Raw genomic sequence first — 72,089 nt, 5'->3', positions numbered from 1 at the left:
GATGTGCTCACACATGCATATAATCAGTGATTATTTACCTCCTGCAGACGTTCACACTGATGTAAACTCAGATGCACCGTCACAACGTCTGTCTCTCTCTGAATACTTCAGCACAACAACACCGCCACATATTCTACCTTCTGAGAGATGTCACTTCAGATACATGTTTATCATCAGTGTGGTGTTGTACTGACTGCATTATATCTGAAATGTGCCTCTGACGTCTCTCAGACAAACAGTCATTCAGGTAGATTCAGCTCGAACGTTGTCAGAGTCTCAGGGTGCAGACAGACGGCAGGAGTTAGATATAACAGCACAGTAAGAGATTAAACATTTAACAGAGTAAACACTGTAGTCCAGTTCAACACCACGACAGAACAGAACAACACCTCAGAAACATTAAATGCTGGAGACAGTGTTCATCAGTTAAACATGGATTCATTCGTAGATTTATTGCTGAGTTGTTGTGTTGGATCTGACTGGATCTGAGAAATTATAGCAAGTAAAAACTGAATGTTGCCAATTATTTTCCCAGAGATCAATTAAAGCCAGTGTGTGGAGATTTAGTGGCATCAGGCAGTGAGATGGCAAAAAAGACAAACCAGTGTTTGGTTTGTCCACTCTGGGCACCCGTAGAAACACAGCAGTGAAACATTAATCGGGGTTCACACGTGACCTGGAAAACCTGGAAAACCTGGAAAACAGTCGACCAGTTTTAAATCCGTGGAAAATGAAAGATGAAGCAGTTTTGTATATTTATTGTTGCTCCTGATGAAAGCAAAGCCTCCAGCAGCTCTTTGTTTCTGGTGTTCGTGCTGTCACTGTAGCTCACAAGAGAAAAAGCCACTGGAGTTATAAATTAATGAATTAAAGAACATTATTTAGTGTATGTGATCCTCCTAGATCCTCCTAAATCCTACACACACACAGACGGATTTTCATTGTACGATAACATCTGAGAACATATCACAGTGATACATTGTATCGATATGTTATTACACAGATAATATTATTACTATTATTATATACATTACAAGCAAAAAAGTTTTTTTTTTAATTAAACAAATGCTTCATTATATTTTCACAAAATGTCTTCTTAGATAAGCAAACGTACTCTGTATGATAATCATTTGAGGTGTTACATCAGTGATCAATGATCCAATAGCATCGATGCAACTGAAATCACAGATTCATATCGTCACCATCTTTAAGACACGCCTTTATTTTGAAGTTCCCACAACACGTCTGTGTCACGTCTCAGCTGCTTTCTAACAGAACAAGAAAAAAGACAACAGATTGTTTTTCCTTTTAAATGTCTGAGACTGTTGATAAGATCATATTTCCACTGAAGAGTTCAGAAATAAAACTCTAACATCATGTTTTAGTTGATATAAATGTAACTGATTGTGTTAAATGGACATATGACATCATCTCATATTGATCGCAGGCTTCCTGTGTCCAGTCCAATTGAAATCGTATCGTGACCAGGGCATGTGAGCGGAGCGTGCGAAATACAGTCGGAGCGCAGAGCGAGTTTTAATCCAAAGGCCAGAGCGATGGTTCCGTTTCGCTCCAGTTCCGCTCTGATACCGCTCTCCACGACTTTAGGGCATGCACAAGTCCACACAGACTCACGTACGCCTTCAACATCGGAGGTCAGTCGTTGAGAGATGGAGTTTGTAAAATATTTCGAAAAGCAAGCAGACAGGTCATATAGGTGCAGCGTCAGGAATTGCTCCCTCTTTTAAATTTGAGCGAGCGTGGAGCGATTTCACCGGAGCTGAATGAAATTTTAGGAGAGCGGAGAGCGGTCCGTGAGCGGAGCGGTCTGGTTTCACTTTGAGTGAAGCAGCGAACACCCACGTAAGCGGGGAGCGGAAATTCTTGCCGCTCCGCTCCGCTCACACGCTCTGATCGTGACAGACTTTGTGAGATCAGTAAATATCATATCGTTGTCCAAAGAATCGATGTGATATCGTATCGTGATGAAACGTCACCGTGCAGCCGTGCTCTGCACACATCACACTAAACTTAAATAAATCCTAAATTACTGTAAATCAACTTATTTCTCAGAACTTCAGGTGTAAAACTAATCTGAGCTGTTTTGTTTTTGATCCAGTCTTTGTGATGAAATCACACACAGCGCAGGTCCTCGACTTCAGGAGTTCGCTGACAGAACACATTCACAGTTTCAGGTCCAGATAAAATCCATTGTGTGTAATTTCATGCTGAGGTGCTCGGAGCTCGCGGTGTGTGTTTCCACAACAGCCGGCAGCTGTAAACACAGCAGCAGCTATAGAGACGCTGCGCACGGGGAAACAAAGGCCACGTTGTAGAGATCCTGGTTCACCATCTATTATTGATGAGGGGGTCATGTTACACACACACTGACTGACTGTGTGTGTGTGTGTGTGTGTGTGTGTGGACGACTGGACGTGTGTCAGCATTTATTTGTGTGTTTGTTACCTGTGCAGGAGGGACTCAATGTATTTGCGTAACGTGTGTGTGTGTGTGTGTGTGTGTGTGTGTGTGCGTGCGTGCGTGCGTGAGTGTGTGTGTGTGTGTGTGTGTGTGTGTGTGTGTGTGTGCGTGCGTGCGCGCGCGCGCGCGCGTGCGTGCGTGCGTGTGTGTGTGTGTGTGTGTGTATGTGTGTGTGTGTGTGTGTGTGTGTCGCAGTGATTCATCACTGGTTAGTGCAGCTTTGGCAGTGCATAGATCTCTTTAGCTTTCAACACTATGGATTCCAATCTGCTGCGGGCCTGGAGACTTTTATTATGAGGATATTGATTTGAATTTCATAGTGAGACCAATAACGCCGGGTGGCAAACAGAGGAATGAGGTCCCGGCTCACAGAAACTGAGTCCTAATTCCGATGAAAGAGAGCAGAAGCAGATCCAATAAATATCTCGATGGCTGCAGCGTTTTACTGACTCCACTTCCTCTGTAAAATGAATTAAATGGCATTAATTGTTAAAGATCAGAAAAGATCAGAAAGTTCATCAGCACAGTTACTGAAGAAATGTTGTGTAGAGCTCGGAGCTGATTGTGAAACTGATTCCAGGTCAGCGTCATGAAGTACTTTAGACTCTGAACTCGTCATTTATTATGCTGCTTAAGGAAGAGATGCTTCTGCATCACTGGGGTTTCCTCTGCCTGCACTTCTTTAAATCGTACGAACAAAAAAAGCCCTGAAACCACAGCTCGTTAGCGTTAGCTGGCAGCCATGATGACAACCAGAGGGACCATCATCTGAAACTACAGTCGTCTCTGCCTCGGGTCACTTCGGCCTTCAGTGTGAATATTGAAATTCAGTCTGTGATTGAAACCTTAAAACAAACAAGAAGGGAAACCGCTGCTAAACACACGGACAGCAACCAGGAGAGACTCCGTCGTGATGATGTAACATATGGGGAGGTGGTGAAGCCCCCCGGTGGAGTCTAGACACTGGTGGAGGAGGAGGAGGAGGTGGATGGGTCCTGGAGTTGATTCTGGTGAGCAGAACCGAGTCACTGGATGAAGAGCAGGAGGAGGACGGAGTGGAGGAGGGGACAAAGACGGCTGACAGCAGAGACGTGATTGGCTGATAGTGTTGGAGGCAGAATCTGGTTGGTTAGATGGAGAGAGAGCACATGAAGAACGTCCAACCTCAAACAAACATACATGCTTTATCATTATTATTATTATTATTATTATTATTATTATTATTATATGTAAATCGCTCATTAGTCTCTAATCTCAGTTTTAGGGGCGATCATTCCATTCCCAGATATCTTTAATGACATCCTTCATCTTTTCTTCTCTTGCCTTTGACCACAAGTGTTTTCTTTTGTAATAATTACTTTCTGTGTCTTGATTAAAGCTGCACTAATTAATTGTTCTTATATTAACAGTGGTAAGAATGGATAAACTGTCAGGTGAAGCGCTAACACACAGCACATCATCTCCCATCGCTGCAGGCTCACTCTTAACTGTCTCTTTTTGTTTTCACTGTTTTCTTTCGCTCTCTCTGCAGTTTAATGTCTTCGGCTGTAAAAGCTTTAAAAAAACAACAACTATTCTTCCTGCTGAGCACCAAGAAGCAGACGGACAAAGTTAGTAACCAGCAGTGAAGCATCGAGCAGCTAAAGAGACGAAACCATGAAGGACAGGAGGAAGAAAACTGGACTTACCTTCATACACCTGACTCGTTCTATATCATAGACTTTTTATTAATAACAGGTCACATTGTATTACATGTATATTCTTATTATGTAATTACACACACACATTGTTGTTTAATGTCCTAGATGGACTTGGATGTTGTGCAACACAGGATATTGAGGCCAGATGTTCTCGTGTTCGCTCCAGAGATGGTTTATAGGATGTTTAGATAAGTGAGAGTTTGCTGACGTGTTCACTGTAATCAACTTTATATGAGAGCAGGTCGTTCTCGTTGGGTTTGCATCATGGTGTGATGCTAATTAGCCAAAAAATGAAAAATAAGATCATGCATCGTGGTCATTATGAGTGCTAGATCATCATCAGAGGCAACAGGACGTGTTTCAGTTTCTTGAGGACGTTTCATCGGTTGTGAACTCAAGAGACGTCTTGATGAGACGTGAAACGTCTGCTTCCCTTTTTATAAACATGTCATTTAATACAGCGTCACTCACTGCGACAAAAACCGTGGCAGAGTCAGATGGCAGAGAGAAAAACGAAATGGCAGAAAGGTCAGAGCCCAACTAAAATACTTTGGATTTTGGTCAGTAAACGGCAAAAATGCGGGGCCTGGAGATAAAGTTGGATGCAAGCTGTGTAAGCTACAGTTAGCTTAGCATTCCACCACTAGCAACATGAGGGCACATCTCGAAAATGTCTGGAACTCCAACTAAACAGACACGTCTCGACTCTATTTTTCACTGCCCGCCACAAGCTCTTTGTCTGCAGCACGATAAGAGGCGTGCACGAAGAAACTTGCTTCGTTCATATTCAGGACATGAGGCCGATCAGTGTCGTTGATGACATGGGCTGCAGAGAGTTTTGTCAAGAATTGGAACTGAGGTACCGTATCCAGAAAATACCTTATTATGTCTCGTTGTATTAGTTTGTCCTCCTGTTATTGACATAATGCACAAATACAGATATTCGATTGGTTTGAACCTGTGTGGTTTTTTAGAGCGAATATTCAAGCGTCATTTTGGAGCAGTTTTCACAGCCCTGTGAGCTGCTGTGCTGATGACATAATATACATGATGAACAAACAGTGTCAGTCTTGTTTCTGACAATCAGGAGGTTATTTTGGACTTCTCTGCAGTGTTGATGGTGATGGTGGAAACACAGGAGAGGCGAGAAGGATCTGTGCTCAGAATTCAGCCTTGAATTATCGGCGGTGAACTAACGCGGGGCAGGTTAATACGTTTAAGTCCTAAATTTCATAATAAGTATTAACTGGCAGTGTAATTAGATGTTCCCACAGGCTGCAGGATGCTCGCTGTGGTGGAGAGGAAAGTTTAACAGCTGTTACACTACGCTGTGTTCTGTACCGCAGTATCATCTGCACCCTCCCCAAACCCACTGCCTCAGTCCTGTGGAAAAAAAGGAAAGAGGGAGACGGGTGCTCTCTCTCTCTCTCTCTCTCTCTCTCTCTCTCTCTCTCTCTCTCACACACACACACACACACACACACACACACACACACACACACACACACACACACTCCCTGTTGATTAAGGCCTCCTCGGTGGCTAATCGCTCAGCAGTAGCTGGATTTCCTGAGCAAGAAGGACGTTTTAATCAAACCTCAACCAGGAAACAGTCATGAAATATGAATGTTATATAAGGAATTGTCAGCAGGTCTTTCTGATCGGCATATAAATAAATAATGGAGATGCTGTCATGCATCAACACATGACTGGTAGCAACCTACATAATCCCAATAATCATATTAAAATCTCTGGAGACGTTTATTTGCAGTAAAATGTTTAGATTACAGATGAATTATTATCAGAGCGCCTTCCTGTCCTTCTGTGATGCATTCATCTTGTAAAACATCACGAGGCCTAACGAGGACTCTGAGGAGATTTTTGTCACTTGTGATTAAGTTTCTCATTAGCATTATTTCCCTTAAAGCTCTGCACATCACATTCATCACTCTCGCTGTGCTCTTTCTCTCTCTCTGTCTCGCTGCATGGTAATGTTGCTGCAGCTCGCCACGGTGAAAACAATTAACCGAACACCAAACACGACTGAATATTCATACGCTGCCGATGTTATCGCGCGTGCAATGTGAGGATAGAAATGTGCTGCAGGGTGAGGAGGGGAGTCAGGGCGGGTGAGGAGGGGAGTCGGGGCGGGTGAGGCTTTGTTCCTCCGTGGACCTGCAGAGGAAGGTGAAGAGTTAAAGTCAGCAGCAGTGGAGGAGAAGCAGAGTGAGGTGAGGGTGACGGCAGGTCAGGAGAGAGTGGAAGTTTCTCAGGTCAGACACAATACATGCTGAGGTGTGTGTGTGTGTGTGTGTGTGTGTGTGTGTGTGTGTGTGTGTGTGTGTGTGTGTGTGTGTGTGTGGTGCAGGGATAGACCAGTGGATAAAACAAAGGAGAAGCAGTGCATTGTGTGAAATATCGGCCGGTCATCGCTGCACAGTTGAGACTGGGGCAAAATGCATGATGGGAGAAAACAAGCCGGTGCTGGTGCTGGTGGTGCTGGTGGTGCTGGGTCGGGGACGCAGCAGTGTAAGGTACAAAATAAATACAATAAAATAAAGAGGGGTGGTTTCCCAAAGCTGGGCAGCCACTGCAGAGCCTGAGAGTGAGGAGGGCTTTTTTATTTTTTGCCAGAGATTTGTTATGCTGCTGCTGCACCACCGAATCGATGAGGAGAGGAGGGGAGCAGAGAGGAGAGAGGGGAGGAGGGTCAGCCTGGTCGGGGTAGTTTCACTGCAGTGGAGCCTTTTTGTCCTCCCCCTCCTGCTTCACACTGATACTCCCTCCCTCTCTCTCTCTCTCCCTCCTGCGTCCGTCCGTCTGTCTTTGCTCTTGACTCCGTGTCTCTTTCTGTCCTTGTTTCCCTCCAGACGGTGGATGATACCTGGCGCCCCGCTGTCCAAAATACAAAACACTAATCTGGCAACCTCTGATGAGGAGTGCAGTCACTGCACAGCTAGCCAAGACCTACACTCTCCCTTATTAGCTGCATCAGCGTCTGCCAAATAGTAACTACTAAAAACTTCTTCTAGAGTTTGTCTGGGAGGAAATCTTCAGGGGTGTGGGGAATAAACGGCATCGGTTGTTCCAGTAAGTTCCCCTGAAGACGACGTTTGATTGTGTTTAAAGAAAAAGCATAAAGGAGGAAGTGAAGTGATAATGAGTCGGTGGATGGAAGGGTCAACAAAACATCAGATGTGATGTCTGGACAGCTGTTTGCTTCCTGTTTCCAAATGCAAGTCAGCATCGCTTTTTTAATTATTATAATCATGACGAGCTGCCCTCACCTTAACGAAGCAGTACATCCAACACAAACCACACTTTTCATACCACTTACAGAACCAGCACACGTTGACATATACTGAGAAATGAGATTGAATATATTAAAAATACATTTTATTTCATAATTTACAAGATAAAAAAGACATTTTGATAACGCATTGCTCATATATATTTAAAAATCTGTTATTTAAAGATATAATACGTAAGAATTTTGCCTTAAACGTCCACAAAGAGACGACCTTTGTTGCATATTTTGTTGAGTTGTGTACTTACATTATCACAACTGTTTCCAACAATGTGCAAACACAGAATAATCCTCAGTACACTCGTGGTGTCAGTACATTTCATGTGGTTACCCATCACTTCTTCTGTGATCGGGTGTAAAAGCACCTGTGAACATTTGTAGAGTCACATCAGACGGACAGACATCAGCAGCGGTGGTTGTTTAACAGTGTGTACATCGACAGTGAAGCGAGTTCAGCAGCGGGGACGTTTGTGTTTGTTTGCAGCGTTTATCTGCCACAAACAGCCCGTTTACTTTATACTGCACACCAGCAGTGAGCTAACGTTAGCCAGCAACGGCTCACAGAGGACAACTCTCTCTCTGTGACGATCGAAGCCTCTGTCTCTTCTTCATCCCCTCTCCTCTCTGGAACGTTCATGAAGCAAAGAACATTTCCCCTCCAGCTCCAGTCAGAAGTCGAGGTCAGCTCTGCAGATCACAGCTGCAGTCGGCTTCATAAACAGGTCTGAGGATAAATCCACTTTTTAAATCCCAAAACTTTAAAAGTAATCTCTGAGCTCACTAAAACTAGAATGCAAATATATAGATTTTCCATATATAGCAAATGTATTTCTGCTGCATGATGGTCCCCGTCGTGTTAGAGGACGAATAACATATTTTGTTATTTATTTTGGGGTGCTGTTTCCTTCACCACTTCCTTTACGTACTTCAAAATAAATGCATTTTAACATGTGAGCACCGGCCTGTAGTGTGAAACCAGGTGTTCTGAAAGTGACAGATTCAGTTTGCTATTTTTTTGAGTTTGAGTTTGTTCATTTACACATTAACGTTACAGCTGAGTGTTAGAACAGCAGCAGGGACTCGTGACTGGACGGTTTCAGCAGTCTCGTTGTATAACACCTCATACAACTGCAGCGCGCACACTGTCCGTGTGTGTCGCTGTTCACTGTTGATGTCGGCCACACTGGTTTCTGTTGCTGATTCATAAAGAACGACACATTTGTTTGAACCACAAGTAATCGAAGCCTCGCTGGGATCATCACGTATAAGCGTCATTTTATTCTGTTTTATTGTGGCGTGTGATGTGTTGTGATTGTTGAATGAGCTGTGGTGTGCAAACACTCCTTTAACAGGTCTGCAGTTTGTGTCCAGTGCTTTATATATGTGTGTGTGTGTGTGTGTGTGTGTGTGTGTGTGTGTGTGTGTGTGTGTTTCTGTTTCAGCAAGCGTGGTTTGGACTACGGAGAGAGGTAGAGAGACACTGACGATAAATCAGGACAAGAGAGAGAGAGAGAGAGAGAGGAGAGAGCAGGAAACCAGACCAAACATGGGCACAGGTGACGCACAGAGGATACCCAGTTTCCATAGCAACAGGCAGGTGCAAGACACTGGGAGCTAATCTGGCTTTTCGATCTGCTGAGGTGAAACATTTGCATGCACATCACAGTGTGAGTAGCCTAATGTACACACACCGAAACACACATCCGACATGAGAGCAGAGCTATGTGTGTGTGTGTGTGTGTGTGTGAGACTCAGATACACACACACACACACACACGGAGATAAACACACACCATGACACACACATATACAGCGTGAACACGGTACCAGGAGGAGGGGAAATGTGATTGGCCGGCCCGGATCCCGACCTTCCTGACCCAACACACACACGCTGGGGAACGCCTGACACGTTGAAGACTCAGAGGGACGGGAGGAGGATGAGAAGGAGCTGACAGGACGAGGAGAGAGGAGGGAGGGTGAGGGATGAGGCAGGAGAGTGAGATTAAAGGAGAAGTGGAGATGGAGGGGGGGGAGGGAGGAGTTTTGATCCGTACCCTGGGGGGGAAATACATGATGAAGAGGAGGGAGGAGGAGGAGGAGGAGGGCAGGGGGGGGGGGTTACCGAGCGGTGAGGAAAGGAGTTGAAAGGGGGGAGGAAGAGAAAGAGAAAGAGGAGGAGCTGAAGAGGGAGGAAAAGTTGAGGGAAGTGAGAGAAAGCTATAAACTGCACAACAAAACAAAGAAGCACGGGCTGAAGCAGGAACCAGCCTGACCGGGTCACCATGAGGAGCTGGTGATGAAGATTAAACGATGCTAACGTCGTTATATGCTCACAGTGAGCACGTTTACATGCAGACTAATGAACTAATTACATGCAGACTAATGAACCCATCACTGTCTGATTCATGGAGTCAAGTGTGATGTGCTTCATCAGATTAAAGCTGTTATCAGATCATAAAATATCTGATAATCTGGGTCGTTTTTTACCAAATATTCTGTTTTATTCTGTTTTTTTTTTTCTTCTTGTCACCATCGGGGGTCAGAAATGTCCAGATTCTGTAGTTGATGTGGAGGATTTACAGGGTTAATATGTTTTCATTAGTGTATTGTTGCGTCCTGTTGTCTCAGGTTCTCTGTCAGGCGTCCATAACTGTCCATGTGTTGCTCGCAGTGTCATGATTCAGACTTGTCGTCGTCTTTTTCAATGCTTCCTGCTTTTTGTTCTACCTGTGTGTTGTCAGAGGTGCTCTGAGGAGGCGTGGCCTACCTACCTGTGCCTCTCACACACCTGCAGCTCATCTGATCATCAGCAGCTCAAAGACTCTGCTCAGATTGTCTCGACTCTTCCATGTGGGTCATGTTGACGCTGCTCTCAGTGACTTCTTGCTCTTGCGTCTCTGTGTGAGCCATCTTTGTTTCCCCTCAACTTCTCCCTCTGAGCTCCTTCACCTCCACCTCCAGGCTTCACCTCACGTATCTCATTCAGCAAAACCTCAACCAACGCCACTGTGAGGCCCGCGACTCCACCTGCTGAGCCTTAGCTACCGTCCTCTCCCTGACTTGGTGGTCGTTTTTTGGTCCAACAACGATGCCTCATTCATTTATCCTCGCTGCACCCCCCCTGTTATCTCTCTGCCTGAGGGAGGGGGTTATCTCCCATTATGTCGGCCATGTTGCACCACCATGTTTCTCCAGACAAACCAAACATGTGCCGTGTCTCAGTTCAGGCTCTGCATCCTTCAGAAAAATCCAAATGCAGCCCACAAATGCGGCCTTGTTTTCCCTGTTTTTGGAGGATGCACAGCTACGATCCTTCGTGGCCTCACATATCCCAAGATTCTTTGCACGCCCGAAAATGAAGTAAGAAAGAGAGAAAATGGCGACTTCACATGGCGTAGATCGTCCCTTTTGCGGGCCTGGGCGGCAGAAATCATGACGTAAGGGTAAAACATCTGGTGACGCAACCAGGAAATGCTCCAAAGACTAGACCGTCACATTTAACAACGGCTGACGAGGTTAACAAGGTCTCTCTGAAAGACTAAATTGATATTTTTCTTCCAGCACATTTTTGATATTAAGCTCTTTTTGTCCCCTCTGTTTGTAACTCTGTGCATTCGAGGAGAAAACACATTTAGAAGGTCAACACTGAATTATTTCCAACATGTGCAGAACTCTTTCTCTCTGTCTCTTGATGTCTTCCTGTCCTCGTCTTGATACGGAGCTCATTGCATTTTTCTCTGCTCAGTGGGCATTTCAAGCCTGGTGATGCAGCAGGGCAATCTCAGCTGTTCAGTCACACACACACACTTATATGGAGCTTTGCATAGGCACATATGGGAGATGGAGAGTACACACACTTTGAGTTCAGTTGGCAGTAATGTGCCACTTCCTGTGAGTTAGCCAGGAGGGACGTTAGATTCTGGGCCAGTGCACCCTCGCAACTTCTGTCCAGTTTGTTTCCTTCCTGCTCGTCGGCTCTGCGTTAACTTGCTGCGTTACCTTGTGTGACAACATGTTACCTTAGCTTATCCTGCGTTACTGTGTGTAGCGCCGCCCGGGGTTTGTGCTCGTTTCTTTGTATTTGACGAGGATCACCGGGTGACTTATGTAACCTCATGTTGCATCATCTGCTTCGGCCTGTTCTGCCTGTTCGTCCCTGCACGGTTGTGCTCAGCTGTTTGCACACAAGGCTTCTAATTTTGGCCAGCGCTCGTTTTTTTTTGTGCATTTCACATTTACACCTTATCAACCAAAGTCTGTTTATATGTGGAGCCCTAGCTGGACGAGACAAAAGGAAGAGAGGTGAGGAGAGGTGAGTGTGGAAGAAGGTAAACAGAGGAGAGAAAATAGAAAAGCCAAGGATAGAAAAGACACGAGGCCGATGAGGTGTAGAGCTGCGGGTCGATGTGGATCGATTCTCCCTCTGACAACCATCCTCACCATCGGGTACGAGACCTTCAGTCCCACACTTATCAATGTCGCCACTCACTCGCAATTTATCAATACCTCAATTATCTGGGGGGGGGGCTGGATGAGACCGAGAGCTTTTCTGTTGATTCGCTCACAGTTCAGCGCCTCTGCAAAGACAAGACAACACGGCGGCCTGCAGCCATGTTGTGTGTTCATCACAGTCGTTTCTCGTCTCTGCAAAACATCCAGATTGTTACGAGCCACACTGATATTAATACAACACACGTCCTTCAGCATTCACGTCACATTTGTATTAGCAGGATGGCTGCCACACCAGAGATCTCTATTTGAGCCTGACAGAGTGTTTCTCTGCACCTGAGAGTGGTTTCAGTGGTTTACTGATTTGGTTGCTTCACTTCAGTGTTTAAATACGTAAACACCCACCAATAATCACTGAGGCACAAACTAACTTCTGGTACTTCCTGTTGTTTTAATATTACGCCACTTAAAACTTCTACTTCACGACATTCCAGCGTGATTTCTTTATTGTTCTGCATTTTGTCAAATTTAACTGCTTTGTCGGCTGAAGAACTTCTGCATCACTCTTCCTGATAATCCTGTTTTGGCCACGATATGATTGTAATTTCATTTTATATAGGTTTTGTTTTAAAGGGATATTCGGGTGTAAATTTAATCCATGGTCTAAATCACCGTGAAACTGTGTTAGACTCCCTCTCAAGAGATCAAGTTAGCAGACCGCTAATTTACGGAGTTTTATCAACCTCAGAAACGACCGCACGACAACAATACACTGCAGTAAATGGATCCAAATATAAACCGCCACCAAAAAGCCACAAATAATGCTCAGAACAGCACCAAACTTCAGCAACAGTACAAATAGGGTCTCAGCACATAGTCCGGGGCATCTAACCTCCTGCTAGCTTAGCTGGATTTCTACTGAAAAGCTGACTAAATTTACCACTCTTCTGCAGCAGCTTCCTGTTGACGGGAAGTCCCGACGAGTCGATTACCGAGTGCAGTAGAGTTCCGCGGCTCATGGATGAAAATGTATGATTATGACATCATGGAAAAGCAATCAAAGTTCATATGTGTCTTACCTGCCAGTTTATAACAGTTATTATCGAGAGCGGACAGGGAAAAGAACGGAATTGAGCATTTCTAACTGCACTTGGTAATCGTCGCGTCGGGACTTCCCCGACCCGGAAGCTGATGGAGGAGAGTTGAAATCTGTTAGCTTCACAATAGAAATCCAGCTAAGCTAGCGGAGGTTAGATGCCCCGGACTATGTGCTGAGACCCTATTTGTACTGTTGCTGAAGTTTGGTGCTGTTCTGAGCATTATTTGTGGCTTTTTGGTGGCGGTTTATATTTGGATCCATTTACTGCAGTGTAGTGTTGTCGTGCGGTCGTTTCTGAGGTTGATAAAACTCCGTAAATTAGCGGTCTGCTAACTCGATCTCTTGAGAGGGAGTCTAACACAGTTTCACAGTGATTTACACCATGGATTAAACTTTACACCGGAATATCCCTTTAAAACTTCTACTTCACGACATTCCAGCGGGAAACACTGTGATATCTTTATTGTTCTGCATTTTGTCAAATTAAATTGCCTTGTTGGCTGAAGAACTTCTGCATCAATTCTCCTGATAATCCTGTTTTGGCCACAATATGATTATAATTTCATTTTATATAGGTTTTGTTTTAAATGCATAAATGAGTCAGTGTATGATGTGACAAAAGAAAACATGGCTCCGCAGCACCACCAGTGGTCGAACTCTCCTCTGTGCCTCTTTAAGATTCTTTTCATACTACAGGTCTGATTGTATGTGTTGCGGTGAAAGAAGCTTCAGCAGTCAGATGAACATCTTGGAGTTGTACTTAACAACAGAAACACAGCTGGAGACGCAGCACACACGTGTGGAATCAACCCCGACGACATGTCAACGCTGCAGCCAAACCGTGTGAAACGCTCCGTCGTGACACGCCGATGAGACGGAGCGGTGATGGTGTGTTTTGGTACGATGACTCAGGACTGATATTTGAGGGAGAGCCGAGAGAGAGAGAGGCAGATTTTAGTGCTGAGTCACAGCGAGGCTGCTGCTGCTGCTGCTGCTGCACCACCCTCCCCCACGCCGAACCACACCGCCTGCTCCATCCCTCGTCCTGCCCTCCTTCTCTTCAAAGACACTCTCTCTCTCTCTGTACATCCACATGGAGAGCGCTCCGTCTCTGCCTCCCCTCGTCTTTAATGTCATACTTCTGCCTCCGTGGGTTTCTTCCTTTCCGGATCTTTCACACCTCTCTCTCTGTTTTTTTTTTTTTGGAGCCTGTGTCTATTGTTTTTTTTGTTGTTTTTTCGCCTCGTCACTCTTTAACAGCTCGCCCCCTCCTCCCCCTCCATCCTCTCTTCCTCCTCCTGCCATCCTCCCACCTTTCACTGTGAACTTTAATTAAGAGTGAAATCAGTCAGAGAGGGAGAGAGAGATCAGAGCGCCCCAGCTCGTCTGCTGCAGGGTTGATAAAGCTGCAGCTAATCTTCTCCTCCGCTCGCTGTGTTTTGCTCCTTGACCGTGAGACGAAGCACCGCCGAACCCGAGCTCGCCATCCCACGAGACACACACACACACACACACGCACACACACACCACTCTGACTTCAAAGGCCTCTTCTGAAAAGTTAATCATTCTCTTTAATCTCTGCGAAAAAGCAAGAAATCAGCGATCGTTAATGGACAAGAGGAGAAGTGAAGAGATGTTCTGACTTCACTCTCTCTCTGACAGCGTTCACTTTATCTGTACACAAGCACATTAACATCCTAAGGTATCAAATTATGTCCAAATGCTAAAAGACACTGACCAAAATGAACCCCTAAAGTCCAACGAGCCGGAACACTAAGAACTGCAGCGTGAAGCTTCATCGACACGTTGAATCTGCAGCGGCTCTGTGGAGGATAAAGAGTGACGGATCAGGAGGATGTTTCAGGCAGCGAGCCGACAGTGACGGGTTCAGACTGCTGATAACCTCGTTAGACAAAAGATAATATTCATTTAAAGTTCTACGGCACAGAGAGCGGGATTAACCCGAATCAAGTCTGAGGAATATTCTCAGACGACGTAGATCTTTGGGACGAATCTGCTGAGTCACCGGGAGATAAATCCATTACAGAAAATAAGCAGATGATTGTAAAAATAATCAGGAAGGTGATTTTAAAATCAGCTGTTAAACTGAGATGTGTTCATGAACCGGTCGTTTCTAACCAGAGGTTCTGACCTGATTCAACATGAAAACACTTTATTGCACATTTCACATCTTTATTTAAGCTGTTCTCAGTCAGGTTTTTATTTAATGAACTCCAGAGTTTCTTCACAGAGCCGTCAACTGTAAAATAATTTAATTACTCTGTGTTTCCCTTAACGACCTTAAAGCTTCAAACCATTTTGGACCCATTAATAGAACTTTATAAGAATCACTGCCAACATTTTTGAAAACATAATATCAGTCGGTCAACCAGACTGAAAAATGTCAACAACAATTTGATGGATTGCCCCGAAAATCTGGTAGAAATATTTCCCCGAGGATAAAATCTGAACGAGCCCGTGACCTTTCCAGCAGAGCCGCCACGAGGTCAACGTCTGTGGTTCCGGGTCAAATATCTCAGCAAATATCTGATCGATCATCATGAAATCTGTCCTCAGGATAACGTTATAATAATCAACTGGTGACCCTGTAACCAGATCGAGCCTCACATCAGGTCAGAGTGAATCCAGTACTTGTTTGTGAGCTGTAGTGACGTTCCCCTCGGCTGTGTGTTGATGCACTCAGTGTTCAGAGCTGATTAGCAGATGTTAGCAGGAGATGTTCAACATCGTACCTCCATCAGTCTCGTTAGCTGTTTGACTCCCTGAACGTGTAGTAAAGATGCTCGCTGTGATTATTGTTGCTGCTCCTGTTGGCGACGTTTCCCTGATCAGGTATGTCAAAATACACATTTTCTACGTATGTAACACACATTGTTCCTCCTACCGACGTGCAATAAATCAATCTAGAATGTTCTGTGTGTGAGTTGCCAGCTTGTGACGATATCCCCCGTACAGATGTCCATCTTCTCTCGGCTTGTGTTGCTTTAAAGCGCCAATAAATACATTTGAAAAACTAACAAGCGGCGTGTTTCTCCTGAAATCGTCACCAGATGATCTACAGACCTCAGAGGGAAGCTTCATCTAGCTAACGAAGCTAACTTAGCCTAGCTAGCACTACAGGTCAGCCAAGGAGGGCGCCATCAATGTTTACATCCCACACTGTCCTCTGTGACCCTTTACAGGCCCGCGGACCTCAGATTGAAAACCTGCTCCTGCACAAAGACCCACAATCCTTCACTTCCACCCGTTGCTAATGTGGTTAGTTCTACTCGTGTAATATTGTTTCAGCGGAGAGTGAATGAACGAGTCACCTGTAGATTCATTCTCCTCACTTTCTCCACACACACACACACACACACACACGCACACACACACACACACACACACTCTCTCACACATGCATGCACTCACACACACACGCACACACACACACACACACACACACACACACACTCCCTCCTCCCTCGTTCCTTTTCCTCTGGCTCTCCTCTGCAAAATGGATTTTTCATGCAGAGTTATCATTATCATTAATTTAGCAGACAGGTTCGCTTCAGAGCAATTCAAGACACATTTGTTACAGTGCCAGGCAGCGGCTGGAGGACACGGGTCGGGTCGGGCTGAGCCGGGCCGGGGAGGGGAGGACGTTCCCACGCTGCTGAGTCCACAGACGATTCAGAGAGGACGTGTTGAGAAAACATCCGTCTCATTATGTAAGATCGTCTCACTAATTTGAAACCTCCACTCAGTAACCTGCACAGTGAGGTGAAACAGAAACAATAGATTTATGACCAGAACCACCAGAACCATCAGAACCACTTGTTGTGTGGCACGTTTGTTTGTAAGATATATTTCTACATCAGTTTCTGAAATTAAATGGTGTTTTGTGACCTGCAGTAGATGATAAACTACAGAGGGTTTAAACAATAAGGTTGGTTACACTGATTATCTAAACGAGCACCGCGTTGGTCCCATCCACAGGTGGAAAAGTACTCGGATACTGGAGGTGTAACAGAAGTACCTCAGGATTTTAGAGTACATCAGCGCCTTAAAAAATGAAAGTACCGTGTGTGTTCAGGCTGAGACAGCGCTGCTGTGATCACGTCACGCTGGGCGTCGTGTTTCTTTATCACAGTGAACATGTAGTTTGTTTTGAGCCGGTCCATCAGAAACCTTCCTGCTCTGTTACACCACATGTGGAGTAATCCACAGCTGGAAATATTCCCCCAATAGATCCAATATTTATTCCAGTTTGACTAATGTTGACTACAGACTACAACAGGCAGCTGCTGGAGACGATTAGCTTTCCGTGGGGAAGTGACGGACTATCAGACGGATGCTTTCGGTCCTTCGTTGCGTTTGTTGACAGTCACAAACATCTCGTGTCCTTGAAGGCTTGCTGCTGGAGTTCAGACTGTCTCAGTGGGGTTTTGTATCAGTTCCTGCACATCAGCGTTGGTGTCATTCATCACATTTCCTCTGTTATTCAGGAGAACAGGATGGCCTGACCTCGCCTGTTTGTCACCCCGCTTCAGATACACTTTCACCCACGTTCTCCACGGCAGCAGCCCGACCAGCGCTGACATTTAAAGATAAAGGTCAATATACTGTCGCAGCACTGCTGAACTTGTCATAAAATATAATCTACAGGATTCACTTCAGGTTGTACGTTAATACACAGCTCATGATTTAATCCTTCAGCTCAACTCAAAGTTATGTGGACAACACTGCCGGGTTTTGTCGCTGGCACCGACGATTCTGACAGATGGAACTTTTTATTTGGTCATAAGATTCTTTTTGTAACCATCTCGCTGCAAGAAAAAGTCTCAGACTGAATTCTTGCGAGATGCAAGTCGTTGCAGGAAGACGGTGGAAGGTTAAACTCAAGACTTTACTTCTGTAACTTATACGCATCACTGAGTAACACTGCTTCTGTTGCTGCGTTATTTTAGATCACACTACCTTGTTAAGCGTGACCCTCCCTCCTCTGCTTCTGATTGGCTGCATCCTGCCTGTAAAGATTGAACGGAGGCGAGATGTCTCACTCTCTCGCTAAAACAGAGCGTTCAAGTCAGTGAAAAGAGACGCTGCAGCGATGCAGCGTGTGAGAAAAATAACATGTTTTGTATGTAAATCTTTTCTACAGGAACCCCCAAATAAAAGTATGAAGCTGAGATTTAGCGTAACATCGTCCTCTTTAAGGTTTTATCTCACTGACGATGGCGTCCTTGCTACAGAAGACTCAGTGATGATGCAGCAGAGCGGCACACAGCTGGAGCCTGAACAATGTCCTCAGTGTCAGCAGGACTCGGATGCAAAATATGCATGCTGTCTTAATTTCTTCACGTTCTGATCTTACCTGAGGAAGCAGGAAATCGTCACCTAGCTTCATAGTTAGCTCTCCTCACCCTCAGTGCAGTGTGTAGTTCTGATGTTGGACTATTAAACACCTCCATGTTTGTTTTGTGGTAATTTAATGAACTTTAAGGATTTACAGTAGAAAACGGCCCCATATAAGTGACATCAACTAAAACAATGAAGGCCTTGAAGCTTGACTTCCACAGAGATCATCTTCCAGACCAGGATCAGGTTTTAAAACAGGACTCACGGCTTCACCACATCAGTGTTTTTAAATGTTTTACAGGTGCACGTCCTCGTAATCCCCAAACCAAACCAGCAGGACGAATCCAACGACCACAAATCAGTCGCCATGCGGAGGGACGTAACCACAGACGCCAACCGGTGAGATATATGATTAGTCATGCTGGATGTAAACAGAGTCAGAGTGTTGCGATTTAAAAAGTAAAATCCCAGATGTGCTTAACGTGAGAGCGACCCTGAGAGCGTGACAGTGCACGGCTGAATGAATTTACACTTTTTATTCAGTTGCAGAAGCTCCAACATGAATCCAGTGAGCGTGCCAGCGAGAATCAGAACCAGAACCTCCCTGTCAAACATATGAAAGTGATCCATCGTGAGGCTGCTGGATCTGTAAGACCTGATGAAACATTTCATATCAACAACAGAGATGTTTCAAACATCCACGCTGCTCCTCACAACACAGCCTGTGTGAAGTCTCTCTCCCTCTCTGACAGATATCTATTAAAAGCTGCTGCTGACGTCAAAAGTGTCCGCCATCTTTGACTAGAGCTGCACTGCTTTACTCCCCCCCTCCCCCCTCCTCCTCCTCCTCCCCCCTCCTCCTCCTCCTCCCTCCCTCCCATTGAAGAAGCAGCGAGGAGGACTCAGCCGACGCGCAGTGCCTTTGCAGCATCCCAGTCATATACAGAGAGAGAGGCTGGTATCGCTTAGCTGTGGGTATACGCAGACATTTCCTCCCAAACTGACTGCGGGGCACCGACACCAGGCTCAGGTAAGACCGGAGACTCTTTTCGCACTGTGTTTTCTCCTCGAACAGCCGGAATTTGATGCGTTTTGACGCGCAAACGTTATTTTTTCCCCGTTATTTCTTATTCTGGTCGGGATGTTTTCTGCGCGCTTCTTAATTCTGTTATTTGTGTTTTTTTGGGGTGGTGGTTTGACTGTAGAGCAGGATGTACAGCAGTGATGGCGGGGTGGATAGGAATAGAGGGTGTGAAGGAGAATAAGGAGGAGAAGGAGGAGAAGGAGGAAGGCGATGCGTGACCTCCCGGGTGATAAATCTCCAACACGCAGCGGATGGATGCGGTGCGCTATAATGCGAATGTTCAGGGTGGGCGTTTTTTCTTCTTCTCGTGGTGTTTGGGTACCTTGGACAGAGACACGGAGGATTAAAACCCCCTGAGGAGAGGTGGACTGGAGGTCTCAGCGGGTCCGTGCTGTGTGTGTGTCGGAGAGACGCGGGGCTGGTTCATTGTTTCCACATCAGAGCAGGTAGACTGCTGATGTCGCAGCAAGATGGTGAATCATGAATCAATGTGTCGCACTCGTGTCAGACAGAGAGAGAGAGAGAGGGGGAACACAACAGCATCAGCTCCCCCGCTGCTGTGGAGAGAGGAGTCGGGGGTGATTGCGGGTGGAGGGTGTCATGTGTAGTAAACTGCGCCATGGTGGAGGCGCTGGGAGGAGGAGGAGGGTGGCGGACACACACAGGAGGGAGGGGAAGGTCCAGCTCCATTTTATTTGCGTCTCTATACGCAGTCTTTGCCTCACGAGCGGGTAAAACATATATATATCTGTGACATATTTGCGTGACTGATGCGTGAAGGGAGCTCGAAGATACCCCGGTGCTGCTGGAGGAGGAGGGGGAGGAGGAGGAGGAGGGGGAGGAGGGGAGAGGAGCGCCGGGGAGGACCGTGGTGAAACCCGCACTATGACACCCAGCCTCCCCCCCCCCTCCCTCCTCCCCTCCTCACCCACCCACCTTCCCATCCTCCGTCTCCGAGGCGACGCACATCACTTGTCAGTGAGCCCCGCACACGCTGTCTGCCCGTCACGCGTGGCGCGCGGTGGCTCGGTACCCGCGCGCTCCATGCAGGCTGCGGACGCACTGAAGCAGAAGCAGCGCAGCCTCGTTATCTGTGTTACATGTGATGAAGTGTTGAGCTGTCTGGATGCTGCGGTGTACCGACGCCCCTGTGCGGCGCGTCACGCACGGACCCGGAGCCTCGTGATGCACACACAGACGCACGAGGCTCGGTTCGTCCTGAGGTTCGACGCTGCGGCAGATCAGATAGTGAGGTCCAGTTGATCTGTGATGACTGACTGAATGTTTGTCACATGCCTTCAGATCAGATTCCTGTAGATGATTTTAATGACCTTTAGATTAACTGATATGAAGCAAACTGATGTGAGATCAGCCTGCAGGGTTTGAACACTGACAGCTGTGAATTCATGACAATGGCAGATTCTAGTGAAGCTCCCCGAGGAAGCTCCAGTTGCCATGACCGCTTTATCATATGGTCTTATGCAGCGTGCACTGTTCAGACTGCAGAGAGGGAGGAAGACAGGAGCTGGTGGTGCTGATGGTGCTGGTGGTGCTGATGGTGGTGCTGATGGTGCTGGTGGTGCTGATGGTGGTGCTGGTGGAGGTGGGAGGGGGTTTCAGGCCTGTACTGTGATGGAGGCTGCTGCTGCTGCTCTCTGGATGAACGGTGACTCACAGCACCATCACCATCCGCTGATTGTTCGTTGTTCATTTCACGCCCCGCCTGTGTTGCACTCCTAAAGCCTCCATGATGGATGCTGGTGGATACTGAGCCCGGCCCGGCCCGGCTGGATGGCTGCGCAATGCGTGTTTTGGTGCAGGTACACCTCACATTTCATCCTATCCAGCAGCTCCCCCCCTCCCCCCCTTTTTTTGTAGGATTCAAGTGTTAATCAAGTTTGGTTATGCAAGAAGCCAAAGAGATGAAGAGCAGCAGCATTGTTTCCTGCAGCGGTTCTGAACAGGCCCAAACAAACCCACGCAGCTGAAGCCCTCCAACGCACGAATCCTCTGACACATGTGAGGGACGTAGTGAGACCAGACTGAAGGGTTTCTGTCCTCCAGCTGCTGGTCAACACAGGAAGACCAGCAGACACCGTCAGCACGGCTTCATTAGGAAGAAAAGGTTTTATTTCATGTGTTTGGAGTTTACTCACAAAAAACACACGAGTCTGAATCTGAGACGAAGGACTGCAGAGGAAGCAGACATCATTCTCTGCTCAAGGGCATTTTTGGAGTGCCCTTGAGCAGAGAACTGGACCACTGCCTCGCTCCCTCCTCTGTAAACTAGTCTGGATTGTGAACTGCGGTAAAGTTCCTCTCCGTCAGTGCAGCTCAGGTTTTTAGCTGCATGACAAACAGAATCAGCCTCATGGATTCAGCAGCGCTCGTTCTGCTGCTGTCGCATTAGCAACTCCCAGAATAATAACGCTATCGGCTGTCAAGTTCGCTGTTTACTTCTCGTCTTCTGGCCCGTCTTTGGTTCAGAGTCCAGGGCCCGCGGAGACGTGGCGGTTCTGTCAGAGTGTGGACTGTCTGCTTCTAGAAGACATCATTTATTTTATTTTTGTCTGAGCAAAGTCACTTTGCCCAAAGATTTCTCTTTTGTTTGGTGAGCACTGGAGCTCGAACTGCCGATATATGATCAAGTGCAACATCCAGATCTGAGGACTGCCGTTATTATCTGAAGTTAAATGTGTCACAGTGTGTTAGCGACGTGTTGCAGTGCTGCAGAGATGTCTGACCTACAAAGCTTCTCCTCCAGAAGTGATACAACACGTTAGTTTGAGGCCACACCATCACGATTTTACTAATTTTACATCGCAATGAAAACTGTGATGTAATAATAATAATAATCTTGAATTATATCACAATCGAAATATCAGTTCATGACCGTAACATGCAGCACAGCACAGGTCTCTTCACATGACAGCTTCTCCCATGTGACTTATTTCCTTTAAAATATATTTTTCAGCTTCACATATTCTCCTTTCAGCAACGTAATATGATTATTTAACTGCCAGATAAATGACAGATTCTCGCTGAACGACGAAGGGAAACAAACACAACCTGGTATCACAGCAGGGATCCAGGCTAGCTGTTTCCCCCTGTTTCCAGTCTCTAAGCTAAGCTAAGCTAAATGGCTGCTGTTGTTGAGCTTCAGACGTGAGAGCGGTATCAATCTTCTCATCCGACTCTCAGAAAGAAAGTGAAGAATCACATTTCCCCCCCAAAAAAAGTCCTCCTGTAAACTCAACAGGACGTTGGAGCGCTGATGTAGAAGAAAGACAGCATCGAGTCGTTCGGAGGAAAAAAGGCAAAGAGTGTTTATTTGGTCCCAGATGACTGTGAGACGAGTCGAGCCTCTTTTTGTGCCCAGTCAGCTCTCGCGGGTCAAACTCTCACTTTCTCATAGACACAAAACAAAACAGAGAAACAAAATGGCCGCCCGCCAAGGCCTCGAAGCTGTGGCGACGATCGCTCATCCAACCACATCGTTAAAAAATACGTTTTTTAATCTCCATCTCTCTCTGTGACACGGAGAAGAGACGCACCTCGATATGTTGGATGTCACGTGTGTGATTGTGTGGTTGCATCGTGTCGGCAGGTGAACGAGTATTAATGGAGACGTGTTGTGGATATAAAGCACAACTTCTCTAAATTTAGCTTTATTCATCTTACCTCTCACAGACGCGATGTGACAACTGTTCTCTCCGACTTCTGAAGCTTTTCCTGGAGCTAAAAATAAAATAAAATAATAAAAACCCTGCAATGTTTTTCTGTGTCTGTGCGGCCGATCCTCAGCGCTGTCATCGTCCTGCCATCTGTCCTCTCTCTCTCTCTCTGCTCTCACAGGGTTAGAATATTATTCTTTTGATTAACAAGAAGGAATCTAGGCAGGGATAATGAAAGTGATTAGAACAGAGAAGAGAGAGCGAGATGGAGAGAATAAAACACAGGCGAGAGAATCTGCCAAAGTGAGCGACTGCCAGGTGAAATCACACCGATGGACATGTAACCAGAAAATGTCCTGAATACAAGCAGTTAGAAATAACTGGAATATATATATGTTTGTTTTGAAGGTGAATTCCAAATGATAACCATCAATCAGACGTACAGTTCTGGATGTTTTCCGCGTTCTCAGCTTCAGGTCTCGGGTGTTACTACGCGTGCCGGATACGCTGCAGACGGATCGATCCGCAGCTTCACGTATCACTTTCACCGCAGCATTAAGAGTTATTCTACTGTAAATCATCCCAACACAACCTCCTCCGGCAGAATAAAAGCATGTATAGACTTCTTATCCGCGCGGCAGTGAAGCATGAAGTCACCAATTAATCTGCTCGGGTCAACATGAATGCGTCCTCCGCCCTCTGCGTTACATGGCATTGTGTGCTCAGGTGCAGGGACAATGCCGCTGTATCAGTCCTCTGCAAACATGTGCAGCGAGGAGACGATTTCATTCTCCCAGCAGTGTGTGTGTGGTTGTGTGTGTGTGTTTCTGGTGATGTTGTGTAATTTACGATGCTGCAGTGCAGCTGACGGAGGTCGTCGGTGCAGGTCGGCCTCTGCAATCAACCTTAAACATCCGGACCTGAGTGGGAGAGAAGAGCGCAGGATATCTGGCTTCATTCTGTGTGATGTGAAGCTTCATTGTGCAGCTCACGTTCACTGTCAGTGTGTGCAGGATGAAGACGGCATCACGCTCTGGACGAAACCATTCAAATCTTTTCCTTCAGATGCAGTGTTGTTTTCGTCGACGATGACGATGACAATGACGAAATTACTTCGTTGACGCCCATTTTTTCATGACGATAACGAGACAGCGACGAGATAAACGCGGCTCTTTGACGACTAAAACATGACGAGACGTGTGTGAGTTTTCGTTGACGAGACGAGAATGGACGTAAATATTAGTGGATGGTCTGTCAGACATTCAAAATGCATGACATCTCTGCTTAACGTTCGTTGTTCACTTGCTGTTGTAGCAGCAAGCCAGTAACGGTCGCTACTTTCAAATTAAAAGCCCCCCGCTAAGACCCAGTTCTAAACTCAAATAGGGTGCAATGTAAAGCTCTTATTTTGAAGACAAATTCATTGTCACTTTTTTTTTTTATTGAACAATTTAAGTGTACAAAAGCACAAGATATAGAATAACAATCAGCACATTTCAACTGTTTTTTTTCATGAATTGATGCCCGACTTCATCATACAAGAGTGTCACACATAAGTTGTGAAAATAGCAGATGTGTAGAAGTTCAACACATTGCAACATATTGTGAGCTTGTAGATCTTTTTATTGACCTAAATTAATTTGATAAAAGACTATACTTCTTCTTTTGTTGTGTTTTTTTAACTTAAACTGACTTAAACCTGTTTGAGTTTTTGTTGACTAGAACTGGACTGAAACTATCACATATAGAAGTGACTAAAATTTGACTAAAACTAAAAAGCATTTTAGTCCAAAAGACTAAGACTAAATCTAAAATGCCTGCCAAAAACAACACTGTTCAGATGTTTGTGTTGTACAAACGTCAAATCATCGGGAGATTATTAGTTTTTCAGTGAGAATGAAACCTGTGAATGATTTGTGTCAGTCACAGTGAGTTACTTTATACCGTATCGTGCAGCTGTAACTGTGTCTGAGTCACAAACTGCTGCAGGAACTGATCTATAACACAGCAGCATTAACGTCCACACAGTCTTACAGTGAGCATCAGTGTTATTGATCCTCTGAAACTCGCCTCCACCCGCTGCACCTTCACACCTGACTGCTGCTCTCCATGCTCAGACTTTCTCTTCTGCAGTTTGAGTCGTTTAAGAATGACGAGAGATGTCAGAATCTCTTCTTCCATGATAGAGAACATTAAAGGCCGTCGGCTTTTGGACCTGATTCCAAAGAAAACGTCACGTTAGACCAAACAAACAAAATCAGCCCTCCAGACAACCATCAGCACTGAGTCAAACATTTAAGATGTTAAATAAACATTTATTTATCCACAGAAGTTTTTCTTGATATTTCAGTTCTTCGGCGGCTCGATCAGATTAAAAAACAAGATATTTTTCCTCTCAGAAGGTTTTTTTCTCGTCCTCTGAGACGACTAATCGCTTTTTAATGTCTTTGTTTTTATGACTCCTCAAATATTCATCAGGCTTTTTAGTGTCCTGACTACTAAAACGTGGGACTCATTGTAAAGCACTGGCCCGGTTCTGTTGGACTGTAACTGGACCTCTGTGGATCTGTGACTCACGTCTTCAGTGCTCTCATCTGGTGTCGTTATCCCCGACTGTACGAATTCGCTCCAGGCCAACAAGCTGTGACCAGAGGCCTGATGAAGAACAACAGTATTGATTAGGGCGTCACAGTTTGATGCTCTTCTCCCTGCGGCGACGCTAAAACGTCAGGGATTCTTCCTCCTGCGGCGGGCCTGAGCGCCTCCTGCCTGGAATTCCTTCTAACGCGCAGATATAAAAAGGACCTCTGCTGTATTTTTCACCCTGAGAGCCTTCGCATCTCTCCGCCCTGACGTTTATTGCGTCGTAAAACATGAGAGCTTGTGCGTTTAATTCAAAACAGGCTGCAGAGGCCTGTGCAGAAATTGCCTGGTTGATTGTCGGTCATATGTTCGTCCACACCGCCAAACCCAATCGCACTTTTTATCCTTTCAGTTTTACTGCCCACCAGCACGCCTCCCTGTCATGTTTTTCATGTCAGACCTCTCTACGGGCCTCCAGCAGCCTGAACGTCATCTGTAATAAAACTCTGTGGTCGGGCAGATGATGCAGACTGGACCCGCTTTCATCCAGCGAGCGCTCGGCTGAAGGGCGTTGGTGGTCTGCTGTGCATACTGATGTGTTATCTTCTATCTCCTCCTGGTACATATGAGCCCTCTGCTCTTTAAATTAAACACCTCAGTCGTCACAGCGGAGACGTTCTCGTCTTGTCTCCTCGTCTGTTGTTCCTTCTGCTGGCTGATAAAGAGCCACGCTCCGATAATAAGCAGAGGAACGAGGGGACAGTCGGCGCCAAATCACCGGCCTCGCCCTCGTCTTCACCGCCCCGGTCTGATGCACCAGGGACGCCACCTTGAAGAGACAATAAATGGGACGATGACATTGCTTTGTACGATAATGGATGAACTGTGGAGCAGCTCACATTAACATACACACAGGTCAGCAGCGGTTGTTCCTCGAGCTGTTCAGAGGGAGGAACAGCGTTTATGAGACGAGGCGTGACTGGAATACCGAGCGAGTTCCGACCCGTCAGCGACGCGCTCTTTCTCTTTTGTCCCCGACGTTTCCAGGAGGCTGTAAACTGCAGAGCCGCACATCCCAGAAACGACCTCGCTCTCCATCACGATGATAAAACTAATTAAACTCTGAACCGCTCTGACCCGGACGTGTTCACTCCCCGCTCTCACTGCCTCCTTCTGCTTTACCACATCCCTCGACATCCTGCCCGAGGCGTGGACAGGATACGTCTCGTACCATTTACTCACGTGTCGTATGACGTGCCTCGTAGGATACTGTGAGCAGATCATATGGTATAGCCTCAACTACCCAGTGGTCACTGCGCTCATCAGTCAGATGGGAGTTAATCCAAAAACACCTCCACGTGTGTTTTTCTTCCCGTCTTCACCAGAATCTGCGAGCACAGATCAACAAAACATCACTTATTAAACATGATGTTCTTCTTCTTCTGTACCCAAACTGTCAGAGCACCGTGATGTCATCATGCCACGGGCAAAGACTGATGATAATCGCTCAGCCTGTGTGAGCAATAATCATCAGTCTAATACTGTATGTATGGAATCATTTATAGACAGTAAATCTCAAGAATGCAGCCGAGCTTTTTCTATTTACAGTAACTCAAACATGCAGACGGGTTCGAGGCTTTTATGCAATTAGTTCAGACCTGTGTGCAGTTGTGATTGTTGACAGGGTTCAAATCAAAGGGACTCATGATTATTTTCATCATCAACGCTAACGTTAGCTTGCTAACATTCTCCGAGTGGCATTATGCTGCATTCCATTAACCCTGGAAGTCAGAGGAGGGAGTGACGTCACGCTCAGATCGACCTCTTTCTGCTACATTAAGTCAGAAAACCTTTGTGGTGCTCCCAGTCGATAATGATGTATTATGCTGTGTTGTGCACGTACAGACAGACACCGACGTGCTTGTAAATTCTATATTTTATCCACTTTATTCCGTAAACACCCCGATACCTGCCATGAATTATGGCCGCACCTTCTGCTGCTTCCTGTCACACAAACGTACCTGATGTTTCACATGAACAGGTACGAGGTGAGCGACTTTATCTAGTGAACTCCAGCTCAGCCCGGTTACAACCTCGACAATCATGAGACTTCCTGCTGGTTCCCAGGAAACTCGTGAGTGGATTACACTACTGTTGAGCAGCCATCTTGGACTGACTCCGAGTCAGAAATATGACTTCTTGCAGCTTCCAGTTAAAATTTCCAGCTGAGAATGTGGAGTTAGCAGGTATAACATGTATCATGTTCAGCATTTTCAGTGTAGCGTGTTAGCGTGTTAGCATGCTGGGCAGCAGGGCGGTGCAGCGGTTAGCACGGTTGTTCTCCCCATGCCTGCGTGGGTCCAAAGACGTGCAGGTTCGGTCAGTCGGTCACTCTTGACCGCCCGCAGGTGTGAATGTGCATGACTGGTTGTTAGTCCTGATACAGGACGACAGCCCCGTGATGAGCCGGTTCCCCGCCGATCGCCCAGTTTGAGCTGGATGGGCTCCAGCCTCGGTTCATGTCGTGTGCTTCACCCTCGCTGTCTCTGCAGTGTGATCCTGTGTCTGCAGCAGGAAGCCTCCACTGTTGTGATCCTTCCCCTCCTGCTCTTTAGCCACGTGTCTGTGAGATGTGTACGTTACAGCGAGGCCGGATGAATAAGTGATGGGGTCTTGGACTCCTCAGGTCAATAATGCATGGCCTCCTCTGTGGAGCGGCCGCTGGGATGTCGCTGCAGCACTTAGCGGCAGCTCCTCTGTGCAGAGAGCGCTCCAGCTGTAGTGACACTCGGACTTGTTGTGTAATGTTACATCACTGTTGTTATTGTTCAGGCTCGCCGTGGTTCCTGGAACGGTAACGTTATCTTCACGTCACGGCTGTAACGTGTTGGAAGAGGGAAAGAGGAAGTGTTGCAGGCCACAGAGCGATTCTTCCTCCCAGCCTTTTCAACAGCATACATATCATTTGACATTACATTTAGTGTCTCGTCTGTGGCCGAATGACGATTCAGCTGTGTTAATTTAAAAAAAAGGAACGCCCACTCGATCTGTTTCACTTCACTGCCTTTGTCACCGCGGTCGTCTGTCAGGAGTGATAACAGCCGGCAGAATGAGGAGCTGTAGTAACGTCACAATTAAGACTTTAAAATTTATTTTTACAACAGGAATCAATCTCTGATCTGACACTGTGCCACAGATAAACGCCAAACTACCAGACCGGACGTCAACCTTTAGATCCAGTTGTTGGGGCATGAAAACAGTGAAAGCATCGTCTGAATCTGTGCGCATCATCTCGTCCTGAGCAGAAAACGAGACGCTGTTTCGTCTCCGTCGGCTTTTAAAAATCTGCTGCAAACTTTTATTAATCACACTGGAGTGAGTGTTTCACGTGACGGGAATCGTTCATCAGACGCTTTCCTTCAAAGACGGTTCATCTGTGAGAGATAAAGAGAGATGTTTGATGCAGAGACAGAGACGCTGCCTCTGAAAGGAAAACTGGAAAGCAAACAAAATGGCAGCCGGCACGCACGCACATGAAGCCAGAGCAGAGAGACGCACACATCTATTGTCTGTCTTACCTTCATGTTACGTTTCTGTCACAGGCTGATCGCAACCGCCAAATATTTACACAGATAGGCCATAAAAGGGCTATTACGTAGCAATAATGGCACAACATTTACACAAGCAGGCTCGATTGTGTGAGGGGAATATTTTCATCATTATATAATATATTGTTACAGCCAGGACATGCCGCCTGCTGCAGGACGGGACCTGGAGATCTGACTGAGGTTCAGACAAATACTTACTGATGCGTGAAGTGTGTGTGACGTGTGTGACGTGTGTGTGATGCAGGTGAAGAAGAAGGAGGAGATGCAAAGATGGAAAGACAGGGAGAAAAATAAGTAAAGGGCAGAGGAGAGGAGTAATATTAAAGAAGAGAGGAGGAAGAGAAACGAGAGAGCTTGTAATCTTCCCCAGGTGGGATGTGATTGGACAGGCGATGAAATATGCCGTCGTCCGGGCTGGAATGTGCGGGGAATGGAAATGAGGGCATCTTCATATCTGTTGGTTATTGTTCCCGTGGTGATTACAGCGAGCTGTCAGCACACGTGAAGGATGGATGGAGGTATCTCGTCCTACACAGAGAGCCGTTCTGCAGGCTTTTAGCTGCTTTATTGCTCATTCAGTGATTCAGAACGCAGCTGATGAACACTGTGTTTCTCCTGTAACGGCCCTGAAACCTGTGAAACCCGCCGTGCTCGTCATACATCACGTCTTACTGCGTCCGCACCAGCGCCAAGACCTGAATCATGCTGCTAATCAGCAAACCAGAAACACGGACGTAATAAAGCGTGCGTGTATACACAGTCAGAGATGAGTTTATGCTTTTAGTGCTCCGAGCTGCAGCCTCGCTGTGTAAATGTAATAACTGAGAGGGGATTTTTTTATTTTTCAGTCCTGGTTCTGTTCTTTATGGCTCTGGTTGTGACTCGGGGTGAGAAGGTCGCAGTAGAAACTGTTTCCTGTCATAAGTGTCAGCAGCAGGTGACGACAAGGTGACAGAAGCACCAGGGCAGAGTGTGTGTGTGTGTGTGTGTGTGTGTGTGTGTGTCAACACAAAGCAGCAGACACACACACACAGATGGATTTGAAAATGATATGATGGTTGTTGATTCTACTGGATGTTTACCCACAATCCTGTGCGTCACCACATGGAGAGAGAACATCCTGAGTCACCTGAGTGGAGGAAAGGATCTCATTTGACTGAGCAGTATTTCTTAATTACCACATTATTATTAGCACACTACATAATATAAACTTTTAATTCAGGGGTTCCTTAACTTTCCCTCTGGAGGGCCGAAACTAAAACTTACTATTGGAGAGGAATCATATCCCACGTTCACTGAGGTGACTCACATTCTCTCTGTCTGCTGCGCTCGGATAAAAATATATAAATATTTATAAATAGAGCTCCTGAAACAAAAGATTTTTATTACATATTTGTATTATTTTCAGCAGAAACACAGGCACCACTTTTTGGTAACTCATTTCTAATCCGGAGACAAAGAAAAGAAAAGTTCAGACATGTTGACTTCATGTTTTTATGTAGGAACAGTTTGATGATGCGATTGATAATCATAGATGAGCTGATGAACCAGGTTCAGTGTTCCTGGTTTGTCTTGTCCTCCATTTAATCACCCAAACTTCTGACATTCTCTCAGTAATTAGTCGAACATTAAAAGTCCGGCCGGCATTAATCAGACGGGAGGCTGCAGGTGATGAGAGGGATAAAGACACTGTAATCATCAGTGTGTCCTCTGTATTATCTTCTCTCAGACATTTCACTCCGTGTGTTGGTCATTCTGCTGTACTGGATCGGAGATAAACAACATGGCCGCTCATTTCTTACCTTCTGGGTGTCGACCAGCCTGAAGTGACGAGCTGTTGAACCTGCACACAGATCACAAACCTTCTACAACACAGCATCGTTTTACACTCTCATATCCGTGTAGGACGTCGCTGTCGGTGTCTGGAGTTGACTTATAGAATTATAAGTGTAAAAACAGACACATTGGCCATAAAATCTGTATATTTTGAAGCAGGCCAGATGGATTTACAAGATCACATCATCACGTGATGTCATGAAACCAGCTGCCTTTGGAGGCGGTCCGAGGCCTTTACGTTCTCCGGGGCTCTGGACCATGTTCCCTCGTCTTCTTTTAGCTTCAGCAGCATCACATGATGAAGGTCATTCAGTGAGTAAATCCTCAGGATTCAATCAAACGCTCTACAACAAGCCTCATCAGTGATCCCTGAAACTGAAGTTTAAAACAACCAACAAGCAGATTTCACATCCGTTCTGCACGTTTGTTCAATGAACAGCTAAAAAACAAGTTTCTGATCACCGGTGTTTTACTTCTGCTCATGAGGAAGCCTGGCGATGACCTCGCTCCTGTGGCGGCGCCGCAGTGCTGACGGCGGCGAAGATGCAAAATGTGAAGCTCGTAATCGAGACGTCAAGTAAAATGTCAGCGCGGCCTGTTAAAACTTAATTGCTTGAAATTTGGTTGCGTAAGCGGACGGAGAGGCGACGATGCCCCTCTCTCTCTCTCTTCCCTCAGCGAGTCGTCCTGGAGATCCGACTCCGTTCAGACATTAGGGACTGCGCAGCCCGGTCCAGTTGGAGTTTATATAACCCAACATGGCCGCCGCTGTTGTGAAACGATGCAGGATGGCGAGGGGAAGGAGGAGAGGGAGGGAAATCACAGACATCAGAGCGAGGGATGTATGAATATAACTGGATCTGATTCAACATGCACAGTTTTTATCTGCATGCATGCCGGCAGCTCTCTCTCCCCCTCAGTTATGTAAACGGGCCTGTGAATTAACGCCGTAATAAACAGAGACCGTTCACAGCGTCCGGACAGAATCAGCGCCGCGCAGCCGTCGATCTCAGGACGTGTTCACGACTGAGTCCACCTGTGGAGATGAATGCACATGAATCTATAAATCGCCCCGGGAGGTTTTAATGATTCAGACTGCGACGTGCTGTGATATTTCCCCTGACAGTAGAATAAAAAAAAATAAAAAATGGCTTCATATCTGGTGAATGTGCTCAGCAGGAGCTCCGGATCCAACCCGACTGCTCGGGATGTGCAGGTGTCACACCTGACGTGGCATCTCGTTATGTGTGATTGTGCAATGAGAGAGATTTTTCTATGATATTGCCATTTCAGTACCTCCTGCTGTAAGGATTAGTGGTCTTATAAATAAACTTAATCACCTTAAAACATTGATTTGTTGATGTTAATCTGCTGGATTCGATCTGTGTGTCTTGTGAAATGTCTTTTAGACGAACGGCGTCTGAATTTCAAGGGTTGCGAATGGCCAGAATGGTTTTAAAGGCGTGTTATTTTATTAACTCATTTATTTCTTTCTCTCATTTACCTTTCTACCTCTAAGCCCAATCAGTAGACACAGAAATATCTTGAGTAGATTTGTCTTTTTTTGGAAAACGCGGGCGCGCACAGGTACGTTTAGATCCCCTGGTTGGTCGCTGCAGGTTGTCTAACTTCGACTCGTGTTTGTGATTTGAGTTCTGGGTGTCTGACCTTCTTCTGTGACTGTGGAATACATGTATAAACTGATTTATCATAAGTTTGATAAGGTAGCCTGAAGGGTTCTCAGAGCTTTTTCATTAAAACTGTAAACTGCGTTAATTAAAGCGGTGGAGGAGGAACCGAAACTGTAAAGATGCAAAAACACTGAGAGGAACTTTACGCTCACATGATGATTTCAGTGAGTTTGTCACTGCAGGTGAGACTTTTCACAAATGTGTAGTGTTAATGTGATTATGGCTTCTTCAGACAGAGCGAACTTTGAGCCCAGGAATAACAGAGAGGAGACATTTTTGTTTTTTCTTCATTCAAAACAGGTCAAGTAAAGATTCTCTAAGCAACATTAGAGCCTCACAGCACAGAGTTCAATGTGCTCAGTGTCGACCTAATGAATTTTAATCCAGAGGTGTAACGATACGTTAATCCTGATCGATATATCGCTTCAGTGATCAACGACCCAACAGCATCGATGCAGAGAGAAAACATCGAATCATATCACCGCCATCGTTAAGATGCGCCCTTATTTTGAAATTCTGTGTCCCAGTTCCTTTGTCAAACCATATTTTAGTTGCTTTTTGTGAGTTGATATAAATGTAACTGGTTGTCTTAAATGGACAAATGATGTCATCTCATATTGATCTCAGTCTCCTGTATCCAATCCAATCGAAAATCGTATCGTGACAGACTTTGTGATATCGGAAAATATCGTATCGTTTCCAAAGAATCGATATGATGTCGTATCGTGATGAAACCTGAGATTTACACCTCTTGATTTAACTCTGCACTAACTCAGAATATCTGAGTAAAACTGTCGTGACGATGAGAGCCCGACTGATGTATCGATCAGCTGTTCCTGGTCTATCACAGATGTATCGGTGATGTCGGATATGTCGTCCAGTATGCACAAATTTGAAGTCTAAATAGTGGCCAATAAATGAATATCAAAATGTTTTTACTCCCTGATATTGGTATCAGTGTTGGCCCGAAAGATCCAGTGTCAGGCTCTAACCGCGACTCTTCAAGAGCAGAGATAAACGATTCTAAATCCTTCGTGGAGCTGCAGCTTTGTGCGGATTCTCTTCGTGTTAAAATCAAAAACATCACTACACAAATCTTCTTCTGTTCACACGAAGCCTTTTTGTTTCCCTGAGGATGTTTATTAAATATTTCAGCCCCGCAGCTGATGATTCATCGTCGCTGTCGTCCCTGCAGCAGGATCATCACGCAGCCACACAACTGTGGAGATGGATTATATTGGATTCTTATTGGTTTAAACTATTTAAATGCTAATTTGTGAGAAAAGTCTTGCAGCCACATTCGTTAAAAACCATAAACTCATCGCACACATCACAGGTTGTTTCGTGACCATCTGTAGAATCAGCTTCGGAGGAATCTAACGCGTGGAGACGGCCGACCGTTTGGGATCGCAGCTAACAGGGCTAACAGGGCTAACAGGCTGTTTATGTCTGTCTGTGGCTAATCCTCCAAAATCCCAGTCAACTCTGTCTGAGACTGGCATTCCTCTGCAAACATCAGCTCCCTGCTTCCCTCCTCATTCGCTCCCCAGCAAACAAACACTGCGGCTTCTTAATCCTCAATTATTCAGCCGGCAAACAGAAGCTGTCGAGACAGAGGCGGCTACATTATCGCTTTTATCTGTATTTATTTTATACAGTTTCAAATTGGAAATGTGTTGCGTGCCGTGCTGTCTCCTCGGTCCTGTGGAGTATATTTAGCATGTAGCACCTCGGGCTTTTAGCTGCTGATGTTATCCAGAGCGACTTGAAGCCGGCGGGCAGGGAGGAGGAGGAGGGCATCACCTTGCTCAAGGGCATCTTGACGTGGCACATGCGTGATGATGAATGTATTAACTAACTGATAGATAAACATGATTTACAGGACACGTTACCGCTAACTTGTCTTCAATAAGTCACGAGACGATCTGCAAAAGTAAGCATGCGTTTCTATAAACGTGCATAATCTATTTGACTTTGGTAATTAAAGTTTTCAGGGACACTCTTCTGCAAACATCGTCTGTTCTCATCCTCCATTCAGTGGCAGCGACTGTTTACGTGTTCTCATTGGTCAGATTGCTTCAGAGAGGAGAACGTGGATGTTTGATGCTGTCAGGTTACGGCTTTGATTTCCAGAATAACTGCGTCTTACTTCTTATTCATTTTGTCGACTATTTCGATCATCAAATCATCCAACGTATCCGCCGTTTGTTCTGCAGCATCCTTCATCTGTTGTCTTGTGTTTCCTCTTCTCTTGCAGCCCTCCCCGAAATCCCACTAGGATCTTCTCTTCCCTGTTGGAGACCCTCTCCACCCCCCACATCCAGCAGCCATGGCAGATGACGCGGACATGCGCAATGAGCTGTCAGACATGCAGCAGCGCGCCGACCAGCTGGCCGATGAGGTGAGGACGACACGCACGCACACACACACACACGTGTTCATGCATACTGACATCCTCACAGAGACAGAAGACGCACAGAAATGACATCCTGAAACTCTTTAACGTGAAGGACAAACACTGAGAATTTGCAGGATAAATATTCAGTATTGGATCAAACAGACGAGAACGTTTCATAACCTCACAGTGTTTGAATGCAGAGCAGCATGTTAGTGTCTGCCTCGGGCGTGTGTGTGTGTGTGTGTGTGTGTGTGTGTGTGTGTGTGTGTGTGTGTGCAGGTGATGGGAGAGTATACCTGCAGCTGACTTTACATAACACTGCATGTTAACATCCAGAGCGTGTGTGTCGAGAAACACATGAGCACAGACATGAGCGAGGATCTACAAAACTAATTGTGTGAATGTGTGTGTGTGTGTGTGTGTGTGTGTGTGTGTGTGTGTGTGTGTGTGTGTGTGTGTGTGTGTGTTGTCAGAGTGAGAGAGAAGGTCTCAGCCCGGCCCGGAGCAGATAAGCCCCTCACCCCTCCAGCTTCACATATGACTCACACTGGCACAGCTGAGCAGAATATTAAACACACAAAGACACACACACACACACACACACACACACATGCGTGAACATAGGGCATGCACAAAATGGCGGCGTTGGAATAACAGTTCCAGCCTCTGTGGCAGCGACTTACACGAGCTCTCAGCTTCACGGAGAGGACGGCGGATCAGAGAGCGCGAGCAGAAGCGTCACATATATCTGAAGTGCTGTTTTGGGGGTCGATAGACGTCCGGTGAAAAAAGAAAAGATGAAATAATTAAAAATGGGGGAAAAAGGGGGAGAAAGAAGACTGGCTACATGAGAAATGGCAGCTCAAACTGAGGATGCTCCCCCATTCGATTTCTTACCCAACCCCCCTCCTGCAGAGCCTGCAGCGCTCCGGGGGGATCAGCGGCGTTCTCAGCGAGCACAGCGAGGCGAAGCTGTGTCATTGTAAGAAGGATGAGATATCACAGAGCGCCGTCCCCGCCGAGTGGCTCTGAAGCCAGGCGCCTCTTAGGGAGGCAGTTTGAACGTGCAGCTACATATCTGTCAGCACACAGGCTGATGACTGACACCCGACGGTCCGGGGGAACGAGGAGCTAGAGGAGAGAATCAGAGCACGAGTTTATTACAACAGTGTGGTTAGTTTTATTGGGGGAGCGACTGTAATCTGGAGGAAACCTCTGGTGGATCTCAAACACAGACATCTCAGGATTCAGTCACGGTTCCCGTCATAAGGTCGTTCACATCGACACTCAGAGAGCGGACGGTCTGTCGGCGTGCGTTCATGTGGAGTTCAAGTCGATTACCGTCGACATTGATCCCTGTTGTGTCCCGCTGATTGTTCAAATTGACTCCAGTTTGTTGTGACACGCGCTCGCTTACACTCCGCTCGATCAACACACAACACACCACACACACCACACACCACACACCACACACACCACAGACACATGCTGCTGTTATTGTTGTGTAAACTCCTGGAAGACTTGAGACTTATTTTATACATTTGATGTCAGACTTGTATGTTTCTCCCTCTGATGTGTCGTGTCATCTCAAACAGAAACTAACTCGTGTCTTTCTTCCTCCACAGTCACTGGAGAGCACTCGTCGTATGCTGCAGCTGGTGGAAGAGGTGAGAAAAATATGTGAAAAGTTGAACTCATGCACAAAGTCGGAGATAAAATACGGCGCAGCACGGATGAGAAGTAAATGTAGTCTGTCGAGTCGCAGACACACTTTGGGAAAAGATCTTCTTCATGCAGGCGGATAAATGTTCCATCAGAAAACATTATTTACTGTCTTAGAGAAAAAGCAAGGTGCCATTTAATGTATTTCCTGTATTTACTTCCTAATAACATCTGTGCACACTTGACATTATGAATCCTTCGCTGAGATAGAAAGCTTAATAATGATTCTGTCGTTGTGCGTTAGTTGTGAATCTGAGGGAGTTTGTACACAACGTCCTCATTATTCTCACTTCACGACAAACAACGGCACGCTGTTCAAACCCTCCAGCAGCCGAGAGCGAAGCCCAGCTCGTCACTTAGCAACACACATGAAGACAGTCGGAACCAGACGGTACCGAGGGAACCGCAGAGAGAGGCTCCTTGTTTTCTGTGGATGAAGTAAATATGTAAGAACCGTGTGAGGTTCAGGACCGCTGACGACACGGTGAAGCACAACACTCACCACAAACATTCAGCAGACGGACGATCCTCTCTGATAAAGTCTGATAAAGTTCAGGAGAGACGGACGTCGTGTTCACACTGAGGGGAGGGTTTTAATATTGTAGGAAATGTGTGTAGTTAACATTCCTGCAGAGAGAAAGATTATAAAACAGAATCCAGTCTCGTGTCTGTTAACTTAACATGGAAGCTGGAAGCTGGAGGGAAGTTAAACCAGTAATCCAACTAGCAGCAGCTTGTAAAGATCAGTAATTACCAACCAAGCTAAGCTAAGCTAAGTGTCTCCAGGCTCCGGCTCGTTGTTGAACGATGGTGGTGTCAGTCTTGTTATCTGACTCTCAGAAAGAAGTGCTGAACTTTTTCTTTTTCGCAGAGATTTGAAGACGACTGAATCCAAGTTCAAGATTTAGATTCTGTTCTCAGTGCTTGAATCCATTGTTCTCGTCAGGGAGGACAGTCGGCCGAGTGTTGGCATGGCGTCAGAGAGGAGGGGGGGGATACACACACACACACACACACACACACACACACACACACACACACACACGCACACACACACACACACACACACAGATGAACAGACTGTGTATTTGCTCGTACAGAGAGAAGAAGAAGCGTTAGAAAGCTGTGGGCGGTGGCGTCTGACGGGCTCTCGCTGCAGATCTCAAGGTCATATTTATAATCGCTCCACATATGTCGCCGCGCAGCTCCGCCCCACCGCTGTACCGCCGGCGGAGAGAGACTGCAGGCGAGGCAGGCGGAGGTGGAGGAGAAAAGGAAAAGTTTGCTGCTCCATCCTGCGGTTTAATAGACTGTCAGGAAGATGGAGGAGGGCTGAAAACCAGACATGGAGCTGCAGAGTCGACTGAGAGAATACAAAGAAGTGGAACAGATTAGAATTGTTCCTGAGGTTTAGATGTTTACATGACTGTTTAATGACTTCACTCAGGAGTTCTGATATCCAATCAGAGCTTCAGAAATGTGTTGTAATGTAATCAGCCACTGAGACGATGGGCTGGAGAGGAAACAATCATTAAACCAACGTTTGGATTTAATGTTGAAGGAATCTTATTTCCTACATTCATGTTGGTTTCTTATTGCAGATACGCAGCACACATTCTGTGGAAATGCAGCTGACTGCAGCTCAACTCATGTTATTTTTAGTGATGTAGCTTAAAATCACTCATTTCAAAGAAGAAGGTTTCGTTTTTGCAAGAGCAGAAATCATTTATGTGGCAGCGCGCCGACTATAATCTCTAATCCGTCACTGGACGTACATGAAAGTCTTACACATTTTTCAAACTCATCCGGCAAAATGTATGAATCTTTTCACCGATCCGCATCGAGCCGGCGCCGGTCCTGTTCGGGACCACGGCTGATTATTCCTCCGAGTTTCCCCAGGGGACACATTTGGGACGGAGGCTCGGTGATTTACAGAATAATTTATACACCACAGGTTCCTCACTGCTCCCCGCTCGCCTCTGAAACATCAATGTGGCTCTCCTCCCAAACTGCTGAGGAGGCGGGGGGAGGGTGTGTGGAATAATCTGTATATGTGCCTTCAACTGTGTGTGTGTGTGTGCGCTCGCTGTGACACACCATAATCTTATTTAGGCCTATCAGGCTGCAGCAGGTGCCTCGTCGCTTTGCTGTATTTCTAAGAAGCAGAGCGTCGGATGTGAGCGAGTATCTGTGTCCTCCTCCTCTTCACACGCAGCATCAAAACCCTGCAGCCGACCCGCCTCTCGCTGACCAACAGCTTCACTGCTGCACTCAACAGCAGTGAAGCTGTTCAGACGGGTCAAAACCACAGGAAGGAATTAAAGTGAGAGCCTGCAGGGCCGACAGACGATCAGCAGACATCTAGTTTTTAAATTAGGAGGAGGTAGAAGAGGATTTCCTTCCTCACACTGGAGGTTACAAGCAATAATAAATCCTGGTCCAGAGGTCGAGCAGCTGCTGGCTCGGAGACTGAGGGGGTGTTTAAGATCCTGGGTTATTAATTGGGTCATTTGTGCACAGAAGTCCGATGGCAGGCTCCTCATTTTAATGAGAACTCTGCTTCTCTGTCAGCGTTATTATTGTTAATCTCCTGAGGGCTGATTCCACGTTTTACTGGCTGAAGGCGTAAACGGTCGAATCAATACCGGCCTGGATGCTGACGCTGCGGGTGCAAAATATTCTCATCCAGAGAGGAAACATCAACAAAAAGATGCCAGCGTTTTGTGATTTTGAATTAATTCAGCTGTCTGGAATTCATGAGAGACTGTTTGTGACTCAGAGCGATTTACGAGGCAGTTACAGTTAGAAAACAGGTGTTCTCTGCTCGGATTTTAAGATGCGTCTCCTCAACAGTTTGGGAGCCATTTTCTTTCTTGCAGATCACATCCCTGCAGGAAAAACCAGCACCAAAACACAACATATGCTGGTCTTGCTGGTGACCAGCAAGACCAGCATATGTTGTGTTTTGGTGCTGGTTTTTCCTGCAGGGATTCTCACAGCTCTGTGCTAAATATGAAGCTTAAAGACTAAAAGCAGGATGTAACAGCCGGCTTACTTCTGTCCAACACCGTCAAAGGTTCGATGTGTAAGAACTGGCCACATATCAAGTTCATACTTAATCACACCAGCAGAGCGACCCCCAACTGCTGCAGCTAGCTAGCTCAGTTAGCCATGCTGCTAGCTTGCAGAGGTTTCTGACCAGGACTGGCCAGGGCTAGCTGGTTAGCATGCTAATTTTAACAGATATCTCTGCAACACAATACAAAGACATCACAATGTCAAAACTGCTGTTTCTTCACATTGTGTTTTTTAGTTTTAATTTATTTTCAACTTATATTTCTACATATTTCCCCTTAAAAGTCAGATATTGGAACACATTTGATTTTATTTAACTGCTGCTGACTGTAGCTTCAGATTTAGCGCACAGACTTGAGAGCGGTTCTAATCTTCTCATCCATCATATTTATTGACACGATGTCGAACTATTCCTTTAATATTCCTCGTCTCTTTAAAGCATTCAGCTCGAGCCGTAGCTTCTCCTCCCTTGTTCGAGCTTTACTGTCGTCAGTTGTTGTGTTTTCAGATATTATACAATGTAAAAAAGAAAATGAACAGTTTTCCCAAACTCTGCATGAAAAGGAGAATGTGAGGAGAAACTGCTGACGGTAGCTCATCGTCACTGACCTCTGTGTTATTTTATTTTCCCTCCATCACCCGTCCATCCATCCGACCCGTCTGTCCGTCCGACCCGTCTGTCTGTTCGACCCGGCTGTCTTCGGGGGAATAGAGCAAAGATGCCGGCATCAGGACTTTGGTTATGCTGGACGAGCAGGGAGGTGAGTGACCGAGTATTAATAACCAAACTATCCAACACAGCTGCTTGATTTAATCTGTATTCTGTTAAAAAGTAATAAATGATGAATTTAGTCACGTAGCAGCAGCACGAGGGGCGTTAGCATTAATGTATAGTTATAGTCATGTTTGTGTTAGATTTATGGTTTCAGAACATTTGTGAATGGATGAATTGTTTCATAAGCTTGTTTTCATTTTAAATGCATTTTCCAGACTAATTCATTTTTTCCCTGATTTCTTCAGAGTAATATTTCCTGATTTGGGTTTTGATTTTAACGCATGTTTTCTCTGATTGGTGCCAGTTTTAACTTTGGGGGATTATTTTTCTGTTCATCTTCCTTTAACCTTTTCTTTCCTTTGGCTAATATTTGTTTTCTTTTTTTAATTTCTTTTGGTTTGTCTAACTGCTTTTGATTTGCCAGAAGCTTTTCCTCTTGTTTTCATGAGCTCTCAGAGAAAGGAAAGATTCTCAAACGTGCCATAAAACAATAACAGAAGGATTATTAACTGCCAACCACCACAGTGCCAAAAACCCAACAGCTCAACACTGAGATAGTTTACTCATCATCCAGAATCACTGCCGGGTTAAAACATGCAGCAGCCCAATGGTGGGTTGACTTCTGGGCTGTTCCAGGTTCTGTTTGTGCCATAATCTCCTCTAGAACCACCCAGTAACCTGTGTTTGGATGTTAGAATGATTAAAAAGCAGTCATGTTGGTTGATGCCAACAGATTTGACATTTTATAGCAATACCCAAACAAATACGGCCCGGTTCTGGTCAAAAGTCAGTAAAATTGTCTTTGTAAATACTCTCAGAAGCCAAAAATGTCCAAACAGGTCTGAGATCAGTCCAGAGGTGGAAAACACAAACGATCGATTTAGCTGGTACTGACAAAATATCCAACCCCTTCTCTATCAATCCATTCACTGCTTTGTACAATCCCTGGTGAGATGCAGCTTATTAATGACGGCACACATTAAACAACACGGTCTGAAGGCGCTGTGGTGTACCCGGTGCTGTTCTGCCCCTCCTCCGACCATCAGCTGATCCCGTCACCCCATGTGGAGGATCAACACTCCAAAAACCAATTGCACTGACTTCCTGGACACGCAGGCGGCGGCTGTGAGCCTGAGTTGACCTCTGACCTTCTGTTATTGACCGCGTGCAGGCCTGAAGCCCTCCAGCGCTCGATGCTGGAGGTGGTTCTTACAGGGGGTGGAGGTTTGCTTTGGTGACATGTAATATATCTCACTGTAATGACACAACGCATGTCGAACCGGGGATTTTACAAATCGGAAACAAGTCAATGAACTGCTTCTCGAGTCCGCTCCATATTTAACTGTGCCCTTTCACCCTCTCACACTCTGCCTGCACACTACTTTTTCTTTAATCACGATCAGGATTGGAAAATTTCTTTGTGCTGTGGAAACTTCACAAACGCACCATCCACCACATCAGCATGACGAAAAGGCCCCGACACTCATAAAAACCAGGATCCAAATTGCACTTGAACGCGTCCAAAAGCCAGAGCGACACAGCTAGCACAGTTTTATTCGCTCTATTGTGACAGTAAGCAGGAAGTAGTGTACTAAGTTTACGCATTAGCGGCTCAAATTAATGTTTTATCATTCTTCAAATAACCAGTAAGTGTTGTGATACCAGTCGTAGCTGCTGAGGTATAAAGACGCTCATATATCGTCCCAATATTAGCTAACGAGGACACATTATTTAACCTGTCTGGAAAGAGAGACGAGCAGCTTTGTCTCCGTGTCCTGCACAAAAACTCTCTCAAAAATAAAATCCGTCAGCGTCGGCAGCTCGTTAATCAGCTGTCTTTGAAACGTCTGCTCTGAACACAGATGTAGCGATCTCATCATACATTGTTCTTCGAAAAATACAATTAGATAGACCTTTGGGAGAATGTATGTTGGTAAACTACCATGAAGCTAATGTTAGCTTAGTTTAGCCTGGTGGGGAGAGCAGCTAGCCTTGCTCCGTCCAAAGGTAAAATAATATCATCCCACCTCTATAGTTCACTTATTAACACAATATATGTTGTTTGTTTAATCTGTACAAACACATAAATGTAACAACAACAAGCTGTGCTTCGATACATCTCATCAACAGATGTAGCCACACAGTGTTAGCAGCTCGTTGGCTAATCAGCTGCTACGTTTTCTTCTCTGTTCTGTTTTGTCGCGGGTGGCCGACGGCGTTAAGGTCACCTGTCACCTGCTACGACGGGAGGGATTTAAGAGGCGCTAGATTATTAACACAGAATCAATATTCATTATTTAATTGTTGCCAGTATCAAGTTATCGTGACACCCTCGTCTGCAAGCTAACCGTGGCTGGAGGGATTTTGTTAGCTTTGGACGGAGACAAGCTAGCTGTTTCCTACTCTTTCCAGTCTTTATGCTAAGCTAGGCTAACTGACAGCAGGCTATAGCTTCATATTTAGTATAAAGACATGAGAGTGGCATCAGTCCTCCAGTTTAACTCTCGGGGTTCCTTTGACATCAGCGTTGAACAATTTCAACTTGAAGCTGATACGATGAGAACCAGTTTCACTGCCATTATTTAATTTTTGATTTTTATGTGCTTTTTTTTTATACCAACAGCACACATAATTGTTTGCATCCCACCGAATCACAAAGCACTCAGCTGAAACTTAGTCTCAATACAACACTCTGACACACACACACACACACACACACACACACACACGACTGATTAACTGCTCATCATAACTCATATTTCTGTCAATCAGTCAATGAAATTCATTCCACTGCTGTCATCCCTTTGTCCTGACCAGAGCAACTCGATCGTGTTGAAGATGGCATGAACCATATCAACCAAGACATGAAGGAAGCCGAGAAAAATTTAAAAGATTTAGGGAAATGCTGTGGGCTTTTCATATGTCCATGTAACAAGTAGGTACTGACCACGTGCCCCAGAGGTTCTCTACATATGTGGTGGCGTCCAGTTCTTCCTCTTTTTATTTTCTTTTTTGTTTTTACTTTTCTTTCGTCACAGTGAGTGTCTGAAGTTGTTGTCTTCTCTCCTTTGTCCTCTCTTCCTCTCCTCTTCCTCTTCCTCCTCCTCTTCCTCTCTCTCTCTCTCTCTCTCTCTCTCTCTCTCTTCTCGTGCTTCGTTCTGTGGGGGATAAATGACTTGTGTTTAATCAGAGCAACTGGAGCGCATCGAGGAGGGAATGGACCAAATCAATAAGGACATGAAGGATGCAGAAAAGAATTTGAACGATCTAGGGAAATTCTGTGGTCTTTGCTCCTGTCCATGTAACAAGTAGGTGCTGCTTGCCTGCCTGCCTGCCTGCTATTCAGAAACTAAAGAATAATAAATATCTGAGAAATCAAAGTACAGTCGAGGTAGAAGTGACATCACGGTGGCCAACAGCCAATAGTCCGCTCTGCTCCAGCTCCAAATAAATAAAAAACAAACTCTGACTCCGCCCCCTTTTCACATCCATACGAGGTGGACACAGGAGGACACACACACACACACACACACACACAGTCCAATTAAAGTTGAACTGAAATTAGAGTTGATAAAAATTTGATTTATACGATGTTCCAATTTTTCAAAACCTCCATACATTGATTACAGTATTCATATATTTTCTCTTTCAACAAGACATCTTTCCCTTCTCCACATTCAACGTTAGGACGGACCCATTAAGTTTGTAGCTAGAAAGCTAGGCTAACTAGCATTTTGGTTAGCTAGTTAGCCTAGCTTGCTAATGTTAGAGCTACTTCTTTGTAAGCCTGCAGAGTCCTCAGGTGCTCGTACACTCCGGCTAACGTTGACCTGACCTTTTTACGGGTCCAGATTTTGGTGTTTTGGTTTTTACAATTTTAATCTCAGTTCGACTTTGGTGGACGTTCTGCTGACACATGCAGCAGCCGTGGGTTCTGATTGGGCCACCTCCCCAGGATTGGCCTCCGAGAACTCATTCCTCCATGAAGGCCAAGCGCCCGTAGTTACAAAGTCTGAGCTAACGCTATGTGGTAAAGTAGCACAGACCCTACGTAGGCCACCATTTATCCATCCCAGCACACTGATCTCTTTGCTGCTGCTTCTGCACAGTCGATAAGACTGGCGAGACTCAAATCCTATAAAGCCAACCTCAAAAAGTCCCGTCCTCCACATAAGCTCTTCTCCACTCAGCCAAGGCCGTCGTTCATCAATAAGTGCCTCTTAACACCCTTCTACCAAGTGCCCTTCTCATGACGCCCTAATCTCTTCGCTTCCACTTCTCCAAACACCTTTTACAGCTGGAGTCATCTAACATGCAGGTGTAACCACTGCACAAGCTCAACCTTTGACATTAACGCCCCAGAAGAGGAATATTTCCTGTAGTGTCAATGCAAAGTGAAGTTGAAATGGGGACTTTTACAATGATCTGATTGTAGCTGCGGCCCCTCTCCCATCTATAAAAACACTTCGACCCGACATAAAGAGCAGGGCTGGGGCTCCCGAAGCATCTTGGCACTCAGATCATGTCGTGTGTCGCCTCGAGCTGGACATTTCAGTGATCTTGGTCCCAAAATGTCTTCGGTCAGCCTGGTTCCAGGACTGTCTGACACTTCTCCTCATCTGCATGATCTCTACCACCACCCACACCGCTCTAACATCCAGTAGATCATCACCTCTCTGCAGGCAACGAGATCTCTTTGTTTCCCCCCACTGAGCACCCGCCCTCCCCCCCTCCCACACCGCCATTTATGAACCACAAAAACGCCAATGACATGGAATGACTGGCGAGCATGACCCTCTGAATGCTCATGCATGCATGACAATGCAACTCATAACAGCAATGAATGCACCCATGATGATGCTGATATTAACAATGACGGTGATGTTGATGATGTTGATGGTGATGATGAACAACTCTTTTCTGTTTTATTTACCGTGAGTGGTACAACAGGGTGAAACAGGGACTAAACAGCAGAGAGTCACAGGAATCTGTAACATACTCTGACATGTCAGAACCTCTGGGACAAAAATCACGAGAGAAGAAACATTTTAAAAATAATATTAAATGCGAAACTTGATTTTGTACGCAGCGATATCGTTAGTGTGTAAAACAGTGAGAAAAATAGTCTCAGCTGCTTTCAGGATGATTTCAGGGTGATTATAGACCGGACCGGATCCATAAGTGCAAAAAATAAAAGGACACAATATGTTAATTGACGTCTTTGCATGAAAGAAAAGAAGAAAAAAATAGTGAGAAAATGAAGGGATGAGAGGAACGCTGCATGTGAACATCAGAGACAGAAACGACAGCGTGACACATTCAGAGTGGAGCAGAAGAACAGCAGCGATCTGCGGAGCTGAAACTGGGTTAAGCCACATGCGCACTGAGACATTTTCTCGGATGTCGTCACGTTTCCTGTGTAACGCGGGTACACGGTGCCTCTGTGCATGTCCTGCGTGGTAACTTGGTCTTCTGCCTTGTTTCTCCCCTCTGGCTCTGCTGCAGTGGCTCTGCAGCGCCACCTCTCCTGCAGAGCGCTGTGCTAAATTAGCCTTTATGTGGCGCTGGCTGTTCAACATTACTGTGTGCTAAGCTCCCTCTCCCTCTCCCGCGGGGGAACTCGCTCACATTTAGGTCAGCCATATCAGATAGTGGCATGATAGCCTGCTGGGAAGTTGACTGAAAGTGAGCGCGTGCGTAGACGGATGCTAGAAAGACAAAAGAGACGCATTTTTCTCAGACAGCGAGACTTAATTCCATCATACATGCCAGGATATCTTTTTTTTCTATAATCCCTGCAACATGCTGGCTGTCTATCAGAATTAGCTGACTCCTGGTTTTCTAGGTGCTTAGTGCGCTTGGATTCAGGCTGTCTGCACGCCACAGTTTGTGGATTTTGATTGGTGTACGGCTCGACTCTCAGGCCGCTCGGGGAATAAATTAGATAGAACGATTTCGTTTTTTTTTGCACAGGATCTGCAGCGATCGAATCAGATCATCTCAATTCGAACGAGCGAGGCTGATCAGGGAAGTGCATTATATCTCTGAGACAAAAGGAGAGGAGAGGAAGGTGAAGGGAACGTATCAAAGTGTTAGAGAACAAAATGAACAAAAGGAAAGGACTCAGTCAGACGAGGGTGGCGTGTGTGTTTACCACGCTGGTGTGTGTCAGCAGGGACGGGCAGCTGAGCGGAGCCTTGCCTCAGTCCATTTCTATTAATAAAAGCCGTGTAGGAGGCTGAGCCATCGCTGATACAGCCAGAACACATGCACACAGCACTCCAAGGTTATACAGCACCGAGCGACCGGCGCTACGACACCAGCAGACAGAGCCCGATGTTGTTGAACGGATGGATGAAAAGCAAATGTGTATAAAATATCTTAAAGCTGCCTGAGAGGTTCAAAGCATTCATCAAAAAGTGCCTTAAAACTGGAACTAGAGACGATAAAGATGAAGCTCCTCCGCCTCCTCCTCCACTCTTTGTGTGCCAAATCCGACGCTGAAGCTGACGGCGTGAAGTCTGACAGGCGGAGTGAGGCGACATTTACAGAGCGGCGCTTCGGCTGAGCTGCGATCGCTCGTGATGTGAGCACAGCTGTATGTGTCGAGCGCGGACTCTCAGAGACAGACGCAGGTAGAGATGAATCTCTGTCTCGCTCTTCGAACCCTGGAAGTGAAAGCGACGACATTAAAAACCCCCAAAAAACAGACAAACACAGATGGAGGGTGGGGGTAGAGCTAACCATGGTTATTCTCTGATGACTATCTCCACCTTCTTGTTTTGTTTTGTTTTCCTTTTGTCGTTTGGCAGTTTGTTCTCCACGTTACTCGTCGTCCCTCCTAACGATGTGACAGTCTCGTACGCTCTGTGTTGTGTGTCTGCCAGAAAAAGCTTGTCTCTTCTCTGTTCTCTGTCACACTGGGACATGTAACTGTGGGAGTGGGGGGAGGTTTCATCAGTGCAACAGCACAGAAAGTGCCAGGACGAGGGTTTAACGACAAAAACAACAAAAAATAGAGGAAAGAGAAAGAGAGGGAAGGGTTTGTCACACACTGAGTCATCTCACATGTTGAAGCTACTAAAAACTGCATGCCTAGATAACACCAAACACACAGATGTGACTTGTGCCTGATTCTGAGCAGTATGTTATATACGCAGAAGATATAACATCACACACATTACTACTGTGTCACAGAATGAGCCTGCACCCACCAAACCCAGTCGACCAGCCAGTCCAGTCCATGCCTGCTCTGCTTTGCTTGACTTAGTCTAGTCCCCACCATATATTTATGTGCTGGATGCATGAAACCAAGTAACACCTTTGTGTCAGCTGATCTCACTACATACTGATATATCTGCTGCTGCACTTCCTCCAGTCCGAGGCTCTCTCTGTAGATTTTGACTAGTGGGAACACAGCCTGGTTTGAGGTAAATGATGAATCGTCCGGTCAAAGTTTTTTGGAGTAATTGTCCCTCCTCGTCCTCCCTCCTCTTCGCTGTCGGCGGCCAGGATGAAGAGCGGCGCCAGCAAGGCCTGGGGGAACAACCAGGACGGCGTGGTGGCCAGCCAGCCCGCCCGTGTGGTGGACGAGCGCGAACAGATGGCCATCAGTGGAGGCTTCATCCGCAGGTAAGAGGTTAAAGGTTTAAAATGGACTGATTTGGTGGAAGGGAAGACGGAGATGATGCAAGTGGATGTAAAAGAAGCTGCAGGAGAACGATGAAGGGAAGATGTGGTGCTCGGTCTGACTCGGATGCTTCGGATAAAGACTGGAAACGATCTGTACTCCAGCTTCTCTAAAGATCACTAATCACCATGTTGGATCTTGTTTGTTTAATCCGCACAAAACAGAAGAAGTGTGAAAAGTGACAGTCAGCGCTCCGCCCTCCCGTAAAACCCACAACTCTTTACAAAGTGGAAACAAGGAGAGGCGTAGAAAATTAATTAATTCTGCACCACTTATGTCTTTGTCACAACACATCGGTGTTCTTCCTCACAGTACAGGAGGTGGACAGGCTCGATCCGGTGCTAACACCCCGCCCAAATGTCTTCGGTCAGCTCTACTCACACATACAACTAGATACTGAATGCAAAGTTGGGATCCATTCAGTCTCAGGAGAATTGCTTTGCCCGACACACGTCACCAAAAAGGTTTTCTAGCTTCCTGGTTGATCCACAAGGAACTAAAGAAAGAAGGAAAAGGTCATCAAGTCACCAGATCTTAGTTTAGGGCCCGACACCGGTTCTGGTTGTGTTAAAGTCAGCAGGAGAAACATAATAAAACCCAACATATCTGCATCGTATGACTGCTGATGAAGGAATGCATACAGAATATGAAAGACCACATTTCAGAGAGGAAGTAAACTTATTTTCTAAATCAACTGTCCGGCCCGTGGACTTAAATTCCATTTCTTGGCTTGAGGAAAGTTTTACAAATGTTTCTGTCGTTTTCTGTCTCGTTGACTGAGACTTCGGGCTGCAGCTCTAATAAAACAAAAGCAGAATATGGCCTTTTTAAATATCCTCACACTGATGGAGTCACTGTTGTTGCTGAGTAAACATTCAGTCCAGCTAACCAACATTTAACTTGTGTGGTAGAAACGTGTTGAGGCTGGATTTCCCTCAAGTGAAGTGAATCGGACTTTTGGACTTCCACTCCAGAATGTGTTGCAGTGTTGAAGTAAAACAAATGAATTAATTAAAACTGAAAAGATTCAGAAAACAAGCTGCTGTGCACCCGATCCTCCTGGTGTCCAGATGCCCAGTGTGAGGTCACACACCGGGCCTCAGAGACAAGAGACGGGTCGGAGGTGAAATGTGGACGAGAGCGACTTAACGACCTTCACTGAACCCGGTCGACACAATATGTGGAGTGAGTGTGTTTCTGCAGACGCCGCAGTATTTTTAATCTGCCTTTGTGTGTTTGTTTTCAGGGTAACAGACGATGCCCGAGAAAATGAGATGGACGAGAACCTGGAGCAGGTGGGCGGCATCATCGGTAACCTGCGCCACATGGCCCTGGACATGGGCAACGAGATCGACACCCAGAACCGCCAGATCGACAGGATCATGGAGAAGGTAGGACGCAGGCCAGCACCCACAATTCACTGCGGTTTATCGTGCTTGTGTTAAGACGACCTTTACATCAGATAGAAGTTGTACACCTCATGATCCAGACATTGGATCAGTTATTGATCGCCACCTGATTATCAGTCACAAACCAGCTCCTCAGACCTGAAGGCTTGATATCTTATTCTGGGTTTGGCTGAATTTCTAAACCCCTCTGCACTGATTGCAGTGGATTCAGATCACCTGTGTGCAGGTTGAGGAGACTGACCACTGATTAATAAGTAGAAGTAGCTTGGGTCATTCCCCTCTCAGCCAATCAGGGTGTTGACGACGCCCCCTTTTGTTAAGAGAGGTGGGGAACAGACACGCAGGTTTCACTCACTCTCATCCTGATAGATTACCAGCCAGAAACTCTGGTTTCTATCAGGCCCCTGTTAAGATTTCTTTGTTGCCCTAAATCAGAAATTATGTTTATTCTTCATCCAAGTTGAGTGACCACAAAACGTCACCAGTCAACGAGGCTTCCTGCATCAGAGCCGTCCTCATTTATGTTGCTTGTTTCCTCACGAACAGCCGGACGCCTGCAGGGTTTCTTTTGTTTGAATATCTTTATCTAACTGAACCCCTTGAAACCAAAGCCTCTATACATCTTCACTCATTTCACGATAACAGGATGAATCATTCAGTCTATAAAGGGTGAAATCTTCAAACTGCTTCTTTTGTCCAACCAGTAGTTCAAAACCCAGAAACTCATCATGTTTCATCATAAATGACAAAAGAAAAACGGCGAGTCTTCACTTTTAAGAAGCTGAAACGGCAAACATTTTAAATTTTTACTTAACTTTACTTAAAGGATCAATTATCAGAATAGTTCACAGAATAATTTCTTCATCTGTTTAATAAATCACTGCAGTTTTTCCTGACGGAGAAGAAAGATCCAAAACATGTTAAACCAGGTCTTCAGTCATGTTAAGCAGCGTTCATCTGCTGCGTCCACACACTCACTGTGAGGATAAAATACTTTTGTCAGTTTCAGTATCAAAGAATATAAATCAGAGTTTGGCTGGAAATGTTTAAATAACAAACATCTCCTTCAGGTGAAACAGAAAGACTCGGTTAGAAAGAAAATCTAAATCAAGTTGCGTCTCTTCAGCGGCATCTTTGGGAAACAACGGTGATCTTTACAGATCTGCTCGTTCTCACAACAATAATCCCTGTTCTCGTATATGACCAGGCGTTTTATATTTTTAAAATCACTCACAGCTGACATGACATTGATGACTTCACCTCCTCCTGAGTGAACGTCCTGCGTGTGTCTGAACCAAACACGCCTTCGTCACACCTGACTTCCTCCTTTGCTGCCTTTTTTATAATACTAGTCACAAGAGTTTCCTGCCTGACATGAAACACAAACACGAGTTGTAATAAGAAGCTGCGTGCTCAGCAAAGACAAGCAGACTGATTCCCGTCTTTCTCCCCGTTTCCTTTTCAGGCTGATTCCAACAAGACCAGGATTGACGAGGCCAACCAGCGCGCCACAAAGATGCTGGGCAGTGGCTAAACGCCCTGAGCGCAGAGCGTCGGCGTCCCGCGCCGCACGTCGTCGACAGGCGCTGACATGCTTTCATCATGGTATTGACCTTCTAGGTTTGCACACATGCACATATCACCTCCCCTCCCCATTGTAAATGTTGTTCTGTGTGTCGTCTGTCGAGCTTTTTCAAGATGATTGTCCTCGTAAAAAGATGATTTCTTATACTCCGTATATCATTCTTTCCAAAGGTTGTATATAGTGCTGACTTGATGGCTCTCTAGCTCACCTGTGAAGTTTTTATTCTCTTTGTCAAAATATATATATATCATATATTATTCTATATCATATATAATATATATATATATTAAAGTACACTGCTCTGGATGACAAGTATATAATAGGAATGCTATACAAGCTGTTTGTTTTTATTCCTTTTCCTTTTCAGTATCTCAGTATTGTCTTAGTAAAACTGTGTCATTCCATTTAGGCTACTGTCATGCTCCTTATTTTGGTGTTGTCGCGACAAAAAGGGGAGATGACGGATGGAAAAACATGAGTAAAGGTTGACTGAGCGGTGGCACAGATGACTGGCATTGCAAAGAGCACTTACAATCAAAAAAAGGCAGTCGTTGGTACATTTTTCCTTCATCGCAATCATACTGAGTTACTGTTTAGACAATGTGCAACTAGACTCTCTGTAGCTGTATTAGACATTGCATTCCAAGTGATGTGAATTGTGCGTTCTCTGCATGACAAATGGTAGATTTTAGTCTTATAAATAAAACCTGTCTGAAAAATATATATAAAAAAAAAACGATAACATGGCAGTAGCAAAATTGACAAAGCGCATGCTCAGTATTAGGACACAGTTGATCGTTCCATACTCCTGCAAGTTTGCAATAGTGCCACTTCTTTTTGTCTCGATATATTTACCGACTGTGACCATCTCGTTGTACAATAATGCAAAAAGGGATCAAAAAAGTGAGATAAAGATGAAAATAATATGAGGACTTGGGGGTTGTATTGCAAAAAATAAATAAAAAAAATGACCTGTTTTCTAAATGATTATGCAGTTCACTGATGAAGATGTTGATTATGTGCTGAGAGATGAGGACTGGTTGTGTACTGTAACATAGGTTTTGGATGCTCTGAAAAAAATGAAATAAAAATAAACGTTTGCAATGTAAAGCAAAGACGCATATTTCTGAGAGACCTTACTTTTATAAGAAGACTGTATCTGTAAGTTTATTCTCCCTGTGTGGTTTGTTATTGGTAAAAAATAATTATAGTATTGAATAACAATAACTATACTCTGAAACAAAAAATACATACAAAAGGGTTTTTTGTTGCTTCTGTACTTTAGAGCTATGCACACCAAATCGCCAAAATGTCGAGTAGTTAGAGTAAGGTGATGAAATACCTGAAAACCTGAATGACACAATAGGTTCAACCGTGAGATTGATGTCCTCAACGCATGTAATATTAAAGACTCCCTCTCTGTATCCTGTCAGTGTGTGAAGTGGTGGACATTTTGTAGCTAGCTGAATTGATTAAAAGTAATAAACCCTAGTCAACACCGTGTCTGTCTTTATTGCTCCGGTGAGACGAGAGGCTTTTTACGTCTCTCTCGTTTTTTAAAGTTTAGGTGAGTTTACAGAGGAACACAGCTGATCACTGACGAGGCCGACAGTCCACCTGACGTGAACACATCACCTGCAGGCGTCTCGCTAAAAACATGATTTATAACGTCTGTGTGCAGCTGGAGTTTTATTTTGAAAGACATTTTAACAAACATGAACATTTTGATCCTTTGGAGTATGAATCATGAAATCAAAGTTGTTTTTTCCCTCATAAACAAGTAAAACATCACGCTAATAACCTTTTTATGTCTTCAATCTATTTTATTTTGAAGGAGTAATAAATTATTCATGATGGTAAACTGTTAGATCATTTTTATCTTTAGCAAACCAGACAAATATATTTTTCATCTGAAGATGTTATAGTTTTAAACAGATTTCAATATTAATATCATATATTAATAAAATGTTTTGTCTGAGTGGAAACACATCCGTACACTCCGGTGATCGTTTTGCACCGAAGGGTATAAGTGTAAATTATATCATAGTTTTAAATGAAACATTAAAGAGCAGAGTTTATACGCAGACACATTTCTTGAGTCAAAGAAATAAATAAATAAGTAGTTAACTTGTCTGGTTTTCTGGGAGTAAAATGATTTGACAGTTAGAGGTACTCGGCGCGTCTTCTGTTCCCTCCTCCATTTTGAATTTAAGACAGAAGGACGTCAGTCACTAAACAGTAGTTTCATGTTGGAGCTCCGCTGCTCTACGACAATAAATGTTCAGGACTATTAGTAACAATCCTAGCAGGTTTTGATTTATGTGGGAGCTGTGAAAGTAGTAAACTGAAATCTGACAGTGTTACATCACATCAAATCAAATTGATGTTATTTATACAGCTCAAAGTCAATCACATCGCCTCAGTGGGTCGATTCAAGAGAGGAAAAACCTTTTTTAACAGAACACAAAGATGGAAGAAACGTCAGGAGGAGCCACAGAGGAGGAGGATCGTTCTGCCAGGACGGAGAGACATGCAGTAAATATCCCATGTACAGAGGAAAACAATAAAATCACAGTATATAAATTGCACTGACAGAAGATCTGATACAAATGATAATTTATATAAAGTGTGTGGATCCAGGAGACGACGGAGCAGGACGAGGCTTCACTGAGTGGAGCCCAAACCACACGACACAAATATGTTTATTTTTTAGGGCTTTTAAGAAACACAGCCATGTGTTTTATTTGGTATTATTTATCATAAAGTGAACTTTATCTAAGTCTTTCCTGCTGAATAATGTCTGTGTGTTGTGTTCTAGAGATATCTACTGGAGTTAGCATGCTAACCAGCTAGCAGGCCCGTCCTGGTCCGAAGCTCCTGTGTAAACAATGCAAGAACCGACACTCCCCTGGTCCCCTGAGCTCCCAGTCGGAACCGCTAGCTGCACGGCTAACTGAGGCGTGTAGCTAAGGGCAGCTACAGTTAGCGGTTACTCTGGTGATGTGATGTGGACCACGATTTGTTTTGGTTTAAATTTTCACTTGAACAGATTTCTCATATTGTCATAAAGAGTTTTCCATCCTTGAAATGATCTTTACATCAATTTAATTCTGACATGTTGCAGAACTAGTTAGACGTCAGAGTACCGACATACAAGAATCACCACAATTCCTCATGGTGTTCTTATGGGGAAAAAAAGTCTTTTTTGAGATAACAAACAACAAGAACATGGACAACAGACATGGATGGATGGACAGACGGACTGAAGAGAAGAAGGATGGACGGAGGTAAACTCAAAATCGTTGCCACGAGATGAAGGTACAAAAGGTTTCTTTCAAAATAAAAGAAAGTATAAAAACAAAAACTCAGCAACTTCTCCAGTTACTTTGTTTCTAAAAGATTAATGGATGCAAACAATTCATCATCGTCGTCATGTCTTATTAATAAAAGCAAACATTCTGAATCTGTTTCGCCATCATAACTCTGCAGAGTTAAAAAGACGTGCCAACACTGAGAGACCCTCAAATATAACATGGAGGCTTTTAGGACCCCTGGGAGCAGGTGGAGATCAGTGCACTGTCTTTCTTTCACTTTCTTTTTTAAACACCGGGAGGTCAAACAAAGGGCAGCACGAGTGAAGACAGACGCGCATTGTTTGAGGTGTGTATTAAGCTAAACATTACTTTAAAATCATGTAGCATGTTGCTCAAAGAGGAAGTAACAGGTCGTAAATAATTCAACACATGACAGAGAGCAGCGAACTGAACGACACTCTAAATTTAAATGAGAAAACCTTCAGTACATGATCAATTGTTACCGACATACAAGAATCACCAGAATGTGTCCTCATGGTGTTCTTATGGGAAAAAAAAGTATTTTTTGAGATAACAAACAACAAGAACAAGGACAACAGACATGGACGGATGGACAGACGGACTGAAGAGAAGAAGGATGGACGGAGGTAAACTCAAAATCGTTGCCACGAGATGAAGGTACAAAAGGTTTCTTTCAAAATAAAAGAAAGTATAAAACCAAAAACTCAGCAACTTCTCCAGTTACTTTGTTTCTAAAAGATTAATGGATGCAAACAATTCATCATCGTCGTCATGTCTTATTAATAAATGCAATGACATTGAATCTGTTTCGCCATCATAACTCTGCAGAGTTAAAAAGATGTGCCAACACTGAGAGACCCTCAAATATAACATGGAGGCTTTTAGGACCCCCGGGAGCAGGTGGAGATCAGTGCACTGTCTTTCTTTCACTTTCTTTTTTAAACACCGGGAGGTCAAACAAAGGGCAGCACGAGTGAAGACAGACTCGCATTGTTTGAGGTGTGTATTAAGCTAAACATTACTTTAAAATCATGTAGCATGTTGCTCAAAGAGGAAGTAACAGGTCGTGAATAATTCAACACATGACAGAGAGCAGCGAGCTGAACGACACTCTAAATTCAAATGAGAAAACCTTCAGTACACAATCAATTGTTCAACAAAAACAGTTGTGATGTCATGATTTGATCTTAACCATCAATATCTGCTCATTTGTCTCACTCCCCTCCTGCCAGCTGCTCTCTGTGTCTTCACTCTGAATATAACAGAGAATAATAAATATTATCAGTTAATTAGTGACTAGAAAGACGTTCATACAACCTACAGTGAGATGAGACTGAAGTGATGCAACTTAAAATCCAGGTTCCTGCAATTTTACATGTTGTTCATAATGAACCAGCTCAAGGAGAAATTAATATGATGAAGAAAAAAAATCAGACAAATAGAATGAGTAGTTTCATTTATAAATGATACAAACGGATGTTAAAGTTCATCCTCAGACTCTGGAGCAGATGTGTTAGAGTCAATGTGAGTGCAAATGATTTCTGTTTTTTAAAATCCAGCTCACAATGTTTTTTGAATGTCTTGCTGTCCGTCGTGCCAAAGTTTGTTTTCTTCTCCCAAGATGGTTGACAGCATGAATCTCTGCCTCTGATTGGCTGGAACTCGTGTCTTTTGTTGGGTTGTTTGGATTTAAGCATGAGGACTGATGATTGGTTCAGGTTTATATCTGGGTAAGCCAATCAGAGGCAGAATTAAGGCCCCAAGTACGGCAAGCAGCAAGTGAGGAAATATATTAAAGGGAGAAAAAATAAAAAGGGGCAACCGGATCAGTTACTGGACACCACACTGCCCCACTTCCTCTGGAGCTCACCTCACTCTGTTGTCTTTCTGGTCCACAGTTACCAACAATGGCCGACCACATCACAGACCTGTATGTGTCCCACTGTGAGGCTGATGAGCAGTACCTCCAGTCACGAGGCTTCAAGAAAGTCAACGTTGATCTGAACAAAGGGGTCGGAGGAAACTTCATCTATATTTGGTACAGAAAACAATCCGGCCACGCACCAATCACCAAGATTCAATTAACATTCAACGATGAGATGGCTCGTGGATTGGACAGGGTCGGTTACACCAAGATTGATAAAGACCTCAGCGCTGGAGCGGGAGGTGATTACATCTACCTTTGGTACTACAGAGGCTCTGGAGAGTTCAACACTCCTATAGTGGACATTTACGTCACTACAGTTGCAGAAAGTGAGGTCTGCATGCTTCGTAACAGTTGGGAGAGACTGACCTGTGATCTGAACCGTAATTCTAAAGGGAACTGGATCCACGTCTGGGTGAAGAGAGAACGTCAGACATACATCTGTGATGTCGCTGCCACTGATTCCTTCTCATCAGACGAGCAGATGTTGAGGGCTGGTTACATCCGAATGGATGAAGATACCAGCAGGGGTGGCAAAGGATCCTTTGTATTCATCTGGTACCGTCAGACCATCAACCCCCAGCGTGCACTCACTGACCTGCAGGTGTCCACCAATGGCAGCGAGCGTCAGGTCCTCGCACAGCGAAATTACCAGAAAGTGAACGTTAACCTCAACGAGGGGACCGACGGCAGCGCAGTGTACCTGTGGTACAAGACAGGTGAGAGCGACAACCCCATTAAGGCCACCGTCCTGCTTCTCAACCCAGAAGCTGTTAAGGAGCATGAGAATGCCGGTGTCAATGTTCTCAAAAGAAATCTCAACACAGGCAACAAAGGCTGGACTGAGTACCTGTGTTTCTATCAGTGAAGGCCTGAGAAAGCTTCTTTATGGCAGCAGAGTATTAGTGACTGAAGTGTAAATCACAGTCCAACAGCTGGTTAAATCATTTTGGTGACGGCCTCTCACTTTTCTTCTTCTTCTCTTCAGTATATAAAACAGTGTGATTCATTGTGACTGTGATGCTCCTGCCAATATCAGAAAGTACCAATGGAATATGTTTCCTTCTGTCAAACTTCATGTCAGTTCAAATCAATCAAACGTATTCAAGCGGCTGTTTGTCTACAATGATGTTAATGATTGATTGAATATGAAGCTTCTGTATCACTTTAATCTGCACATTTCCTGATTATCAATAAAAACACGTTTGCATTAATGGTGTGTTTGTTTCAGCCTCCTCGCAAACTTAACATTAATAAAAGAATTTCTTAAGATTAAGAAGTGATCTTTAAAAGAGTTCAGGTCTCTCCAGTTGGTTTAGAAAGTTGATCCTGACTAAGACCTTCTTGTTTCTCAGGACAAATCCTTTTTGTTTCAGAACTAACAGGCGTCTTGTTCGAGTGGAAGCTAAGATTTGAGAATCTCCTGAGCAAAGAAACAGCATCTGTGAAAACAAGCGCTGCGACACTGATCAACTGATCAACGGATCTCTCTTCTCGCTGTCCGAGGTTCATCTATTATTCAGCAGGATAACAAAAACACTGTTCAAAGAGCCCAGCAGACAGCGCAGCAACATTATGGATGGTTTTGGTGTTTTGGAGCTGTTACACATTCTGCCTCATCGTCTCTCCTCTTCTTTGGTTCTTTGGTTTGTTTTCTAATCAGTGAAGTTTGTAGAGTTCAGCAGTGTTAAAGGTAACGCGTTACAAAACTGAGGCGCTGCAGTAATATTTCATTGAGCAGTAACAGTAATATGACGCGTTACTACTAATATTTCAGTAATATGTTACTACAGTTACGTCACGTGATGTGTAGCAATTGGCGTTACCGACTAAAGTGAAGTGTTTATTCTTGTTTTTTTAAGAATCCGTCCACACTAACATGAACATATTAATATAGACTCTGTGTGTTTAATACAGCCGAGCCTGGAAGTTCTGTGTTCAGTCTGCGTGTGACTGAAATAAGCTCCTTTTTTAATACATTTTTTAATGATTTTTCCTGACATGTTTTATAATCGTGGACAAATAAATTAAATTTGTGCTTAAACCTTAAAATAGTCGTCTACCAAGATTTGCTTCTGGTGTTATAATAGAAGTTGATCTGTGTTTACGATACTGTTGCAGCAGGAGGTGTGTAAACAAACACATGCAGTATCTTTCTGCAGACGAACACACCGAGCTCCTGCAGCTCCTGCAGCTCCGGCAGCTCCTGCAGCTCCGGCAGCTCCTGCAGCTCCGGCAGCTCCTGCAGCTCCGGCAGCTCCTGCAGCTCCGGCAGCTCCTGCAGCTCCGGCAGCTCCGGCAGCTCCGGCAGCTCCTGCAGCTCCGGCAGCTCCTGCAGCTCCGGCAGCTCCGGCAGCTCCTGCAGCTCCTGCAGCTCCGGCAGCTCCGGCAGCTCCTGCAGCTCCTGCAGCTCCTGCAGCTCCGGCAGCTCCTGCAGCACCTGCAGCTCCTGCAGCTCCGGCAGCTCCGGCAGCTCCTGCAGCTCCTGCAGCTCCGGCAGCTCCGGCAGCTCCTGCAGCTCCTGCAGCTCCTGCAGCTCCGGCAGCTCCTGCAGCTCCTGCAGCTCCGGCAGCTCCGGCAGCTCCTGCAGCTCCTGCAGCTCCGGCAGCTCCGGCAGCTCCTGCAGCTCCTGCTCTGAGTTGTGTCTGCAGCCTCTCTCTCTCTCTCAGTCTTTCTTTCTGTCTCTCGGTCGCTGACACAGTCTGGTACTCGGTTTTGTCAGATTCAGCAAATAAAGCCTGCAGAAATGTCGACCTCCCTCCGAACAAACTCGCACAAATTCAGAGACGTTGAATAGAAACCACAGATTTAACAGACGCATGCATTTATACAAGGGACTGTACAAAAATGATGAGGGTGCTGACGGGCCTGAGCTTAGTTCACCTGACATCACAAGGTAAAATAACCCTAATGACATCATCAGGGTTATTTTCTAAGACTAGAAAGTGCCTCCATACACACAGAAGACATTATACAGCTGTTTTTCTGTACAGGTTAAAGAGTGCTAACCATTAGCATTAAAATTGAGCTGGATGTGTAAAATTGGTGGCTTACCCCTTTAAGGGCAACATTGGGAAATTGGGGTCAGGTGTCTACAGTGGTGAGGGTGAGAGGTCAGGGACTGGAAGCAAACCAATCTGAGGAGGAGGAGGAGGAGGACTTATGAAATGCTACAGTACGTTGTTATGTGAACATGAAGAGAGAGACATTACACATTACACCGGAGAGAGGACGAAGAAAGAGGCCAAACAGAAACAACAAGAGACGCAGAACTGAACAGAAACACAATGAAAGATTCAGAGAGTGAGAACAACAGACTGCCGGTTACTGTACGGACGAGAGGCAGCCACAGAGCAACACTTCCTGCCACGCTGCAGCCGGCACAGAGACACAAGAAGCTTTGTACCAACAAATAACTCACTCGCAGTCAGTTCTGACACAGACCGACACAAAAACTCAATATTTACTGAGAGGGAAAAAGCTGACAGTGCCAAAGAAAAGCAACAAAGAGCGTGTAACTGAACCGAGCTCAGTCAGGTTCTTCATTTGTGCGGTTTGTACGCAACAGCTTGTTTATCTTTGACAGTGAACTGCTGCTGTATCACACAGGTGTGTAGTGTTATATACTGCATACTGTGTAGTGCAAATAGTGCTGTAATGTCCAAAATAAGGATTCAACAGCTGCAAAAGTTACCAATGTTTAAAACAGTGATTTGGCTGAGAGCCGAAGCCAAAACCCCCCGTGAACCGTGTGTTCTGTTGTTGTTTATTTTATTCACTTCCTCTTTTGTGCCAGAAAAACAAAGATTAAAAAATGTACTGAAATCATTCTGACGTCAGTGTCATGAAGTCACACTATCTTTGACAGAGCACAAAGTCATAGATAATACAAATCTATGAAAAAAAATGTACACAACCTTTCACAGGAAACACGGTTACCTGTATTCTCAGATCCAATCAACCAGCCGAGTATCGATGTCGGTGTCTGAACGAGAAATCTCTGCATCACCAGTGAGTTCTTTAATTACTCTGCCTGTGTGGTAATCAGCTGTAGTTACTGGATAACAGTTCATGAAACATGACCCGCTTACAAAATAATAAAACACTGCTATATATTTAACTTCCCCACATAAAAGGGAATGTAAGAATGTAAAAGTCCGGCTCCTTTTCCCTGTTTTCAGATCTTTCTCCTACATAACAAGTTGAGTAGGACTTCTATACATCCACGCAGGTGTGAAGCCTCTGTTGTTTGTAAGCGTGGTGTAAAACCAATCAAACACTCTCAAATGATTACATGTTACGGTGGCGTCATTAAAGCTAGAATTGAATTGGCGAGTGCAGGCTGATCGTTAGTTTGACAGATGGATGCAGAGGGAGAGGAGGTGATGAGGGCCATGACATGAATATCTGCACAGACTGGAGATGTGCAGGGGGAGAGGGTGGGGCTGCAGCCTGCTACGCACAGGGAAACCACTGCAATCTCCCCCTCCTCCCTCTCATTCTCATTCTTGTACAATGACAGAAATGCCACCCCACCCATCCCTCCTACAGCTGCTCATCACACTGTACTCAGGAGCTATTCAACATACAAACCACCCCACTGACACGTCCCGTCAGCAGACTCTGCCTCCGCTGTGCACCCACAGCTAAAAGCAGCTTTCTGTGGTCGTATTTATGTTTTCAGTGGAGTGGCGGTGACAGCCGGGGGATGGGGGCGACGCAGACCAGACACAGAGCAGACTCACAGTTGACTCACAACGAGGACAAAGAGCGAAAACAAACAAAGACATCGCTGCCAGCTCTTTTTAAACCTGACATCCTATTCGCAGATCTCAGATATCTGAAACTCGCAGTAACCCTGTTGTGATCGCGTCCCTGGTTCTCCAGATTTTAAACGGTGCACATGCAGCTTTTTTTGTTAAGGACACACACCGTCTCTGCATCCTCAAAGGCACCGAATGACCTCTGCTGTCATCCTGGGCTGCACCGGGTAAATATATGTCAGGGCTGATGAGCAGAGGGAACACTGACACCTGGTGGCAGAGCGGGGTTTTGTTTCATGTGGGAGGAGGACTGCAGCACACAGGTTCAGACGTGGATGCTTGTTATGTGGGTTGTGTGCACTTCCATGCTCGTATGTGTGACGGGCCCGGTGTTGTGGCGTGTTTTGGGTTTTGTTTTGTGTTCTCCTTTCCCTCCCTGCCTGCACACCTGATCCTTCTCCCCACTGGTGTTTCTTAGCTTCTTCCATCAGCGTCCTCTTCAGTCTCCTCTGCTCTGTCATGGTGCCTGTAGATGCTGCTGAGCCCGGTTCTGCTGCCTACTCGCCCAGTTCTGAGAACCTCCTCCTCCCTGCAGTCCAAATCAGTGTGTCAACAGAGCTAATTCATGGTACACAGCTGATAGTTGGTGGCATGATTGTGATCCCAACTGTTCACTGAGTTACATGGTGCTGAAACAAGCGATAGAGTCGACACCACTGACCCTGTTACAAGTCACTATAACAGTAGAATCATTTTAAAATGTTATTTTAAGGTAAAATAGTTGCGAAACGTTGCATTGAGTCAATTAAGATTCACATGAGTTTTTATTCCTCTGGGATTTGAAGCTGCTGTTTGTGCCGTCGTTTGTACGTGTTTGCAAAAAAAAATATAGTTTGATTCTCAATCTGTGAAACTATAGAAACATTTCAAAGTATTAAACGTATTTGAAGCCACAGTGTAGAAGCTACACAGAAGCTAAAAAAACAGCTGCATCCTGTATCATCCAGTGCTTTATTACATTGTTTTTTGGAAACTATATTTAAAATATACAACAACAGTTTCCATTCAGTCATCATTCTGTAGTTTCTGTTAGTGTTTTAAATATCAAGTTTCAGGCGTTTTCTTACATTTCAAGTACAAATTTGCAGGCGAACTGATTCCTAAAATCAAAATAAGATAAAATCCACCTCACTTATTATCACAAATGCTTAATCAGCAAAGTAATGTGCAAGATGTGTCTCATTAGATGTAGAGATCCATCAGTGATGCACGAGACTCAGTGGAACAGATAAATAATTAGCAAAGGCACAGCTGGCATTAATGATTGGTAGCCAAGACATATGTGTTTTCGGAAGTGTCCATGAGCAGAACAGTGAACATCTACCTGCTTTAGTGGTTCTGTTACCACCTGAACTATCTGAGAGTGATGTCACTAAACCAGTAAACAGACAACAAATGAAGGGTTCAGGGATTTTACAGTTCTCACTGTATAAAGTGGTCGTGTCGACTGTATGAAGGGTCGGGCAACATCAGTATAAATGAAATATACTGGAACTGGGAGGAGCCGTGACCTCACAGTGGTTTCTGTTGAAACACTACTCGCAGTGTCTGACTGAGAACTTGACACTGTGGTTCTGGAGGCGATCGATCAGGCTGGTTTTATAGAAGGCAGCTCCTGGAGTGTACACTCCTCCCCTGTCAGAAACAGAGAGAGAAGGTGTGTGATAATGCTGTAAGAGAGGAGGCAGGCAGACACAGAACAGACAGAAGAACTTTACACTCAACAAAAAGAAAAAAGAGACTGACCTCCTGGGGAGAGAGTGCAGCTCATCCAGCAACGTCACGGCTGCTTGTACCAGAGTGGAAACTGTCACTACATAACCAGGCTCTGTGAACAGCAACACAAACACACATGTGGAGTTCAGATGTCACAGAAATGATCCCAAATACTGTTTACAGCATTAAACACACCGGAAGTTTGAGGCTCTATTTACAGCATGTGAGTGACGGATCTGTCTGGTGAGATTTTATACTTTTCTTACTGTCAACAAATCCCACGAAAAGACCGAAAAACAGCCATAAACTGATCCGACTAACCAGCTGCTGGTATTGTGTGTGTTTGTGCCCAAAGCCTGATATCTTCCCTTCATCACCATGAACACACACAACAGTTTATCGTGACTCACACATGCTGCTGCTGTAAATATGCCCAGCTGTATACTGAGGTGTATATACAGGCAGATTTACCTGCTCCTACGACCTGAGTGCAGATCTTGGCGTTGGGTCGGCCCTGTGAGGGATCTGTACTCTCTGAGTAACCCTCCCCGAAGAACGTCAGGCTGAAACAGGTGTCTTCTATCTGAGAGAGGACAGTGAGTGATGTGAGAGGGAATGAGTGAATCAACAATGTAATTAAAACTGGACACCAGGTCTGTGTGTAGTGGTTGTTGTAAGTGCCGACAATGACAACAAAAATAAAAACCCATGACGTGTAATATCGCCCATAATCCGGGCCGAGACCCATCCTCCAGGTAAAGTCAGAAGAGATCCGTTCTGTGGTTTCTGTGTAATCCTGCTCAAGTTTTCCTCTGACATTAAACATCCATAACTTAAAAAAACAACACTGAAAGTTAAAGCATTTAAAAAAAAAGGAACATTCTTCAGTATAATTAGTTTAACACTAAAAATCTCTTTGTCTTTTTATCTCATTCACCATCCGCCTCTTGTTAGGACGCACGATATCCACCGGACCAATCAATATCAGCCCAACAATGGTACATTTATTTATCTTTAATTTATCTGTATTGGTGAAAATATGACACCAAATTTCTTCCACTGACGTAACAAGAGCAGCATTTACTCCCTCACGTCACACTTTGGATTTTAGACGTTGGTTTGCAGCCCAACAAAATTTAAAACATAAAAAACTGCTTGATGTCCTAAACTGAATCAATATCGTGCCTCCCTGCTGCCTGTTAACCAGCGTGAAGAGCCGGGAACAAAAACATGCAACCGTTTTATCTCTGGCACTTTGTTTTCTGTTCATCATCTTCCATGTGTTGATGATTAAGAAAACAGGTTTTCAGAGGCTTCGACAACAAAAACTAACTCACTCAGACTCGTGTATTTCCTTTCACTTGGTTTCAGAGCTCCTGACTGACAGACATTTCACAAGCTCACCGGGAAAACTTTCAATTAATCTCAGGGTACAAAGATTGATTAATGCAATGAACTCATTCAGTGTTTGTGTCACCTGCTTCGTAGTCGGACCAGACTTGGAGAACATGCCGAAGGAGAAGAAGGATGGAAACTTTGGGAAAGACAAAAACAAAACAATCAATCCATCATACATGCACGTTATTATTACAAAAGTGTGTTTACAGCAGAATTGTATAGAAACATATTTAAGGAACTGTGACAGAGAAATATCCATTTACTCTGCAGAACTCTGGATGCAGATTTGAAACATGTGTTGACTTGCAGGCTGTAAGTTGTGTCACTGTTGCTGCAACACTTTGCTGCTGAGTAGCTTTGACTAAACCTTCCAGCTAAATATCCACTCTGTGACATTCAGCCACATTTCAATGCCTGGAATAACCGTTTTAAGCCTTACAGTCTTTAAACTTCTTAAATCTAATTCACTTCTCAGGGAGTCAGATTATCTGAATTGGGGGGCAAATAGCAAAATGAAGGTCGGCTGATGAACAGTGTTCCTACCATGGTGAGGAGTTTCCTTCCCAGGCTGAATTTGACCATGAACCAGAACAGGAGGCCGCTGCAGAAGAGCTTAACGACTGAGAAGAGGCCGCCGACCCCGACATAGGCGCTGTACTGGACCTGTGGGTGGAGGGAAGAGAGAGCACCAGAATGTAAAGGATAACGAGGGAAATTAAAGGTGACAGGAGAGGAGGGGGGGGAAGATAAGGGGATGCAGATAACGGGTGCAGGTGAGGTGGAAAATGAGAGATGAAGGGAAACGTAAGTTGAAAGAGAAGAGGGAGGAGGGGATGGACACAGACGAAAGGAGTCAGAAGATGAAAGTGAGGTGATAAATCAAAAAGGAGGCAGGTGGCAGAAGTGAGGGAGAGGAGACGGGGTGAGGAGGAGGTAGATCCAGAGTAAAGGACAGGATGGGAGTAAAAGGGTGAGGAGACATTCAGAATCCAAAGGAGGATGCACAGCAGAGTGAGATGAGATGTCAGAGGGAGTAATGAGCAGCGGGGAGGAAAGTGATGAATCACTACAGATGACTCATCATATTTCCACTTCACTGGTAGATGGCGGTCTAAACAACATAATGAGATAGTTTGATTAGGCCTTCCTCTGGCTGTGATCAGCACAGTGACAGCTGCTGGAATGGCTGACCTAGTTACAGGTACAGCAGGGAGAAACAGTTTGGCTTCTCACAGCCAGGATGCAGAGTCAAAGAAAAAAAGGAGCGTGTGTGCTTAATACTAAATATTAAACCTCTTTGAGTCATTTAACGCAGCGTATCACACTTTATTCCTGTGGGTTGTGGATAGTATTGAAATATTAATCTCTCCGGTCCTGAGGCTCACTGAGGCAGAGCAAAATGTTGTAATGCATGCCGAGTCATCACGGATAGAGTGGAAAATGATTGATTGCACGGAAATCTACATTTACATTTATTCATTTGGCCGAGACTTTTTTTCCCCGAGTACACACTGGCCACAGTAAATCACGGAGTGGAGCGCTGCTTTATCATCCCTCAGGGTTAGAAAACACATTGACCTGTGAGATGAGAGAAGGGATACTGTAACCTACTTAAAATGATTGCACATATAAATTGTGGATTGTGGAGTTGCCTTGCTCAGGTCAACAGGTTTCTCACTTTTTAGAGGGACTTTTTTGACAAGTATAGCTGAGCTCATGCCTGCACAGTTTGATGCAAATCTGATATGTGGGATAACATTGTTGAATATGCAATGACGATATGGCTCGCTATAATAAACTGTTGGACTGTCACGTCTGTTGTTGGACCTGCTGTACAAGGATATTGTGGATCTTGCTATTATCTATTTCACATGACTTTCGGTTTCCCTCTGCGTTCAACAACTAAATAAAACAAACTTCCACAAGCAAAATATCTCCGTACACATGAGAGCCCAGAATCAGCTCCACTACGATGGGTGGTGATAAAATCTAAATTGCCAATACATCAAAAACCTCAGAAGGAGTAGCTAATTATTAATTGACGCGCATCATTTTGTTATCTAAACACCTTCGACAGCAAAAGGTGATGAATTTGTGTGGACAAATTGAGGTGAGAAGAGAGGCCAAAACGTACAAATGTAAAATGTTTGTTTTCCAAAATACATTAATCCATATTTATGTAGACACGGCGTTAATGGAATTTTTAAAAAATCCCATGAACATTTTAATGTGATTTCAGCATCTTATTCTTTAAAACATTGTTAATGGACAAGGAAGTAAAGATAAACGAAGGTCTGTGTAATTCAGCAAAGGAAAACAAATAGAAATAGAAAGAAAATAAATCCTGTTTTAAACAATCACCATTCAAGGAAAACTGTCTAAATTTACGAGGTGCACATCAATGCAACATTTAAAGAATCGAAACCATAAAAATCTACAATCAGATTTTACCTCAAGGGAACACAAATCATCATCACAGATGTGTTGATATGTGTTTAGTGTTGTTGTACTTTTTTTTTATACTAGCAATACACGACAGCTAAAGGTATCTTTACCTGCTGTCGCTGCAATAAACAACAGTGAACTGTCGCTCCTCGTGTTGATATTATCTTACCGGTGACTGCTGCTGCTCCTCGTAAAGGAAACGCTGGGTTCTCTTGACTACTGAAGGGTCCGAGCCCATAAACGGGATGGCATACTGCTCGATCTCCCTGCTGAAAAACATAAAACCCCTGCACACACACAGACACACACACACACACACAAACATACACACCAAATTACTTAGACAGAAAGCAAAGTGGTCGACATTCACTACATCTATCTCTGCCTGCAGCTTCAGCTCAGCAGTATTTGAGCTCATTTCATCCATTGATAGTCTTTTAAATCTGTCTCTCCGTCCCTGCCAGGCCCCACGTTCCAATAAACTCTCCTTGCACTGAATGTAAATCAGTCTACCAGACGGTAATAATCTTCAAATCCCAGCTATTTGCAGAAACTTTATACAGTGACTTAAAACTGACCCTTGTGTCTTACCTGTAGAGTTTAATGGCCCTGACGTTAAATCTAACTGGTCAAAATGAAGGTTTTCATCCCAAAACATCGACATAAAAAAACATTTGCAACACATGTTCTTTACATTACATTTATTTAGAAAATGATTGCATTTTCTGAAATGGCAAAATAACTTAAATTAAGTATTATTATTGAGAATATTATTCCATCTTTCACTTTGGAAACACATCATTAAAATGTAAGTGTAAATGTAAGGTCAAGTGTAAAAGTTTCAGTGGGAAAATCCCTTTTTCTGGCATGCACTGAAAAAAAAACACCTTCCCCCTTTTCCCTGACGAATGGCTGCCAAGCCCCCACTCCAATAAAAATGTTATTTCTCAAAGTAAAGTGTTGGAGCCAGACAGTAATGACTCACTTATAGCTTTACCTCTTTTTGACTTTGGCTCCCACCACAGGCAGCGGCGTGTGGCCAAACTTCTTCCTCAGCTGGCGGAGGGATCCACTGTCTGCGAAACCGTACACGGCAGACTGCCAAGTGGCATCGTGGCCGCTGAACCCCTGCGAGGGGGGAGATAACTTTAAATTCTGTCACTGTGCAGAACAGCTACCTCAAAGTCCTCTCAATACACACCAATGGTTTCATGTGAATAACTCATTTCTTTTGATTGACAGATTGAAATGAGTCTGCAAGGGATTGCTTTAAAATCTCATCGCACAAAAGTAGACAGCTGCGTGTTTTTGGTTGTATATCAGCATCTTTAGCTGATAGAACTGGTCATATAGTCTATAAATCTATCAACAGAAGGGTAGCACTTCAGCTACACTCTCTGAAACTGCTCTTTCTATATATATTTCCACAATATCCCTCGAGCTTCTGTTACAAGACCTTTCTGTGTCTCAGGAATATTGATGTTGTGCTCCATACTAGTGTTTCCCTGGAGTTATTTTTGGGAATCCAGCTCTCTTCTACTGTAAACTCAGTAGAAGTGAAGTTTAATGCCACATGTTTCATCACCATCTAAACATCTACAGTCTTATATAAACTTACACCACAACAGCTGTCACTTTACTCTTAAAAAGGCTGCACATAGTGTATTAGACTACATATCCCATCATGCAGTGCAGCAGCTGTAGTAGTTCAGGCTACCTCAGGCCCACTGCTAATTTTCAGGAAGCTCTCCACAGCTGTCAGCGTCCCTGAAATCAGACCACAGAACATAATTAAGACCAAGTTACAGTTTTCATTAATCAAATCATAAGTTCAACTAACTTTTATACCATTTATATAAAGAGACGCAAAACATTTGAGAAACACAGATTTTTCTGTACTTATAAACTCTGAGAAAATGTAAACATCAGTAAACTAACAAGGCAAACAAGCACTGCTGTGTTTGTCTAGTGTTCACACCTTCACATACTGAGGGCTCAATCAACCTATGACGATTTTTGCCTTTATGGCTTCTTCATTGAATAAAACAATAACAGACTTTTGATTCACAGTTGATTCATGATGTAACCTGTCATGTAGTTTCCTACCTTTGAACTGCCTCTGTGTATAGAGAACACCCAGGTCTGCCGGTACGGAGTCGAAGCCACAGCTGCCGATCACGTACACTCCTCTGTCCAAGGCCTTAGTGTGGTACTCAAGCTGCATACGCTCCAGAAACTGTGGACGATTAAGACCCATATTCACAAATACACACACAAAAGAAATATGCATCTGTGTTGTAAGAAGTTAAAAGTTACATTCTGAGAGAATTAAGTACCGTATTCTCTCATGAATGACAGTGATTTTGACCACGTTAGTCTCCCTCTCTGGGGTGTGCGCTGTCATACCTTTTTCTTATTTAAATTAAATAACTGTTGCAAGAAGTGGGATGCTGTGTGTGAGTGAAAGTCATGGGTATGGACCAAGTAATAAAGTGAAGTCAGTAGTCATAGCAACATCCCAGACTCCATTACAAATCGCGTGATTTTAAGAGTTGTTGCATTATTAGAAAAAAAGTGGAAAAAGTCACCAGACTCCCTTAAGAAAACGCTTAATTTTGAGACCTGCTGCGTGAGAACACACTGTATAAACTTTGAGAAACGCTGTAAACATCAAAATCTTAACTATTTATGCCCTCTTGTTAATTCGGCAAACGTTATACATGATGATATTTCATTGTGTAAAAATATTTGGTCAAATGGTTGATCATCAGATTCAGCATTTTTCTGATTATCAGAAACGGTGTTTGTTTTTTGTTCCCATTTATTTATTTATTTATTTATATGGCCTTTTCAAGATGGGATGAGAGATCGGAAGGTGACATGCAGCAAAGAGCTACTTTAATGGCTGAAGCAACCAAGCTAAAAAGCATTAAAAAAATATAGAGATGGTCGGATATTTATTTATTTTCCAACCTGAGGTTCGCCACAGATGTCCAAGTAGTGAGCTCCGTTTTCAACACAAGCTTTGACCACTGGTTCACCATAAAATCTGTACTGAAAGGACAAAGAGACCAAGAGACAGAATTATTCAACACAACACAAACCACAAGATTACAGTGTTGTGTGATCTCCACGTGTCCTTTGTTTCACGCCCTGACAGAGTCTGGAAACATACTCACAGGCCCCACACAGTTGAGAATCACCAGGCCTTGTTGGCACATGATGGCCAGCGATTCCTCGATAGACACGTCGGCAACAATGATTTCAATGTCAGTCCTCAGCTCTGGCATAGCTGACAAAAGAGAGGAAGAGAGAATATCTTTCAGTAACTGTACAGTGGATACACCTGATTCATGGCTTCTGCTTTTTGGGTTCCTGCCTTTTACTTTATGTTATGAACGGCCTGCAAAACGTCGAGTGTAGCTCAGGAGGTAAAGCGAGTCGTCCAGTAATCTAAAGGTTGCTGGTTTGAATCCCTGGTTTCTTTGTTTTCATGTTGAAGTAACAAGACACTGAACCCCTAATTGCTCCTGATCAGCAGTTGGCACCTTGCATGTCAGCCTCTGTCATCAGTGTGAATGTGACAAGTGTTGCAGAAATGCAAGTCCATTAACTATCAATATGCATGTTCTATATGTCCATAATAAACATATAAACTCCATATACATGTATATATTCATAATAAAATATATATCAATTTATAATAACATATTAACAATCCAGTCAGTCAGCAGACAAACAGTTTCTACTGCTGTAGCTGCGTTATTTTAGATCACGCTACCTCGCTCTGCATGACACGCCCTCCTCTGCCTCTGATTGGCTACCGCCTGCTGTAGCAATGCTAAGTAATGTTCAACTCCCACCAAAGATGAACAGAGTGAAGATGTCTCACTCTGTAGCTAAAAACGGAGCGTTTAAGACACAGAGTGTAAAGAGATGCTGCAGCAATGCACCATGTGAGAGAAAATAATGTGTCTTTTGAAAATGAAAGTATGTAAACGTTTTTTACAGGAACCCCCAAATAAAAGTATGAACCTGAAAAATTAGCATCATATGGCCTCTTTAATACTTATAGCTACAGATCAGTTATGTGTCAGTGCTCTGGTAATAAAGATGGCAGCGTGTAAGGTGTCCTCAAATACTCTGAACTACTTTATCTTCAGCATAGATAAGACTGTAAAATGAAACATTAGTTCGGCTATGTGAGCTCATTCCAGAAGCTAGCTGACAGTTAGCTGGTTATTGGAGCACAACAATGAACTGACAGGTGTGTTTAGGGGGTACAGTTAGAAAGTGTTGACTTGTAGCCACACAACAACAACAACAACAACAACAACCACTCTGCTGCCTCTGTCAGTCAGGTAGAGTCAGGTATCCTTCTGTTAGCTCCACTACAGCCGGTCAGGTACCTACACAGCCTCCCCGCGGCTCGACCCAACACGTCCTCCAGCCGCTGTCTGCTCCTCCCGGCCACGGCCCACTTCAGGGGGGCACCGCCTGGACCCTCTGCGGCGGTCCGAGCGACCTCCTCCACCACGAACTGCCCCGTGAACCCCGTGGCACCGAAAATGATGACATGGTAGGGTCTGCTGGAGGTGACAGCCGCCATTGTTTTGGTGTTTCACGTCAAGGTCCCGCCTTAGTTACGGTTCGGACCCGCTGATTGGCTGAGCGGAAAACGTCCTGACGTCATAACTGTAGTGGGCGCTGTCCATTAAAATGAACAATCATATATAATAATAAAAAAAGCCAAATGTATAGTTAATTAAACTTTAGTCAATAGTTATTAACTGTTAACAAGCAATGAAATGCTTTATAAAGTATTAATTATAAGTTGTTTATTGAAAAGTTGTGAACGATGTTCATAATACTGTAAATTGTTATTAAATAACTGTGTAGCTCATTTATAAATGTTATTGTG

General features: G+C 44.6%; 3 protein-coding genes across 5 annotated transcripts; 2 read left to right on the top strand and 1 right to left on the bottom strand.

Moving 5' to 3' along the window:
• The first annotated feature begins 19,269 nt into the window (after nt 1–19,269).
• snap25a (synaptosome associated protein 25a) lies at nt 19,270–53,018 on the top strand. 2 transcript variants are annotated; one of them, XM_030404702.1, is made up of 8 exons: nt 19,270–19,427; nt 35,131–35,274; nt 36,897–36,938; nt 40,781–40,829; nt 44,034–44,151; nt 48,356–48,475; nt 49,780–49,924; nt 51,408–53,018. In XM_030404702.1, exons 2-8 carry the CDS (start codon nt 35,203–35,205, stop codon nt 51,474–51,476), a joined length of 615 nt encoding a protein of 204 aa, XP_030260562.1. In that variant the 5' UTR covers nt 19,270–19,427; nt 35,131–35,202; the 3' UTR covers nt 51,477–53,018. The 2 variants fall into 2 exon arrangements, with proteins under 2 accessions (XP_030260562.1, XP_030260563.1); XM_030404703.1 differs by lacking the exon at nt 44,034–44,151 and adding an exon at nt 43,661–43,778.
• Nucleotides 53,019–55,236: 2,218 nt separating this feature from the next.
• Nucleotides 55,237–57,997, top strand: LOC115574332 (uncharacterized). The gene is made up of 2 exons (XM_030405806.1): nt 55,237–55,519; nt 56,761–57,997. Exons 1-2 carry the CDS (start codon nt 55,514–55,516, stop codon nt 57,652–57,654), a joined length of 900 nt encoding a protein of 299 aa, XP_030261666.1. The 5' UTR covers nt 55,237–55,513; the 3' UTR covers nt 57,655–57,997.
• Nucleotides 57,998–62,541: 4,544 nt separating this feature from the next.
• Nucleotides 62,542–71,816, bottom strand: LOC115574673 (saccharopine dehydrogenase-like oxidoreductase). 2 transcript variants are annotated; one of them, XM_030406348.1, is made up of 12 exons: nt 71,582–71,816; nt 70,348–70,460; nt 70,142–70,222; nt 69,275–69,404; nt 68,886–68,935; nt 68,166–68,296; nt 67,338–67,455; nt 65,267–65,386; nt 64,803–64,859; nt 63,797–63,908; nt 63,356–63,437; nt 62,542–63,244 (listed from the first exon to the last, which is right to left on the bottom strand). In XM_030406348.1, exons 1-12 carry the CDS (start codon nt 71,775–71,777, stop codon nt 63,145–63,147), a joined length of 1,290 nt encoding a protein of 429 aa, XP_030262208.1. In that variant the 5' UTR covers nt 71,778–71,816; the 3' UTR covers nt 62,542–63,144. The 2 variants fall into 2 exon arrangements, with proteins under 2 accessions (XP_030262208.1, XP_030262209.1); XM_030406349.1 differs by having other exon boundaries at nt 71,578–71,716.
• Between the last annotated feature and the right edge of the window lie 273 nt (nt 71,817–72,089).

Source organism: Sparus aurata, chromosome 22, assembly GCF_900880675.1.
Source record: "Sparus aurata chromosome 22, fSpaAur1.1, whole genome shotgun sequence".
NCBI lineage: Eukaryota > Metazoa > Chordata > Actinopteri > Spariformes > Sparidae > Sparus > Sparus aurata.
This window is presented reverse-complemented; position numbering and strand designations above follow the sequence as displayed.

Excerpts from the sequence above, each read along its gene's own strand:
- snap25a (XM_030404702.1), top strand. The coding sequence starts at position 35,203 with ATGGCAGATGACGCGGACATGCGCAATGAGCTGTCAGACATGCAGCAG. Across the intron at positions 36,939-40,780 it reads TGCTGCAGCTGGTGGAAGAG|AGCAAAGATGCCGGCATCAG; the intron begins GTGAGAAAAATA and ends TCGGGGGAATAG. Across the intron at positions 44,152-48,355 it reads TGCTCCTGTCCATGTAACAA|GATGAAGAGCGGCGCCAGCA; the intron begins GTAGGTGCTGCT and ends GTCGGCGGCCAG.
- LOC115574673 (XM_030406348.1), bottom strand. The coding sequence starts at position 71,777 with ATGGCGGCTGTCACCTCCAGCAGACCCTACCATGTCATCATTTTCGGT. Across the intron at positions 64,860-65,266 it reads GAAGGAAACTCCTCACCATG|TTTCCATCCTTCTTCTCCTT; the intron begins GTAGGAACACTG and ends TCTTTCCCAAAG. Across the intron at positions 63,245-63,355 it reads CTGCACTCTCTCCCCAGGAG|GGGAGGAGTGTACACTCCAG; the intron begins GTCAGTCTCTTT and ends TGTTTCTGACAG.